General features: G+C 41.0%; 2 protein-coding genes across 5 annotated transcripts in view; both read right to left on the bottom strand.

Annotated features, from left to right (window-relative positions):
• The window catches only part of LOC104593336 (BTB/POZ and TAZ domain-containing protein 3-like), a 7847-nt gene extending 2695 nt beyond the window's left edge, over nucleotides 1–5152 (bottom strand). The window contains exons 1-6 of one of the 4 annotated variants that reach the window (XM_088892465.1): nucleotides 4883–5152; nucleotides 3431–3513; nucleotides 3132–3355; nucleotides 2093–2223; nucleotides 637–943; nucleotides 1–178 (exon numbers count right to left, since the gene is read on the bottom strand). The exon at nucleotides 1–178 is cut by the window's left edge and continues 136 nt beyond it. In XM_088892465.1, coding sequence (XP_088748591.1) covers nucleotides 1–178; nucleotides 637–943; nucleotides 2093–2223; nucleotides 3132–3355; nucleotides 3431–3473 — 883 coding nt within the window. In that variant the 5' untranslated portion in view covers nucleotides 3474–3513; nucleotides 4883–5152. Of the gene's footprint in view, nucleotides 179–636; nucleotides 944–2092; nucleotides 2224–3131; nucleotides 3514–4200; nucleotides 4558–4882 lie in introns of those variants that run through there. The other 3 variants (XM_088892466.1, XM_010253091.3, XM_088892464.1) reach the window with 3 other exon arrangements.
• Nucleotides 5153–31118: 25966 nt separating this feature from the next.
• On the bottom strand, nucleotides 31119–71727 carry LOC104593337 (uncharacterized). Its single transcript, XM_010253093.3, has 15 exons — nucleotides 71547–71727; nucleotides 70656–71320; nucleotides 70251–70563; nucleotides 59297–59443; nucleotides 59086–59174; nucleotides 58858–58950; nucleotides 57555–57681; nucleotides 50086–50150; nucleotides 49831–50005; nucleotides 47018–47212; nucleotides 46857–46904; nucleotides 44910–45056; nucleotides 44707–44789; nucleotides 33966–34081; nucleotides 31119–31564 (listed from the first exon to the last, which is right to left on the bottom strand). Exons 2-15 carry the CDS (start codon nucleotides 71252–71254, stop codon nucleotides 31482–31484), a joined length of 2280 nt encoding a protein of 759 aa, XP_010251395.1. The 5' UTR covers nucleotides 71255–71320; nucleotides 71547–71727; the 3' UTR covers nucleotides 31119–31481.
• Nucleotides 71728–72089: the final 362 nt, after the last annotated feature.

Here is a 72089-nt window from a genome sequence, read left to right as displayed (position 1 = left end):
TCTCAACCCCCTTGCAAGCTGGAAATCCACAGGCTACTTGGCTTCCTTTCAGGACCTTGTCACGGGGCCCAATAGTCCTACATCCATCTTTGCATATGTGCAGAAGTGCCTCCATGGCTTGATTCAGTTGCAGGTACATCTTCTTCTCTTCTATCTTCTTCAACCTCTCCTGTTTTTTCTGTACCAAAAATGAGTGAAATAAGAACCAACAAAAGGTCGTAGAAGAACAATGAAGATCTTTGATTTTAGCAAGCTGAAGTGCAAATGCAAGATCAAGACTGAGTGAATTTTGATTTTAGGAAGGTGTAGTTTCTGCAAATCCAAATTAAGAACAGAAAATAAAGATTAAATGAACAAATGATGAAGAAGATAGTCACTGAAATTCCTAAGCTTAGTTCTATAGGCAGAAAATTTTAGCGATGAGTGTGCACAGGAAATTCCCATTTTATGGTCCCAACCAAGTATATGAATCCTCTTGCTAGCCATGCGTTAAGAAGGAATTTCCATAATGTTATATTATGTTTCTAATCACTTAAATGACTTAGATTAGTCTGAGAAGGGTGTGCCCCTGAAACATGATAACAGAAGCTACAGAAATTTCTGTGGAGACTGGACAAATAATGACATCTGACTTACAGAATCTGCCTCAACAACTGCTTCAAGAAGTTCCTGCTCAAGTGCAGGATCAGTTCGCTTCATCACTTTCCATCCTTCAGTTGCAGAAATGGTCTTAAAGTTCTTCACAATTAGACGAACACAAATGAGGGAAAGTCGGGGTGCATCACATTTCCTTGCTAATTGAAGCACATCAATTGCATTTTCTGTGGTTAGCCATGCCTGCTCCAATAGATTTATGCAAACTCTTTTCAGTGATGGAAGTGAGAAGGAGTGAGATAAAACCAGCAAGTGGAGAACAAACTTCTTCATCTCCTCCTGCTCATAGCTGTGTGGGAAATCAAATACAAGAAAACTTAAGGAACTTGAGTTAAGAATATGGTTGACGATAAAAAAATCATCTAAATAAAAGGACATGTAGTTAACTCTTAAAGAATGATTTATACTCAGATTTCAATGATTTCATGTAAAATGGACTGCATACATTATGCACTAAGTTAATTTCCCTAAGCTATGTTGACTGGGAAGTCGAAAGTTGATACTAAGGTGAAATCTGATGTTTTAAATGACAGAAAAAGGTAAGAGGATTATTACTTTTGGTCGGTAACAATCAAAACTTTATTTGCATACCACCTTATTTATCTATACTTAAAGACATTCATTCATATCTCAAGCTTTTTAAGAACTAATATCCATGTAAAGAAGGCAGTTAGGCTAATTATGCTTATATTAATGACCCCAACTGGACTGTCTGTTGGATCTACTCCCTTCTATGTTAGGTGTAGCCTTAGTGATAGTACTAGGGATGGAATATAGTGAATCCTGATTCTTAAACTGCAAATATATGTTAAATTAAATGTGCAACTTTGGCAGGCATGGCTTGAGTTTTCTTTCATTTTGAAGGGGCAAGGCCAAAATCAGTGGAAAATAGAAAATTTTCAAATCAGTTACCATATTTGCAACCCTAATGTCAAAGTTGTAAATGTAAGTTTATACTTGCAGATGAACAGCATTGAGATGCACATATGAAGTCTAAATTAAGACAGAATGTATATACAACCCAAAAATTTAGATTGTCTAGAAACTCTAAAAGCATGGATTATTAGAACCTAGGTTTTACACTAGCATGGAAGATCAAGAATAAATTCAACTTTCATATTTTCATCCATCTCAACTCCTATAAACTCTTGCCTTTAATGCTAAATTTAAGGAGTACCTGATCATTTAGTTGGTCTTTATGGATGAAAGATGGGAATAACAGTTTTTTATTTTTTATATTTTAAAGATTAAAGACTATTGTAGGTGAGGGACTTAAAGTCCACTGCATTATCAAGAATATAAACTAAAATTAACAAGAATATGTTAGTAATGACAATGGAAGGAAAAGCTCTTAAAGATATTAGATTAGTTTCTATTATGCATGAGCATCAAGAACATATTCATTTAGATGATGAGAGGATATGGAACTTAGGTGTACCAGGAGGAGTACAGAAAGCGGATAAATGCATAAACAGCTTCAGAAGGTACCCCTGGAATCTTGATATATTGAACACCATCCTTAACTTTAGCTTGCTGCAAAAGGTTTCTCAGAACTGGTGATGCCATACCCTACCCAAAGAAAAAATAGCATAATTAAAAGTTGTTTTTGTATTCATAAATTCCTGTTTCTATAGTATCCCTTTTTATTCATGTTCAGAACACCATAATAAGATTCTGAGAAGCTATAATGATTCAAATTTCATCTGAATTTTGTTGCTATGAACCAGGGCAGAACATGAGGAAAGATAGAGCATATGTAAATTGCACCGAGTATGGGAATTAGAGGAGGTTATGGGGCAAAACCACATGATGTAGCTGAAGCAAGAAAAAGCCATAGCAGAGGCTCACAACTTAATCAATACCATTGGATCTTTTACATCCCTATTTACACCTAAATCAAGTCCATATTTTTCAGATGTGCCCATGTAACACAGAAGCTAATGTCAATCAGATTTGCTGGTTGAGAACTCTTCTGAAAATATATTTGTTTGCACGGAGGATCTTTATAAGATTCCCCAATTTGTTTAAGCAGGGAGCAATTTCAAAGTTCAATATGCAGGTGAAAGGACGTCAAAAAAAATGCAGGTGAAATAAAAGCCAAAAATGTGATCATCAACCCAGTCAGTTGTTCATGCAAGTCCATGAATTTCATGGCAACTCAACTGATCTGAATTCAGAACGAAAAAGCCTCAAAATAATATAACTTGACTATCACAGTTGATGATAATGCATCTTTTCTTTTCCCCCTTGTCAACAAAAATCAATCCTTCCAAGGGAAAGTTACATCATATACTCTCAAAATCCATCACCATCACCATTCCAAAGAAACAAAGGTCAGTCAATTGCATGAGCAATTCCCATACTTGCTAGTGAGTTTTTCAGTTAAAATCCAAGCTAACACTAGAGAAACAATTATCTAGGATGAAAACTAGGATAAGATAAATTTACCAGAAACCACAAGAACTCAGTTAACTCACCAGAACATTTGAATGAGCAGGAATTATGGCCTTGACCTCAGTCAGAACATGGACATCTGCTCCATATGCTTCCTTAAAGAGATTTTCCCACATATCTTTAGTTTCCTTTGAAACATAACTGCAACCTTTGACCCTTTTGGGGAAGTTGACTCTGCCAAAACTTGCACGAGGGAATGGAGGTGGCTTTGGGATGTTACTCTTTTGGCATAATGATGATGTGGAAACTTCCAGCACAGGTAAAATGTCAGCTGGATTTCCTTCTTGACCCTGTAGAATGAATGAATCCTTGAAGAACTCACCGGTTGTGGTTGCCCAGGAAGAATCAAAATCTGTCTGTGCCATCAATTATAGAAGCTTATACCAAATCAATATTCAGTTGTTCCTGAATACAGAAAGAAAAGAAGGAAACAGAAATTAGCTTAAAAAGCCTCCCATAAAACGCAGCACTTTTTTGACTCCACCAAATTGTTACAAACAAGGAAATTCACGATTGCAAAATATATAAAAGAATATAGACTAATAGATTTGAGAGAACCCTAGATTATCCCAGAAGGAAATAATTTCCAACTTTAGCCAATACATATGGTCCCATAGGAATTTAAAGCAAGATCAAAGCATAAAACAAAGCCAACAGGTTCAAATAGGAAGAGGATCAAAACAAGAAAATTCTTTTGATGCCTTGCCAAGTTGCCCACAATTCAAAGATTTATAGCTAGCTTAGCTTGTGGTATGAACACTAGGATTCCTGCCTTTACAACATAAAGAAAATTTCTTCACAAAGAAGTATAAACCCAGAATGTCTGCATACAAGTAACAGGTGGATAATAAATGAAGGAATATGATTAAATCTAAAATCTGCAAATCAATACAAGGAAAGTACTAAACTTTCCAAGGAATTAACTCCAGAAAGTTTCACCTTCATTACAAGATATCAAGCTTTACAGGGACTTACTCTAAAAGAAACAGGCTTTGAGAAAAAAAAAAAAAAATGCTAGACGTGGTGAAGAAGATTAAAAAATTAAATCTAGACGCCAGAGTTGCATCCCGTCGAACATTTCACATGGAATACCTCCAACAACAAATGGAATGATCCGACGTTTCTTTCTTTAAATATTCCAACTTTTCAGAACGATTCTCCCAACCTTTCGCATGTAATACATGATATAGAACTAACCCATGCCATTAACAACAGTAAGCAAGGCTGCAAACAGAACATTTGTTTATTGTTTAAATCTGACTCAATTTCAACAGAAACGGATGAGGTTCTAAGAACCTCTGAAACCTCGAATCTTTCAGATAAAAAAAAGCAACAAGTTGAAGACTGGAGGAATCTCGTCAGACTCGACCTCTCCACGATCACTTAATTTTCTAATAACAGTATCTCCCACCGTATATTTAACTCGAAAATGTGAAAACAAAAGCAAAAGAAATTTCAAGGGAATTTCAGTTAAACCAGCACGGCTTGAGCCAAAACCTGCAAATCCTCCAAGAAAACAAACAAAAAGGAGATTTGCTCAATCTTTGACAGGAATCTCACTGTGGAACAATGAAAAACTGCTCCGAAACCACACAATTTTAACAAAAACAAATGCAAAATTCAAAATCCGTACAAATTTTGTGAGTAAACACTAATATGAAAACCAAAAGAATTGACCTCATCAACTAACCTCTCGCTATGGAACTTAAATCTACACGACATTCACAACAACCCAATAAAACGGAAGTAAGATTAGTCGAAAAAGCGAGCTTACTTCGATCAATCGACCTTATCGTGTGATTCACCAACCACCATGACTCCATCATCTTCTATGACCTCAGAAGATGTGCAGATTAACACATGCATGGAATGATGGAATTAACAACGACCTTGGCATGAGATTAAGATACTTCAGAGAAAGATTTCATATTAAAGATATGACGAGAGAGATAGAGAGGGAGGTGAGACTGTGAGAGGGAGGGAGAGAGAGGTGTCAGACGTGTGGCGGAAATTCGGAAAACTGGTGGGAAAAGCAGGCACGAATCCGTCCAAACATTTATTGAAGGACGACGAAGGAGAGAGAGATTACGTTGAAATCAGGTGAGATTTTGACAGTTATTAGTTGAGTTTTCTTCTCGAGAGATTTCATTTTCTCGGGTGATAAAAGTGTGGCAACAGTTGGATAACCGCTGAGTCGCGTGTGTTCTTCGACAATCTAATAGTCTTTGGCCACGTGATTCTGTAAGAAAAAACCTAATTAATGGGAGCATGTTTAGCTGAACATTTTGGCTGTTAAGCACGCTGTGGAACCGATGATAAGGTTATACGCCAGTAATAAAATACATGGGCCCGCATCTTTCACAGTGGAGCCAATGAATTTATTACTGGTGTGGAATCTCATCATTGGTTCCATAGCCTGCTGAACAGCCAAGGCGTTCATCATCTAATCCGAATTCAATTACAAGAGGGTTGGGTTGGTAGAGCGGTCCGAGTCCTAATGAACCGGTCATGGATAAACCGGTTTCAGTTTTTTTTTTTTAAATAGGGATGGCAATTTTCTCAAGCCTCCGGATCATGTCAGTTAAGTGCTTAAACCAATTTAGATCAATGATTTTATTTTTCTTTCTTTTAAGTAATTTTTTTGTCTAAAATAAACTTTTGATTAAAAATATGGAAAAATTCCACTTCAGTACCTTGAACTTTGGGGATAGTGTCAAGTTAGTATTGGAACTTTCAAGTATGTCACTCTTAATTGACCGTCTATTATTTATTGAAAATGTCAAAACTACCCTTCAAAAGAATATATTGTTCATTGTCTTCTTTCTACCTTGAGACTGAACTGGTTGAGGTGTTTGAAATTCTAGACTAATTTAAGTCAGTGTCTTCTACCTTTAGATCTGAAACACATTCTTGTCTAGTTATTTATTTGCTTTCAATTATTGTTTCTCTCTATCATATTTCATGTTTTTTCTCTCTTTTTCTTTGAAGATAACGGGTTCAGTCTCAAGGTAAAAGATAATGAACAGTGTCTTCTTTTGAATGATAGTGTTGACATTTTCAACGGATAATTGACTGTCAATTAACAACAGTGACCAACTTGACACTTTTTAAAAGTTTAGGTATTACGGTGACATGTTTGAAAGTTCCAATACTAACTTGACACTGCCCCTAAAGTTCAGGGGTACTAAAGTGGAGATTTCCATAAAAATATAAAGAGACCTCAATGGGGATCCATCTCCATCGTGGAAGATAGAGGTTCATTTTTCTCCTCAATGGAGACCAGGGATGAGGATGGAGTGGTACCTAGAAATTAGGGGTGGGGGAGCCAATATGGGAAATTGTTATTCAAGTTTAGGGACTTATCCTCAATTTTGTTGTCAAGAACAAGCCAATTTACTACTTGATTTCCTTCGCAACTAGATCATTGTTTGAGTTAAGTTGGGCGAGCTGAAGAGGCTTGAAGTGATGAGTTCAACGAATTTTGAATTGAACTCGATGACCTATGAGCACAAGCACTCAAAGGCCTTGAGGTGAATTTCTAGGGAGGAACACTTCAATGCTCAAGTCAATAAAGGTGAGAGGCATGTTGGTGGTGAGAAAGCTAGGGTTCTTTATATAGTAGGAGTGTGTAGAGAGTCTCACCTTGGGAGGCATGCCCTTGTGCTCCTCATTCATGGGACACACATCAACATCTAGAAGCAAAACAAGGACACTCAAAAACCATTCCACTAACTTGGTAGTTGGTCTGGAGTCAGAGACCGAATAGCCCCCCACAATGTCCCACAACACACCCCCGCCTTGTATGGGGAACATCTCCTGATGATGATATCATCATTCCGAATATTATCATCGGGAGATGTTCCCAATACACGGCGGGGATGTGTTGTGGGACGTTGTGGGGGGCTGATTTGAACTCCTGGAGTGATTGACATTTGCCTTACGTCGCACTACATTCGGGACACTTGGTAGGGTGTTCTCTTAGGTTTAAAGGGCACCACATCACAACTATTCCGCCTAGACATGTCTTTCTCACTCTGCCACATGTCAGTTCTCAACTTGGTTGACATGGCAATCCTTATCAGATGTGGATTACTGTTACATCAAAGCCTTTTCTTTTAAAATCCCTAGCTATGCACCCATCTAAGGAGTCTGAATCTGTTCTTCATAGAGCACTCCTCACAACATATACCAGCCTTACATCAGGAGCATCTCTCGTACTTATATATTATTATTTATTGGAAATATTTCCATTACATGGTGGGATGTGGCTGTAAAATTGGTGTGGAAGGAGCAGATCACAATTCCTATCTAATGCCATTTACATTTACCTGTTATGTTTGGTTTGAAGGAAAAGGTAGGAAAACACATACAAGATTTGTAGAGATTTCCTTATCTTTTCTTTTCTTTCCCTACTTTTTCCTTCAAACCAAACACAGCATAATAGAAGCATCAAAATTTATTTTAATCTTCTTTTCCTAACCTTTTTTTATTTATCCCCCTTTTTGATAAATGATTATTTTTCCACACACGTTTTCTATACACACTGCTACCAATCGGAAGAGAATAGAGAGACCCTCTTCTCCCAAACTCACTGCACTCAGGCGTTTTCTCTCTTTCTTCCATTAAAACGTTTTAACTTCTAAGCACTCAAGAACGAACACGTAACCAGCCCTTCATTAAAAGAGACCTTAAAAACTCTTCATTACGTGTCGGGCCTCTGCAACTACAACCTTCACCCACCGACACCCCATCTAATGGTGATTCATCATCAGAATTTGTCATAGAGGCAGAGGTTTATGGCATGATAGACGTTGAGAAAAACTAGTTCGCACACATCTCGTATATGTTTGGCATCGATGCTGTGAGAAAACGGTGTTGTATATATGTGGATTGGTAGTATGGTTTTCTGAAAAAAAAATGAAAAATATAGATACACCTAATGCAGAAATCTGATTCTCACCGTACAGTTATAAACATTCAAAATGTCCAAAAATCATACTTTATTCATTTATACCCATCCATGAATTGGTGTCAATTCTAAGCTAGTACCTACCCCAAATGTACTTTAAACCTATAAATTCGGACACTAGGGGTACCATTCATTCTCTCCCCAAAAAATGTATTGTTTTATTTAAAAACATTGCTGCCATGTAAGATGTTATTTGGGATAACCATAATACCTTCTGTTTGGCACCAGTGCTCCATATCACCAGTGCTCCATATCTGTTTTCAGCACCGATATCTATTATAGGAAGTCCATGTCCCTGCCACATTATATCCTCGGTAATAATGAATTCTAAATTGAAAAAATGATAAATTCAATATTTTCTCAAACTATGCCTTTTCAATTTCTAAGGCATAATTTAGAAGACCATTCTAAATATGTTATTATTTTCTGAAGCACCGATTTTTTAATGTAACGCTGATGTATCACCGCTTTACGAAGCAATGGCATCAATGCCAAACACTGCCCTCGTTGAAAGAGAAGGGACGTTTCTTTCTGAGTTTGGATCTCCTGACCACAAAAACGCTGGCCACAAATGAGAATTGGGAACATGAACCCCCGTGTGCGTGTCAGCGACCAGCGTTGTGTGACTCCTAGAGTCCTCGTTCCCACTTGACGATTTTTCCTTGATTGAATTGACAAGAATGACACGTAATACGAAATGTACACCGTTGGATTGGAATCCAGAAGAATAAAAAATTTAATTTACATTATAAAACTTCCAAAGCCAAACGATATTTTGGTATGTGCGGAGAGGAAACGATATTTATTATTTTATATAATAGAGGGGCGAATCTGAGTGGCCCCATGGGCTTAGGTGGGGATGGTGGTGGATCGTGGATGGACCTCCACGAGACCGGCATGATATCATAAGAGATAAATATAGCCAATAAAACATGGACACGTGGAGGATATTATATTCTAGCTATCGCAGAAAGGAGTGATAATGACAGACGGTAGGGAGGCTGCTATTATTCCGAAAAGATAAAGGAGATGGAGGAGGGAAGGAGGGCGGTTGTGGGAGGCGGGATCTGCGTGAAATAGACTGACACGTGGGCCTAAGAACGGAAGCCCATTACATCACTCGATGTAGGTGGGGGCCCGGTTCGATATCTTGGGAAAGACTGCGTCGTCTGCACGTTGGGATATTCGAGTGTAAACTGAGTAGGACAAGAAAGTAGGAGATGCCTGATGCATGGCGGTGATGGCACCTATTTCAATGGTTAGAATCTCAGCCCCGCGTGTCCTATAAAAAGGTTCACGCCTTTCACGACTTTAATGGTCTGAGTGACGGATTCACGTGGGATCAAACCTTGGTACAGTCAACTTCATGTGCATCTTGCTCTTCCCCCCATTTCTCACATCCTTTTTTTTCAGCCGTGCGATTTGAATTCAGATCTCTCTTATCCACAAGAGTCCTACCCACATCTCACTACTGCTATTGAAAACAATTCCCCATGAATAGCGTCTCACAAATGCCCCATATGCACATCTCACTTGGAGATACATGATTAGGATGTGCTGTAGGGAATTTATGGGGTGAATGGGGTGCAGATGTAAATTTGCAAATGTGGGAGATGTTTTCGATATATAATTGTAGAGAGATGTAGATAGATGTGAATAGGGTTGTTGTGGCTGAGATTCAAAATTTCAATACGTATAAGGGGTTTCTCGATACATCCTACAGGAGGTGTTTGAGGGTCTCGATACTATACGATACATATTAATATTTTGAACCTTGTGTAGGAGATTCGAATTCATCCGATTTCCCCACTGATGTAACCGTTTTTGGTCACGTACCATTTTTTGTGATGTATAAATTTTTTGGCTAAGTACCTCGTTGCTTAACCCGGTGGTGACATGCCTTGGTGATGAGCTACTTGGTGGCGAACTCCCCGGGGGAGAACTGCTTGGTGGCGAACTACCCAGTGGCGAGCTCCCTGGTGGAGAGCTACTTGGTGACGAACTGTCGGGTGGCAAACTGCTTGGTGGTGAACTGCCTGGTGGTGCTCCCTGGTGGCGAACTGCCTGGGGGCGAACTACCTGGTGGTGAACTCCCTGGTGGCGAACTGCTTGGTGGCGAACTGTGTGGTGGCGAACTGCCTGGTGGTGCTCCTTGGTGGTGAACTGCCTGATGTCGAACTGCCTGGTGGCAAGCTGCCTGGTGGCGAACTGCCTGGTGGCATTGCCTGGTGGCACTGCCTGGTGGTGCTCCCTGGTGGCGAACTGCCTGGTGGCGAACTCCCTGGTGGCGAACTGCCTGGGGGCGAACTGCCTGGTGGCGCTCCCTGGTGGCGAACTGCTGGTGGTGAACTGCCTGGTGGCAAACTGCCTAGTGGCGAACTGCCTGGTGGTGCTCCCTGGTGGCGAACTGCCTAATGGAAAACTGCCTGGTGGCGAGCTGCATGGTGGCGAACTGCCTGGTGGTGAGCTGCCTGGGGGCGAACTGCCTGGTGGCGAATTGCCTGGGGGCGAACTACCTGGTGGCTCTCCCTGGTGGCGAACTGCCTGGTGGCAAACTGCCTGGTGGTGAACTGCCTGGTCGCGAGCCGCCTGGTGGCGAACTGCCTGGGTGCGAACTGCTTGGTGGCGAACTCCCTGGTGGTGAACTGCCTGATGGCGAACTCGTCACTTGACTTGCTCTTAGGCGGTCTGCAACTCAGAGGATGGTGGAGCTCCCTGGTGCAGCGCAACCCGACTACCCTCCGCGTGAGGTGATTTTCTCTCCTTTGTAGACGGCGGGAGCTGAGGGACCTGCGAGAAGTGAATCAGAGGACTCGGGAGTATTTTCCCGGTGGGGACTCTCCGATGCCTAAGTTAGCATTCTGATTACAGAGGGCTTGGAGAGAAATGAGAGAGCTAGAGAGCGGGGGTTACCATCCTTTTTCCTCCCCTCTGGCTTTGGGGGTCGGAGTCCTTATATAGTGGTGCCCTCGCGGGTTAGGTGGGTGAAAAGCCTTCAAATGGTAAGACGTCATATCCCGTCAGAATCGAGGTATGGTGATGAACTCCTCGAGGTTGTCAGGCTAGCACTTGTACCAGGCGGCCAGGTCGGCGCCTGGGCTAGGTTGTCAGGTCGGCGCCTATGTCAATCGGCGGGTCGGTGTCCGGGCCAAGTTGTCAGGTCGGCGCCTGTGTTAGTCGGCGGGTCGGTGTCCGGGCCAGGTTGCCAGGCCGGCGCCTGTGTCCGGGTCAGGTTGTCAGGTCGGCGCCCGTGTCCGGGCCAGGTTGTCAAGTCGGCGCCTGTGTCCGGGCCAGATTGCCAGATCGGCGCCTATGTCCGGGCCAAGTTGCCAGGTCGGCGCCTGTGGCAGGCTGATTCGGCCAGGTCGCGCAGGTCTGAGTGACGGATTCACGTGGGATCAAACCTTGGTACAGTCAACTTCATGTGCATCTTGCTCTTCCCCCCATTTCTCACATCCTTTTTTTTCAGCCGTGCGATTTGAATTCAGATCTCTCTTATCCACAAGAGTCCTACCCACATCTCACTACTGCTATTGAAAACAATTCCCCATGAATAGCGTCTCACAAATGCCCCATATGCACATCTCACTTGGAGATACATGATTAGGATGTGCTGTAGGGAATTTATGGGGTGAATGGGGTGCAGATGTAAATTTGCAAATGTGGGAGATGTTTTCGATATATAATTGTAGAGAGATGTAGATAGATGTGAATAGGGTTGTTGTGGCTGAGATTCAAAATTTCAATACGTATAAGGGGTTTCTCGATACATCCCTACAGGAGGTGTTTGAAGGTCTCGATACTGTACGATACATATTAATATTTTGAACCTTGTGTAGGAGATCCGAACTCATCCGATTTCCCCACTGATGTAACCGTTTTTGGTCACGTACCATTTTTTGTGATGTATAAATTTTTGGCTAAGTACCTTGTTGTTTAACCCGGTGGTGACATGCCTTGGTGATGAGCTACTTGGTGGCGAACTCCCCAGGGGAGAACTGCTTGGTGGCGAACTACCCAGTGGCGAGCTCCCTGGTGGAGAGCTACTTGGTGACGAACTGTCGGGTGGCGAACTGCTTGGTGGTGAACTGCCTGGTGGTGCTCCCTGGTGGCGAACTGCCTGGGGGCGAACTACCTGGTGGTGAACTCCCTGGTGGCGAACTGCCTGGGGGCGAACTACCTGGTGGTGAACTCCCTGGTGGCGAACTGCCTGGGGGCGAACTGCTTGGTGGCGAACTGCGTGGTGGCAAACTGCCTGGTGGCGAACTGCGTGGTGGTGCTCCTTGGTGGTGAACTGCCTGATGTCGAACTGCCTGGTGGCAAGCTGCCTGGTGGCGAACTACCTAGTGGCATTGCCTGGTGGCACTGCCTGGTGGTGCTCCCTGGTGGCGAACTGCCTGGTGGCGAACTCCCTGGTGGCGAACTGCCTGGGGGCGAACTGCCTAGTGGCGCTCCCTGGTGGCGAACTGCTGGTGGCGAACTGCCTGGTGGCGAACTGCCTGGTGGTGCTCCCTGGTGGCGAACTGCCTGATGGCAAACTGCCTGGTGGCGAGCTGCATGGTGGCGAACTGCCTGGTGGTGAGCTACCTGGGGGCGAACTGCCTGGTGGCGAATTACCTGGGGGCGAACTACCTGGTGGCTCTCCCTGGTGGCGAACTGCCTGGTGGTGAACTGCCTGCTCGCGAGCCGCCTGGTGGCGAACTGCCTGGGTGCGAACTGCTTGGCGGCGAACTCCCTGGTGGTGAACTGCCTGATGGCGAACTCGTCACTTGACTTGCTCCTAGGCGGTCTGCAATTCAGAGGATGGTGGAGCTCCCTGGTGCAGCGCAACCCGACTACCCTCCGCGTGAGGTGATTTTCTCTCCTTTGTAGACGGCGGGAGCTGAGGGACTTGCGAGAACTGAATCAGAGGACCCGGGAGTATTTTCCCGGTGGGGACTCTCCGATGCCTAAGTTAGCATTCTAATTACAGAGGGCTTGGAGAGAAATGAGAGAGCTAGAGAGCGGGGGCTACCATCCTTTTTCCTCCCCTCTGGCTTTGGGGGTCGGAGTCCTTATATAGTGGTGCCCTCGCGGGTTAGGTGGGTGAAAAGCCTTCAAATGGTAAGACGTCATATCCCGTCAGAATCGAGGTATGGTGATGAACTCCTCGAGGTTGTCAGGCTGGCACTTGTACCAGGCGGCCAGGTCGGCGCCTGGGCTAGGTTGTCAGGTCGACGCCTATGTCAGTCGGCGGGTCGGTGTCCGGGCCAGGTTGCCAGGTCGGCGCCTGTGTCCGGGCCAAGTTGTCAGGTCGGCGCCTGTGTTAGTCGGCGGGTCGGTGTCCGGGCCAGGTTGCCAGGCCGGCGCCTGTGTCCAGGTCAGGTTGTCAGGTCGGCGCCCGTGTCCGGGCCAGGTTGTCAAGTCGGCGCCTGTGTCCGGGCCAGATTGCCAGATCGGCGCCTATGTCCGGGCCAAGTTGCCAGGTCGGCGCCTGTGGCAGGATGATTCGGCCAAGTCGCGCAGGTTGCACGCGGGCCGCGTGCAGGCCGCCCGTGGGTCGCGTGCAGGTTGCGCCAGGCCAACCAAACCGGTGCCCGGGGGGGACACCAACTTGGTAAGTTGTTGCCTGGGTGCTTGCCTAGTTGACACAAGGTGCCACGTGTCGCAATTTCACTGGAGGGCCAAATTTGCCCTCATCAATTGCCCCCCCACTCCCGAGCTGAGAGTAACTCAGTGAAGGTAGTAGATTTCTTTTGGCCCGTAAGTCGACGAGCTAGTAAGTTTTGATCCAATTCCTTTGGCTTTGGGAGCTGCCTGTATGTGGCGAGCTGCCAGTAAGACGAGGGGGTCTCCGCCAGTTCAGTAGTGTAGCCCTTAGGCTCTGGGGCAACTTATAGTTCACTTTTGCTGATTTTGTTCCTGCTGAGAAAGCGACTGGATATTTAGTAATAGTGTGGCCCGCAGGCTTTGGGAGTGACTCGTAGTCTACTCTTCTTTGACTTTTGCTCGTGCCGAAGAGGCGACCGGACCTTAAGCAGTAATGTGGCCCGTAGGCTTTGGGAGTGACTCGTAGTCTACTCTTTTTTGACTTTCCCGTGCCGGAGAGGCGACCAGGTCTTAAGTAGTAATGTGGCCCGTAGGCTTTTTGGGAGTGACTCGTAGTCTACTCTTTTTTGACTTTTGCTCGTGCCGGAGAGGCGACCGGGTCTTAAGCAGTAATGTGGCCCGTAGGCTTTTTGGGAGTGACTCGTAGTCTACTCTTTTTTGACTTTTGCCCGTGCCGGAGAGGCGACCGGGTCTTAAGCAGTAATGTGGCCCGTAGGCTTTTGGGAGTGACTCGTAGTCTACTCTTTTTTGACTTTTGCCCGTGTCGGAGAGGCGACCGGGTCTTAAGCAGTAATGTGGCCTGTAGGCTTTTGGGAGTGACTCGTAGTCTACTCTTTTTTGACTTTGCCCGTGCCGGAGAGGCGACCGGGTCTTAAGCAGTAATGTGGCCCGTAGGCTTTGCCTGCGAGGTGTCGAGCTATGACTGTGCTGCATCAGCTTCGTAATGCCGGTCACCCACTCCTACAAGAAGCTACTAGGAGCTCAACCTTCGGGGGTAGCACTACTAACTTTAGGTTGCCAGCTCACACGGGACCCTTGGAAGGCTCGACCGGTAAGGGCGCCTATGTAGTCTGTTGGCCGTCAACTCCCGCGGAAGCCACGAAGAGCTCATCTTTGTAGGGGGGACCTTGCAGAGAGGACTGATGAAGCATTATCTGAATTGAAAGTAAGGTTGGTAGAACTACTTAGTCTGTTAGCTCCCTGCATAGTTTTTGAGTTCATAAAAAATGTAAACTATAAAGTGATAGTTTCAAAAAAGTGAGAACTTAGCTTTTGTAGGATGAGAACTTAGCTTTTCGTAGCGTGATCCCACAGACGACGCCAATTGATGTAACCCTTTTTGGTCACGTACCATTTTTTGTGATGTATAAATTTTTTGGCTAAGTACCTCGTTGTTTAACCCGGTGGTGACGTGCCTTGGTGATGAGCTACTTGGTGGCGAACTCCCCGGGGGAGAACTGCTTGGTGGCGAACTACCCAGTGGCGAGCTCCCTGGTGGAGAGCTACTTGGTGACGAACTGCCGGGTGGCGAACTGCTTGGTGGTGCTCCCTGGTGGCGAACTGCCTGGTGGTGCTCCCTGGTGGCGAACTGCCTGGGGGCGAACTGCCTGGTGGTGAACTCCCTGGTGGCGAACTGCCTGGTGGCGCTCCCTGGTGGCGAACTGCCTGGGGGCGAACTGCTTGGTGGTGAATTGCCTGGTGGCAAACTGCCTGGTGGCGAACTGCCTGGTGGTGCTCCCTGGTGGCGAACTGCCTGGTGGCACTCCCTGGTGGCACTGCGTGGTGGCGAACTGCCTGGTGGTGCTCCCTGGTGGCGACCTGCCTAGGGGCGAACTGCCTGGTGGCGAACTCCTTGGTGGCGAACTGCCTGGGGGCGAACTGCCTGGTGGCGCTCCCTGGTGGCGAACTGCCTGGTGGCGAACTGCCTGGTGGCGAACTGCCTGGTGGCAAACTGCCTGGTGGCGAACTGCCTGGTGGTGCTCCCTGGTGGCGAACTGCCTAGTGGCGAGCTGCCTGGTGCCGAACTCCCTAGTGGCGAACTCCCTGGTGGCGAACTGCCTGGTGGTGAACTGCCTGGTAGCTAACTTCCTGGTGGTGAACTGCCTGGTGGCGAGCTGCCTGGTGGCGAATTGCTTGGGGGCGAACTGCCTGGTGGCGAACTCCCTGGTGGCGAACTGCCTGATGGCGAACTCGTCACTTGATTTGCTCCTAGGCGGTCTGCAACTCAGAGGATGGTGGAGCTCCCTGGTGCAGCGCAACCCGACTACCCTCCGCGTGAGGTGATTTTCTCTCCTTTGTAGACGGCGAGAGCTGAGGGACCTATGAGAACTGAATCAGAGGACCCGGGGGTATTTTCCCGGTGGGGACTCTCCGATGCCTAAGTTAGCATTCTGATTACAGAGGGCTTGGAGAGAAATGAGAGAGCTAGAGAGCGGGGGTTACCATCCTTTTTCCTCCCCTCTGGCTTTGGGGGTTGGAGTCCTTATATAGTGGTGCCCTCGCGGGTTAGGTGGGTGAAAAGCCTTCAAATGGTAAGACGTCATATCCTGTCAGAACCGGGGTAGGGTGATGAACTGCTCGAGGTTGTCAGGCTGGCGCTTGTGCCAGGCGGCCAGGTCGGCACCTGGGCCAGGTTGTCAGGTCGGCGCCTATGTCAGTCGGCGGGTCGGTGTCCGGGCCAGGTTGCCAGGCTAGCGCCTGTGTCTGTCGGTGGGTCGGTGTCCGGGCCAGGTTGCCAGGTCGGCGCCTGTGTCCGGGCCAGGTTGTCAGGTCGGCGCCTGTGTTAGTTGGCGGGTCGGTGTCCGGACCAGGTTGCCAGGCCGGCGCCTGTGTCCGGGTCAGGTTGTCAGGTCGGCGCCTGTGTCCGGGCCAGGTTGTCAGGTCGGCGCCTGTGTCCGGGCCAGATTGCCAGGTCGACGCCTATGTCCGGGCCAGGTTGCCAGGTTGGCGCCTATGGCAGGCTGATCCGGCCAGGTCGCGCAGGCCGCGCCAGGTCGCGCAGGCTGCGCAGGTCGCGCGCCAGGCCGCGTGCAGGTCACGCCAGGCCAGCCAGACCGTTGCCTGGGGGGACACCAACTTGGTAAGTTGTTGCCTGGGTGCTTGCCTAGTTGTCACGAGGTGCCACGTGTCGCAATTTCACTGGAGGGCCAAATCTGCCCTCATCACCCACCAAATCCATAAAAGTGTAAATTAGGCCGGTGTCGTCCGTGGCTCGGCATGAACTTCGATCCATGGCACGATCGATATATATATATATATACATATATAAGTAATTTTATACACAAAATTCATATAAAATTAAAATTTTAAGCTTTTTTGTTAATTTTTTTAAATAAATAGCTTTGGTCCGACACACGGCCTGACCTGACCCAAGACTTAACCCACGGGCCAACCTAGCCCATGACACGCACGAGACGACACGGGCCCACATGGACGTAGGCCATGGACCGTATTGAGCCGACCTCCAAATTTTTTACTGGGGAGGGCGGCACAGTCCCGTAATAGCCCACGGGCCATCACGGCACAGCCCGCACAAAATGCAGACCACCCACGAGCCATACCATGTTATTTCGGCACGGCCCACTTTACACCTCTACCAATCCATTTTGAGAAGTAGGAATTAGCTACCAATAAAATTCTCCCAATACTATTCCAACAGGCCACTGCGGGCATGTACCGGAACATCTATATTGTTATTCACGGGTAGATGATTCCTGATGTGCCAATGTAATGACTTATTGAACAATGTTGTTAGCCTTTGGTTGGGAGCATAGTTAACTTCCATTTTCAACATCTTTCACTCAACAAGGTTTGGACTTTAGAGTTCGGCTTCAGTCCAGGCACGCTCTATACGTGCACTGTTCGTGCAGCGTGATGGCGCGCCACGCGTCCTACAAACGTGTATACGCTTTATACGTGCAAAGTGATTAAACGCTCCTCATTCCCGCTCCTTTCTCGCCAGACTCCTCTCACTCCACACTGAAACTTTCCACTCTCCCTCTCTCCTCCAACCAGCGGCGACTAACAGCCATCACCGGTGACTATTAACACCGAACTGAATCCGCTTATTCTTCTTGTTAGTTGTTCCTCTGGATCTCAGTCTTCAGTGATCAACCCCCCTTTCTATTCGATTCTATTGAATTTGGTTAGGTAGGAATCCTTGAACACCATGGCATTCCTTTCCAACCATACCCAACAACCACGACAGGAATTGCCTCCCAAAAAACTTTATCCTCTTTTACCAAGGCGTTCAATTATCCACCTCTCAAAGATGACCTTAATAGGTGGAGAGAATGGAGGGGAAGTTTGTCCCGGCGAGTAGGTGGAAGAAGGCTCTGGGTTTGGAGAAAAAAAGCTTTCTGTTCGAAGAAATAGGAGGAGGTTCTACTTTCAAGATCAGAGAAAACAAAAGGAAAAGGACTGTTGTGGTTCTAATAGTGAGACGACAGGATGGCTCAATTCATACATGGTAACCTTTTTGCCATTACAGAGACAGGGTGGAAAGCTGAACTAAATTTGCAGAAGAGGTTTCTGGTAGAAAAGAAGAAAAATGTTAAATGTGAATTTATCCAACTGATCGAGTTTTTTGGTTTGGGTAAAAAGCAGGTCGTTTGCTTTACTGCTGAAGGAAAACAGAGCTGGATGAAGGTGGGCGAGGCTTTGGACGATTATGAATAAAGGCTCTGGGTAAAGGAAGGTCAGAATGTTTGCAGAGAAAAACCAGTGGAAAACCCAGACATGGAACGATATACTGAAAATATCAGTCCTGTGGATAAGCCGCTAGAACTGAGAGGCATGAGCAGAAATACCATATGCTCAAATATGGTGGCTGATGGTAGACTGGATGAGTGGAGAAGAAAGAAGGTGCTCAGATTGAGCAAAACAGTAATGGATTGGGATGGAGTGCTACAGGATTTGGTTGAAGCTCTGTCGATTACCATAAGCGAATTCAGTTCGGTGTGGCTGTAAGCTCAGCTTTTTGCCATTTTTGCCACCACCTCTTCTGCAAATTTAGTTAAGCTTTTTGCCATTACAGAGACAGAGTTTTCTCTGGTCACCGGTGATGGTTGTTAGTCGCCGCTAGTTGAGAGGGAGAGAATCAGTGTGGAGTGATAGTGAGAGTGAGAGGAGCGTTTAATCACTCTGCACGTTTAAAGCGTGTACACGTTTTCAGGACGCGTGGCGTGCCCTCACGGTGCGCGAACGGTGCACGTATAGAGCGTGCCTGAACTGAAGCCGAACTCTAACTCCTCACAGTTTCTATAAAAAAACGGTAAGCCCAACTTGTGGAGAGATCTGTCACTTTCATTAAATCTAGGAATTCAATGACTAAAATGTTAGATCTAGTTGACAGAAATGTTAGTTTTATAGATGGAAATTCCGCTTAGTTTAATGATAAAGAACGTTTTTACTAACAGGACGTTCTTTTTTTGGATTTTGAGAGGGAGAAAGTTGATTAATGAGATTTTAATTTCCATTAATTAAAATTTTTATGTTCTTTTTTTAAAAAGAAAAGTTTATTTTCTTGGGTAAGTCATACCCATCTTCTAGGTGGATAAATAAGTTTCCTACCTTAGGGGAAAGTTGATAATACTTGAAAGGGACAAAAATACCCTTTATAATAATGGATTTTTATGGATAAAATGATCATTGTCTTATTTACATAGAAAATAAAAGAAGATGAATAAATGCACTTACTCGGGTAAATCTTTCCTATGAAACAATTATCTAAGTAAGTGCATTTACTCGGATAAATAATTTATCGAAATGCAAATGCAAACATGGCCTAAATGTTAATTTTACATATATAAAAATGTTAGTTGCTAATTTTACAAATCTGTAAAAATGTTAGATCTAAGAACCCAATGACCAGATCTGTAAATTTTACAAATCTAACAAAGTCATGTCGTTCTTAGTTTTACAGAAAGAAATCCTACACAAATCGATGCCGAAGAACAACATGAACATCAGTCAACCAGATCTCACCGGTGGGTAGACATGGGAAAAATTGAAAACAAAAAGAAATGGAGGTTGTTGGAGAAAATGGAGTTTCTCTCTGCCCAAACCTTCACGAGAGACACTGAAGAAAACAACTGGGTCTCCAGCCATTTATGGGGAAACAGAAGGATGGGAAGAAGGAAGAATGGACCAAAAAAACAAAATAATGAATAAACAAAGGGAGTATAAGATGGATTTGGTCTTACTTTTGAACGAAACGGCCAGAGAAATCATTGGAGATCCGACCGTTAGGGTGGGTAGAAGTCAAAGAAGAATTGTCTCTCGAAGTTCTCTATTCTGATAAGACCCAAAATATTTTCTTAGCGGATCCGGTGGCTCACATATTTTCAATACCACTGACTAATATCTAGATTTCTTTGATAGTAGCAGATCCCTACCCTTTTATTCCACTTATATCTAGATTTCTTTGATAGACTGATATGGACCCAATACCACTGACTAATATTCCTTTATTTTATTTTTTTAATTCAAATTATTTTTTATCAAGAAAAATATAAAGAAAATCAAGCACAAAAAAAAAAAATCAGATGCACTGTCAAATGACTCCGGATCTCCTGCCCACACCTACCCACAATACACTACCCCCCGTGAATTGGGAACATCTCCCCCTGCATAATACTATGCAGAGGATGAGATGTTCTCCATGTGTGGCATACAACAAAAGAAAAGCATAAACTGAGCAACAAAGAAACATGCCAAGAGTTGAGGCAAATGGATCAAATCAGATTCGGAAAAGGGTATATGTGATCTGAATCCAATAAGAATCCGTCGGATTTTCAAGAGTATGATTCAAATTCAAATATCTTATTGGATATCTGACTCAATTAGAATTGTAAACTTGTAATAAAAAAACTTGATGATTAATATCTAAATAATATATATATATATATATATATATATATATATATTATTTATATACTATAATACATAGCATATATTTATATTTATATAACTAATATATAGAATATACATATATAATATGTAAATAATATATAATATTTCATAGCTAACAGATTGGATTGGACCATAAAAGATTGAATCAGGGTATATCCAAATTCGATCTATTAACTAAACGGACCAGCTTTTCTGATCCGATTTGTTAGGATCAAGGGAGGTATCTGAATCTGACTCTTACTGGATCAAGCAGCCATTAAATGCACCAAGGAGGGAAATTCCTCCAACAAGAAATTAAGAAAATGGATATCTACCGCTACGAGTCACCATAATAGAATACGTGAAGAGATTGCGAGGGAATTTCCTGAAAGTAAAAATTCTGCACATACTATGAAAGCATAAAAATCCTGCCATACATTGAAAACATCTCTCCATGAATTTAACATGGAGATATAAGCAATGTGCGACTGGATACTAATATATAAACAGAGTTTTTACTGGTAGGAGAGTCGAGCTCAAAGAGATCAAATAAGCCCAGCAGCAGCAGCGTCCATGGGCCAAAATCCAGCGAATTAGTACGTGCATTGCCAATACCCAGAAAGAAAATCAGCACCCTGGTACAAGGGCTAGTGTGTAGGCCCAATAGCAAGATTTGGGTAGTTGAGTCCACAATGGAATGGAAGCAGTCCAACCTACGTAGGACACTAATGATAATTGATAATCAGTAAGAGATTAAAATCCCATAACTGCCACTGGAAAGATCCAAATACAATGGAACCTCATAAAATAGGAGGAATACGTAGTAACACCCAAGTCCCAAGATTTAGTCTCCGTTTGGAGGGTTTTCACTAGGGGTGTTCATTATACGGTTCAAATCACAAAACCGAACCGAACTAAACCGAAGTTATGGTTTGGTTCAGTTTATACTTATAAATGATTTGATTCGGTTTGAGAATTTTCTAAATTATGATTTGTGGTTTTAGTTTGGTTTATTGAATTTTATAAATCAAACCGTATATATATATATATTTATAAAATCTAGATGGAATGAGTAAAATTATAAATATATAATGAACTCTTTATTTTATAATAAAATAATAAATAAAAGTTTTTAGTTTTAATTTTTAGGGGAGCTATTTGGGCTTTCTAATTGGGTTAATTCCAAAAGAATCATAGAATGGTCTAAAGTTCCTAAATCGTATTAGAAACAACACCAAACCATAATAAAACGGTCGGTTTGGTTTGATTTCCATACCAAAAGGGTTTGGTTCGGTTTAGAAATTTCTCAAACCATAATTTACCGATTTGGTCTGAGATCTCCAAACCGGACCATGAACACCCATAGTTTTCACCAAGCAGGGTTTTCACATATTGGAGATAGAATCCAGATTTCCTTCTCACTTTCTCTACCCACAGTAGACTGCAACTGTACATCTCACAATATAAGATGGCGATATGTAGTCGTAATTAAAGGCTAGTAGAGAACTGTGGGCAAGAAATCCAAACACTTCGAGATAGGCCCAATATGGAAAACGCAAAAGCGAACTTTAGTGAAAATCTGGGGTGTAGATGTGTGCTTTTCGAACATAGTTTTTAAAAACAAATCGATGACTGAACTTGATGAGGGGAAATTTGGCCCGACCTAGCGATCAGGGTACACGTGGATGCGATCATCCAATAGGGCGACAACTCAGCAAGGGAGCCTCATCAGCAGCTCAGGAGCTTGAGCACCTCGGCACCCAATTTAGTTCAGGGACAAATTCGGGGCCAAAGAACTGACGTACCAATTAAGGGCCAAAGAATTGAAGCGCCATGTAATCAACTCCAGAAGCTTCCCCGACGGACTCCGAATTTCTCGGGATCACGATGTCCAATAACAGGGCTCATCCTCACTCCGCCTAAATCAGAGGAAAGTGATAAACCTTATCAATTGGCGCACATTGCTCTCCTTTGGAAACAGAACGGATCTTATCTATGCAGTCTGGAGATCCCGGAGCCTTTTCATAGGATTCACAACTACTCAACTATATAAGGGCATTGATCCTCAAGGCGAAGGTATGCGCGATTACGCACATTCAAGCTCTCTAGCATTCATACTTAGCTCACAAACACATAGAATACTAACTTAAGCATCAGAGCGACCTCACCGGGTCTTCCACCCCGGTCCCTCTGAGCACTGTTTTACAGATTGATCCAGCTCACCATGCAAGTACGTCTAGGCAGTTCTCTAGCTAGGAGCTTCCAGATCGTGCACCATCAATTGGTGTCGTCTGTGGGAACCGATCAAAAGGTCATCCCAATCTCAGTTGCAGTTCTAGCTTTTGCACCATCTTAATGGATTCTTCCAGCAACACTGGAAAAGCATCGAGATGAATGCCACCGGGGGGCAAGATCAGCAATCAACCTTCCCCCAAGGCCCCACGGTATGTATCGACCAGTTTACTATTCCCCTTACAGCTTCAGGGGTCCCATCACTATCCGTACCATAGGGCACCACGCAAGTGAGTGTCCCACTTCCCCTAGTGGGTGCGACTTTCTTTGAGCCATCTGTGGTCCCCCCTGGAGTCGAGCACTCCCAATTTCATGACCTTGTTCAGTGCGTCTAGACAATACAGATCCAGATGCAGCAGGTCCAACAATTTAAACAATATCAGCAGTACTACCTGTACTAGCAGTATCAACAGCAGTTTCCACCATTGCAGCCGAACCCACCTCGGCACGCAGAGTTGCGCCAGGGGCAAAACCAGAACCAGAACCAGGTCGGAACCAGCCAAAACATTCGTCGATCCCCTCATCGGGATGAAGGGACCTCACAGGTGCTAGTCCCTCCCAGGGGTCAGACTCCACCTCGTGGGAGGAGGGACGGTCAACATACTCCTCAAGTATCACAAGGAAGCCCAGAAATAGGCCCGAGGGTAGCCAGCTCAACAGGGCCAACCCGCCGCGACACTCCCAGCGGGAGAACAATGGATCGCGGGGAGATAACAACCAACCTAGAGCTAGAGGCGCGAACTTGAGGCCGGTCCCTTCGATGCCTCGTGATAACCGGTGTGAACTCCACAACCAGGAGAACTCGATGAGAAGGAACCAAGACCCACCTCGCGACAATGTCCGCAACGATGTCGAGATACTAGACCAAACCGTGGTCAGCAACAGCAATGTTGAGCCAGTGAATAAGCAACAATGGCGACATCGTAAGACACGTCGTCGCTCCTCGGCCAGAAACAGTTCGCCAGCGAAGTCAAGCCAACAAGCAGAGCGAGTTAAAGAAAGGGAAGAAGTGAGCTCGGTGGCAACGAAGACTGCGCCTCCCTTGCTTAGCCGGTCATCTCCTCTGTCTCCTGAGCTCCTAGCAACCCCAATGCCGAAAGACTTCAAGGTTCCCCCCACTAAATAAGTATGATGGGTCGTTTGGCTCCAATGATCACGTGGATTCCTTCCAATCTCAGATGCACCTAGCCGGGGCTGATGAAGTCTACATGTGTGTGGCCTTCCCCACCACATTCAAGGGGGTAGTTCGGACCTGGTATAGGAACCTCGCACCGGGCTCCATCAAGAGCTAGGCACAGTTGCTAACCTATTTCACTACGCATTCCATTACCAGCAAGAAATGCTCGAAGTCTCAAGAGAGCCTTTTGAACGTGGTTCAGAGGGAAGGAGAGTCAATTAGAAGCTACATCAAGCGCTTCAACGATACTTACCTATAGATACTGGAACTCGATCCAGTAGTGTGCCTCACTGTATCAAAGAAAGGAATCACCCATAGAGAGTTCAAGTGGCATGTGGTAGCCAACAAACCAAATGATATCATTGAATTCCTTAAGTTGGCAAACCAGTTCAGCGGTACCGAGGAGATTAACTAGAAGACTTATAATCCACTGGCTAAAAAGAGGAAGAGGGAGAATGAAGGGACAAGCAGTAGTGGGCAGAAAAGTAAGAAGAGCAAGTCCCCAAGCAGGGGAAGAAGCAAGTCAAGAAGCAGGTCCCCCTCGTGCGGTCACAAGCTAGGTCGGCGTTCTAGGACTCTGCCCGTAGAGAGAACGAACTATACACCTCTGAATGCTAAGCAAGGCAAGATCTTAATGACTATTAAGGACTCCTCTTTCGTCAAATGACCGCCCAGGCTAAGGGGGAGACCCGACAACGAGAAACCCAAATGTCTACTGCCATTTCCACCAAGATCATGGACACAACACGGAAAATTGCAGGAATCTCCGCAATGAGATCGAAGAGCTTATCCGCCGCGGGTACTAGAAGAATTACATCCTACGAGAAGAGAGGGGGCAGGTAGACCGGCAGGGGGATCGTTAGGGGGACCAGAGGAGGAATGCTCTCGAGACTAGCAGGCCGAATGAGCAGCCACCTCAGCAGCTACCAGAGGAGAGGCTAGTTCGCGGAGTGATCAATATGATCACCGAGGGGTCCATCATCACGAGATGTACATCAGCAGCTGAGAGGACCTCAGTCCGCGAATTGGAGAATGAAGGTGAAAACCCGCCAAAACGACCTTGGCTCGAAGAACCTATCTACTTCACTAAGGACGACGTGCGCGAGATCCAATACCCGCATGATGATGCTTTAGTAGTGAAGCTAAGGATCAACGACTTTGAGGTGAAATGCATTCTAGTAGACTCAAGTAATTCAACAGACATACTCTTCAAGGAGGTCTTCGACAAATTGCAGTTGCAACAGATCGACTTGAAGCTGACAGATACACCCTTGATAGGGTTCAAAGGCAAAGAGGTCAAGCCTCTTGGTCGAGTCACAATACCTGTGGAGGCAGGCATGTGGCCAAACAATGTACGATTTGAGCACACATTCTTGGTGGTCACAACTCCGTCCCCCTACAATGCGATAGTAGGTTAGCCTATCACACACGTTTTACATGTGATAGTGTCCACTTACTACTTAGCAATGAAGTTCCCGACTGACTACGGTGTGGGGGTCTTGCGAGGTGACCAGCTCGAAACCTACAAGTGTTACGTGGCAGCTCTGAAAGGAAAAGCATAGCTAGCGGAAGATGTCGAGTTCGAGTAACCACCAGAGTACACCGAAGAGCGACATGCCCCGGCAAAAGAAACAGTCCACATACCGATCTCTGATGTCGAATCGACCAGAACTCTTCATATCAGTGCCTCGATCAACGAGCCACTTTGGACTTAATTAGTAAGTTTTTTACTTAAAACTTTAGATATTTTTGCTTGGTCCGCGGTAGAGATGCCTGGGATTGACCCAAAAATAATAACTCACAAGCTTAATGCCGACCCTTTAGTCAGGCCAGTAAGACAAAAGAAACGCAACCTCGACCCAGAACGTTGGAGGGTAGTCGATGAGGAGATCGGGAAGCTCCTTGCGACAGACCATCAGGGAAGTCCATTACCCGAGCTGGGTGGCCAACCCGGTTCTAGTGAAGAAGGCCAATGGCAAGTGGCGTATGTGCGTCGACTACACTGACCTGAACAGAGCCTACCCGAAAGATTGCTTCCCACTACCCAAACCGTAAACTGAAATTATATATATATATATATATATAATCTAGATGGAATGAGTAAAATTATAAATATATAATGAACTCTTTATTTTATAATAAAATAATAAATAAAAGTTTTTAGTTTTAATTTTTAGGGGAGCTATTTGGGCTTTCTAATTGGGTTAATTCCAAAAGAATCATAGAATGGTCTAAAGTTCCTAAATCGTATTAGAACCAACACCAAACCATAATAAAACGGTTGGTTTGGTTTGATTTCCATACCAAAAGGGTTTGGTTCGGTTTAGAAATTTCTCAAACCATAATTTACCGATTTGGTCTGAAATCTCCAAACCGGACCATGAACACCCCTAGTTTTCACCAAGCAGGCTTTTCACATATTGGAGATAGAATCCAGATTTCCTTCTCACTTTCTCTACCCACAGTAGACTGCAGTTGTACATCTCACAATGTAAGATGGCGATATGTAGTCGTAATTCAAGGCTAGTAGAGAATTGTGGCAAGAAATCTAGACACTTCGAGATAGGCCCGATATGGAAAACACAGAAGCGAACTTTAGTGAAAATCTGGGGTGTAGATGTGTGCTTTTCGAACATGATTTTTAAAAACAAATCGGTGATCGAACTTGATGAGGGGTAATTTGGCCCAACCTAGCGACCGAGGTACGTGTGGATGTGATCAGCCAGTAGGGTGACAACTCAGCAAGGGAGTCTCATCAGCAGCTCAGGAGCTCGGGAGCTTGAGCACCTCAACACCCAATTTAGTTTAGGGACAAAAAACCGAAGTGCCAGTTCGGGGCCAAAGAACCGAAGTACCAATTCAAGGCCAAAGAACCGAAGCACCATGTAATCAACTCCAGAAGCTTCCCCAATGGACTCCAAATTTCCCGGGATCACGATGTCTAATAACAAAGCTCATTTTCACTCTGCCTGAATCGGAGGAAAGTGATAAACCTTATCAATTAGCGCATTGCTCTCCTTCGGAAACGGAACGGATCTTATCTATGTAGTCTGGAGATCCCGGAGCCTTTTCATAGGATTCACAACTACTCAACTATATAAGGGCATTGATCCTCAAGGCGAAGGTATGCGCGATTACTCACATTCAAGGTCTCTAGCATTCATACTTAGCTCACAAACACACAGAGTACTAACTTAAGCATCAGAGCGACCTCATCGGGTCTTCCACCCCGGTCCCTCTGAGCACTGTTTTGCAGGTCGATCCAGCTCACCATGCAAGTACGTCAAGGCAGTTCTCTAGCTAGGAGCTTCCAAATCGCGCACCATCAATTAGCGTCGTCTGTGGGAAACGATCAAAAGGTCATCCCAATCTCAGTTGCAGTTCTAGATTTTGCACCATCTTAATGGATTCTTCCAGCAACACCGGGAAAAGCATCGAGATGAATGCCACCAGGGGGCAAGATCAGCAATCAACCTTCCCCCAAGGCCCCACGGTATGTATCGACCAGTTTACTATTCCCCTTACAGCTTCAGGGGTCCCGTCACTATCCGTACCACAGGGCACCACGGTATGTACCATAGGGGTCCCGTCACTATCCCCCTGGAGTCGAGCACTCCCAATTTCATGACCTTGTTCAATGCGTCCAGACAATACAGATCCAGATGCAGCAAGTTGAACAATTTAAACAATATCAGCAGTACTACCTGTACCAGCAGTATCAATAGTTGTTTCCACCATTGCAGCCGAACCCACCTCGGTACGCAGAGTTGCGCCAGGGGCAGAACTAGAACCAGAACCGGGTCGGAACCAGCCAAAACATCCGTCGATCCCCTCATCGGGATGAAGGGACCTCACAGGTGCTAGTCCCTCCCAGGGGTCAGACTCCACCTCGTGGGAGGATGGACGGTCAACATACTCCTCAAGTATCATAAGGAAACCCCAGAAATAGGCCCGAGGGTAGCCAGCTCAACAGGGCCAACCCGCCGCGACACTCCCAGCGGGAGAACAATGGATCGTGGGGAGATAACAACCAGCTCGAAGCTAGAGGCGCGAACTCAAGGCCGGTCCCTTAGGTGCCTTGTGATAGCCGGTGTGAACTCCACAACCAGGAGAACTTGGCGAGAAGGAACCAAGACCCACCTTGCGACAATGTCCATAATGATGCTGAGATACCAGACCAGACTGAGGTCAGGTGACCGGTTCCCGATTTTCTAGTCCGACCGTCCGGTCTGGTCCAATTTTGAAAACCATGTTTTCGAACGCTATTTTCATGATTGTCTAATGAAGCTACATTGAATTCAACCACCGCTGGTTCACCGCAGCAGTTCAATAAAAACACAAAGCCCTCCCAAACAGGCTCTTAATTTCTATTAAAATACATGAACTGCCACCACAAGTTGGGATTTCCTGCCATCAAAACATGTTCAACACCCTACCAATTGGATCTAACACTGCATATTTTTCACCATGAGACTGGGACGCACAATGTAAGAGATGTGTGGTGTCAAATGATGTTGATAGGCTGTTGGAATATATTTTGTTGGCAGGTGATCCGGACTCCAAAACATACGCCCATTTCCTTCGGTGCAGGTCAGACAACCACAAGCCACCGGATCCGCCATAATTGGCTGCACAGTCGTGATGAGTACTTGAAAACTAAAGGAGTCATGAAGAAACTAAACTGAGAGAATCAACATATAAAAAAGCCAAGAGCAATCCAAATATGAAAACCCAACATCCAATGGCAGCCTTAAAACCTCCTCCATCAAGATTTGATAACGTAGAGACTCTGTCATTGCTGTACTCCATCGCCATTAAAGATTAAACACGCGAAAGCACAAACACAGCTGAACAGACAAGGAATTAAAGAAGGTGGAAAGCAATTAGGTCTAGGGGTGTAAATGGATCGAATTCAAATCAGATCAGGCAGTATTTAAATTCGAATTCGCTTACAAAATTCGATATTCGAATTTGATTCGATATTTAACGGATATTGAAAATTACTATTCAATTCGATTCGAATTTAACTAATTAATTATTTTAGGTAATTAATAAATATTTTATTTATATAAAGTATATAAATTATATAAAACATTTAAAAAATTTATATATTATATATAAGAATTAAATACTCAGTCGAATTCGGATATTTATCGAATTGAATCAGGTCATATTTGAATTCGAATCCAATTAGATTCAATATGAATATGATATCTGAATTCAACCGGTTAGATATTCGATTTATCCAAATTCGATTCGATTATGTCCAATATCGAATTTGAAATCGGATTTTCGAATACCGTCGACACCCCTAATTAGGTTGTACTCTATTTTCACGTCATTAACTCATAAATTTAAGCCATTATTCTCTCTTAATTTCTTTCGCTCTACTCTCCACTCGAATTCAAAATTCGTCTGAATTTTGTCTTTTAAGACATTTTCTTTTCTTATAACATGTCTATCAAAAATAAAAGGAAAAATAAAATAATGTTTATGTGAACAAGAACCCGTTACCTAAGAATTAAGATACAGGCATATTTCTAGTTCCTCCATTATTTTTTTTACAGACTCCGTTTGGAAAGAGTGTAAATACATATATATTCAGTGCAAAACCTTGTGCGTATGTTAGGTAGGTAGATATGGGAGGTTTTTCTTTTGATATCATTAGGGAATCCATAATGATGTGCAGGTAGCCAGGTACATAATATGTTAACACTGTTGGAGAATAAAAACCTATTCGGGGACCTCACCCAAACTGTTATGTGAGCTTCCAGATGAAGTCCTTGAATAGGTTTTTATTCTCTAACAAACACTAATTCATATCATACACAACTTGCCCTGAGGAGATTGCCGTCATCCTAGCAGAAAGAGCTTCTTCACACAACCTTGCTTAGGACGCCAGTAAGTCCGCTCTCGCAGAGAGAACATCGTCATTTGACGCCGGCAATTTTTTTTTAAGACCTACTTTGCTTTCTTCCTCTTCCTCCGATTCTCCTGCTTGGCTTTCTTCCTCTTCGATGGCTTCTCCCTTCACTCTGCCACCTTCTGTCCTATTCTTATCTCCTCCCATTTATCATCTCTCTCATTGTTTTAGAGCAATTCAATTCAAGATTTAACCCTGGGATTGCCTTCCTTTAGAATCGAGGAGTCTCTAACTCCAGGAGTACCAGTGCTAACAGTATTCTTTTGTATCTGCTGCGCCTCCATCAGGATGGTGAATTGGATTGCATTTATCATAAAATCTTGAACAATTTGGAAAAGGTCATACAGACAAGAAGTTAGATCTCCACTCAGTGGACCAATATGACTACCGGCGAATTTCCCAGTTGCGGTCAATTTAGACCGTTAGATTGACTCATGGTACTCAAATATCAAGAGCATATATCACACTGTAACATTCATACAAATGTTTCTTAAAATGCAACACCAAACACCCGAATTGCAATAACCGTTTTCAAACACCCACAAAACACCCAACCAAACAACAAAATAAAAAAAAAAAAAACATTTAAAGCAGCATTTTTCATATAAACTTTATTCAGATAAGCATCCCCTCAATAAACACCAAGTATGTGTTTGATTCTGTGAGCGTTTATAAATAGACCGTTTATTTGTATTTTTTCACTTTAAACATTTATTTACATTTTTTCACTTTAATCATTTCCTGTTTCTGTTGTTTGATTGGACTTCACTTTAACGTTTTTTACTCTTCACTTCAGATTAATACCCATTAAAATGTGTCACATCAATATTTGGTTTAAAGAAACGCTAGGATGTTGGGGGAAACAAGAATTTAACATTTCCCCAAATGCCCCATGTACAAAAATCAATGCATTTCAGTTTTTCTACCATTTATTTAATAAACGGTGAAACCAAACAGTTGTTTCATTTTGCTTTATCTACAATAAACACCAATGCCTATATGGGGCTGATGTGGTGGTGTTTTTGCAATAAACGCTCAAGGAACCAAACACAGCCATTGTTTGAACATCCGGTCCAGTTCTTATAATATTGCAAAGAGAATTCGTGTTAGATTGCACTATCCAGTTTGAGTTGCCAATGGTTTGAAGTTTGAACAGAGCCTAGATACAATTTCCTCATTCCCTCTGCATTGAGGGATAAATAAACTTGTAAAAATATATTTATTTCTACTTGTCAAGTATCAGAACAACAATACAACTCTGAGCATTGTTATTTCTTATAGTATATTTGATTGTTCTTTCTCTTGCAGTAAATTTAGAGCAGCAAGAAATGCATCCTTTTAATCTACTGCAACAAAGAATCAGGTCTTTTTTATCATCTATCTGATTGCACAGTACCCTGAGTGCTAATCAGCATGTCTGAGGTACACGGCTTTAATACCTTCTTGATCCCAGCCAGGTAAAATGTGAAGACATACCTTCAAAGAAACCGAGTCAAAAACAAAGAATATGCAGTTTGGAATACTATTAACATCTAAATTCTTCCTGCTTCAGCTGTATTGGAATCCTCTGCTCGACTACCCAATCTGACAATGTCCTCAACAAGAATTCTTCCTTCTGTTGCAAGGAAACTTAAAAAGTTACATTCATACTTCATGGCCTAGTATTTATTGCTTCAATTCATCAAGAAAAGAAAACAATAATGTAAAAACTAATAATAAATAATGTAATTACTGACATAACTGAAGCAGAAAAAATTTTGGACAAATCCTTCAGCACCAATATATTGTATTCATTGTTGTAAAGAATCAATAATTGATGGTTCCACATAGGAGATCAGAATATAAATTTCCAGGGGTGCAACTTGGATGGGCTCAGGTTGTGAATTTGTCAAATTTTGAATGGGCCCAACCCAAAAGCCCAGGCTTGACACTGTAGATTCTTCAACTAGGGTATCTGACTTGCACCCCTATAAAATTATTCAAACAGGGGTAGTAATATGCATAGTATGGGTATTAGATGCATGATTTCCCTTTTCTTTATTAGAACCAAAGTTGTCAAGGCATCTAGGCGATTCTGGGCAATAGAGAGGCACCTACTAGCCAAGTCATCTAGGAGATGTCTAGGTGATAAGAATTTCAAAAAACAAAAATAAAAAATTGGCTAGTTCCCTAGTTTTATATAAGTTCAGCTTCAGTCAGGGCAAAGCCCGTCATTGAGAATATCTCCGTACTTCTGTACTTTATTTCATGGGGAGATATTCCCAATGCAAAGTTGAAAAAGGCGGTTGGAACAGTGTGGGCACAGGCTTGCCTTGACAGAAATCGATCTCATTTTATATACCATTCAGCATGCATGTTAATTAAAAAAATAGCAATTCTCTTTATTAAGAACATAAAATTTCCTTTCGAAACATGGCAAATCATCAAATCTAGGACATAGTATTTGAAATAATATTAATTTCAATAATAAAACAAGCATTTAATAGAGCAAGTTCGTATCAAATTAAAAAATAAATAAGGCTATATTTTTATGGAAATATTTAAGATAGCAAGTCAAAGAGAAAAAGAACAAAACTGGAGGCATGTTTTATTTAATGTAAGAGCAAGGAGAATCGGAAAAGGAAAATGTTTTTATACATCCATTCTTTCTTTTTCTTTTTTCAAAAACCTTGGATCTTTTAAATTTCAATACTGGGACTCTAAAGCAAAGGTGCATACGAATAATATTAGGGAAATTGTCTAAAAAGTTTTCAGCATTTCTCTTAAACTGACTACAACTTTTCAAAATGTCTAAAACTCACCATGTCACTAACTTGATGTTAAACAGACTAACAGGTGTTAATATATTACCATTTTAACCTTCATAGAAAAATATAAAATATATACAAAATAAATTAACGGGTGTTAATATATTACCGTTTTAATATTTAGACATGAAAAAAGGAAAAAGTTCAAAAAAATATTTTTAAATTATAGAAACTATAGAAATTGAAAAACAAAATCAGAAAATAAAAATTGTAGAAAAAACACCAAATTTTATAGAAAAACACAGAAATTGTAAATAAATAAAAAAATACAGGAAAAATTATAGATTGTAGAAAAAAGAAAAATGTAAAAAAAAGCAGAAATTATAAAAAACATTGGAAATTATAAGAAAACACTAAAAATGCAAAAAAAAAAAACAAGAAAAGTGAAAACTGAAAAGACCATTTTTCCTCTAATTCACCATTCAAGGGTAATTTGGTCATGAAAATTGTTATTTATGTTGACATGGACACCTCTGTTAAGAAGCATTAACGGTGCACTAATGGAAGGTGAGTTTTGGAAAATAAAAACCTACTGACATGGGGAGTTTTAGACATTTTGAAAAGTTGTGGTGAGTTAAAGAGAAATGTTGAAAACTCATGGTGAGCTTTAGACAATTTCCCATAATATTATAAAAAAGGTGCCCACCTTGTCATTTTTATTGGCTAGGTGGGCACCTAGTTGCCTAGACAGGTGCCTTATTGCCATAAGTCAAGGTATTCAGGCAAGGAGTCTAGCTGCCTAAGCGACACTCAGGCAACTCCTTGATAACTATTTAAAACTATCTAATTATTCAATGATATGGAAAAATATGGGAATTTCTCATGAAAACATATAATATGTATATAATACAGGATTTAAAATTTTAATAAATACATACGTACATTTAAACATAAAAGATTCCACTTTCATTTCATTTTTATAAATGATAATGCATTAAGCATGCATTCATTTTTAATGAAAATTTTACCATACCATATAATTTGTCATTGTTTCATTTTTTCTTTAAAGCAAATTATAAACAAACTGTTCCATGGTGCACCTTTTTACATATGTAATATGATTTACTATGCCTACAACTAGCTATTTAGATCCATTTAACTTTCATCGTCTCAGTAATGCACTAGATTGGATGATTTGACTCTGTTCAAGAGAACTCGTGGGCAAGTTCCTGCAAGGGAATACTGGAAAGAAGAGAATGAGAGACCAACCTCTATCTTTTGAAAGGTTGCTTATAAGCTCTTGGATGCCATCCTTGCCTAAGGTGTCTTTGAGGTATATAGCTGCAGCAGCCACCTCTTCTGGAGTGACTTTCCCATCAGAATCCCTGGCATCATATGGATGGATGGTGTCAATGAGTTTTGCCAAACTCTTTAATATTATGAAATATAATTAATGAATTGCATAAATATTGGATTGTTCATTCACAACATTTACAGATGGCAATCAACATGTCACATTGAGAAAATACAATAAATGAAGGCCAACAAATTCATCTGGGTCAAAATCAACCACATCATGAAATAAGAAGAAATCAATTGACAGTTGTATTCATACGATCAGGTTGAGTTTCAACCTAGGTAGAACCATCATGTCATGATATCAGGATACCCATACATGCTTAGTTGGCCAGTGTCAGACAAGAACAAGATATATATCCAATATGACAATACTCCATGGAGACTTCGTAGGGTACAATGTACAGCATGAACAATAGTAGAATATCCAATTGATACAATTTTATCAAATCATTACAGTAGAAAACATGTACATTACAATAAGTTTAGATAAATTTGGCAAGAAACCTGTACTGTAAACAATTTTTGTTTTGATAAGTAAAAGAAAATTTTCATTAAAATAAAGAAAAGAAAGAATACATTCTGTATAGGTGATAAGGTAGCACCTAACCACAAAAAACAAAACTAAAACAGTACAAATTCAAAATTCCAGTTCACAATTTTGAAACCCCATCACCTCCCATAAGCTTTCTCCTAGATCCTCTTGGGCTGAGAAAACTCTGGCAATGCCAAGACCCAATCTGCAACAGATTTGCCAACAGCCGCAACCAGTTTATCTGGGTTCCATTCCTTGTCTTCGAAGATTCTTCTATTCCTTTCTTTCCAAATGTTTCCTCCCTTGATGCTTGGCCAAGTAGAGAAGATTTCTGCAGGTGTCCTTGGCTAGTAATTCCTATACTCCAAAAAGTGCCGAGAAGAGATTCCACAAGAACCCAGAAATTTTGCATGAAAAGAGGTGGCTTCCTGATTCTTCATCCTCCTTACACATCATACACATGCTAGTCATGCTAAATCCTCTTGACTTCAAATGATCCACTGTCAACACACTATCCATAGCCACCAGCCATGCGAAAGCTTCCACCCTCTGGGGAATTGGATTACCCCATACCCCATCTATTGCTTCAAAGTCCACTTGGTTCCTGCACAAGGCTGAATAGCATGATTTGACACAACTTTTCATTTGAGCATTCTTTCCACCACAATTCATCCCTAGACTGAGCTGAGACTCCAATTTCCCCAGTAAATTTGAATACTCTTCCATCCCCTGTCAAGGAGTGACCTTCTGAACCTTGGGCACCATACTATCTGCTCTCCCGATTCTTTCATAACAGCTTAGAATATTCACTCCTGGTTCCGACAGCCTGAATAATCTTGGGCATACCTCACAGTCTTCCCACCCCACTTCAATCATCCTCCCAAAATCTTATTCTAGCTCCATTCCCAACTGTAAAGATTTTCAGAGTTCTAAACTCCTGATTAAAGTTCATTAGTACTTTCCACACACTCACACCATAAGAAGAGCTAACTTCCCTTGTTTCCCACCCAAATCTAGTCACCCCATATTTGCTAACCACCACCCTCCTCTCCATAGGGAGTTTTCCTCCTTGACCCGAATCTCAATAACCATTTCCCAAGTAAGGCTTTGTTGAATAACACCTCACCCTTACCCTAAGCCCCCTCCTTATTTGGGTCTACACACCGTATCCCATTTAACCAAATGAAGCTTTTTGCCCCTCCCTCCCCCCACCCCTTCCCATAAAAATCCCTCTGAATCTTTTCCATTCTCTCTGCAATTTTTTGTGGAACCCTCAGCAATGATAAATAATATGTGGGCAGACTTGATAACACACTTCTTATAAGGGTTACTCTTCCCCCAAGGATAAGTATCTTGCCTTCTCACCCATCCAACCTCCTCTCTATTCTTTCAATGACTGAATTCCAGATTGTGATGTAAGCAGAATTGCCCCCAACCAGTAAACCCAAATAGGAAAATGGGTTTTCCCTATTCTGCACTCTCACTGAGGTATCCAAAAAAGGCATGATCAGCATATTGTAAATGAGAAATAACAGGCCCCTCCACTCTCACCTTAAATTCTTCAATCAATCCCAGCTGCAAACTTCTCTCCAGCAACAGATTCAGCACCTCCATGCAAAATCCAGTTTCTCCACCTTTTTCCCCTCATCCCATCAATCTTTGAATCTCCTCTAAGAAACTCCATTCTACATGGTCATAGGCTTTTTCAATATCAGTTTCACACCAAACCTGCTCTACCACTTCCAACTCTTGAATCAATATGTTCACTAGCCACTAAAACCCCATCTAATATCTGTTTCCCTTCCACAAATGTCATTGAGTCTCCCCCACCACTTCATGGATCACTTTTTTAAGCCTCTTATATAAGACCTTCCAAAAAGCTTATATAGACGGCTGTTAAGGCTAGTCGGTCTAAAGTCTTTCAGCTAGAATGCTCCTTCCTTCTTTGGGATTAATGACAAAAAGGTCTCTTTCAATCCAATTAACTGAGAATTCACGCAAGTTTTTAGGAGTCACTTCCCCGAGTGATGCCCAACTCCAAGTTCTTGATGTGAAGAGCCATTCATAGTAACCCACTACCTTCTCCTGAATCCCCCCCCCACCAAGAATCCACCACCTCATCCCCCACCTGAATTCCTTGTTTAGATTTGCCCTCCTCACATTCGTGTATGCATGGAAAAAAACAGTATTTTTATCACCAGCTTTCAACCATGGCATCCTTGACTTTTGTCTCCAACTTTCTTCTTCCCTCGGAATTAATCTTTCCAGCTCAGCTTGTAATCTTCCTCTCTCCTCCCTTGCCTTTCTCGACAAATCATTTTTTCAAGCACCTCCCTCTTCTTGTTCCTCACTTCTCCAAATACATACTTATTCCAACTTCTTAGTTCCTTCAGCAACTGAAATTTTCTAATCAATCTGAAACCTGTCGTACCAGCTACATTCATCCCTTCCCACTTCCTTCTTACCCAATCTGAAAGGTCTGGGTGATCAAGCCACATGTTTCCAAATTTGAACAGCTTAGCACCATTAACCACCATAGACTAACTTAGGAGAATTGGTTTATGATCTGACATGAAGGAAGGTAATGTTTCTTGGATAACTTCCACCACATTTTTCTCCCAATCCCTTGAAAAGAGAAATCTATCAAGCCTTCTCAAAATGGGTGAGCATTGCCCATTTATCCAAGTATATTTACTACCACTTAATTGTGGATCAATCAAACCATTCCTTATAATGAACTGACCAAATCTTTTCATCCCCACATTTTCTCTCCCCTCTCTTCCTCCCTTCATTTCCCCCACTCTCCTTTCTACATTAAAATCCCCCCCCCAAAACACCAAGGACCTTCCCACTCTTGCCTCAGACCCACCAGCTCCCTCCAGAACTCCACCCTTTCCCCTTCTTCATTCATCCTATACATGTTTGAAAGACCCCACCTCCACCCTCCCTCCCTCCCTCCACCCCTTCTTCCCCCAATTTTCATCAATATCCTCAGATCCCAAATAATTACCCCCCCCCAGATGATCCCTCAAGCTCCAATTACAGCCAATCCCCACTATCGGGGCCCCATATTTCACTTTTCATGGTTGTATCAAATTTCTCTAGCTTTATTTCCTATAACATTACTACTTTTGGATTAAATTTTCTCACCACACTCCTTACTAGCACCCTTCTTCGACCATCTCTTAGACTTCATCATGTTCCAAGATAGCAACCTCATTTCTGCCTCACCCTTCACTACCCTTCTGTCACAAACTTCCACGCACCCCTTCACACTTCTTCAACCCAATCGTCTTCCTTCTCTTCTCCTTCTTCCCGTTCCTCTCCTCCCTCCCCAATGTTTTTTTTTCTTGTTCTTTTCTTCTCCTCTGCTTTTCTCCAACTGTTTTTCCCTTCTGACCACCCTTTTCCCCTCCCAAAAAGAACAAATTGTAAGTCTTTCCTACCTCCACCTGTCTCTCCACCACCGTCTTAATTTCCACTCTCTTCTTCCCTAGGCCTCCTTTCTAGTATCTCCCCCCTCATCACCCACAACCACCTCAAACCCCTCTTTTTGCCTCACTTCCAAATCCTCTATCTCTCTCACCTACCCCCTCCTTCCTCCAACTTCATTAACCCCTTGGTTTCTATTTCTTTTTTTCTATTGTATACTTTGCTCTGCTCCCACCACTATCTTCCAAATTTTGAAACTTCCTTTTTCTTTTTTAACCCTCCCCCCTCTTTCTCCTTCCTCTTCGATCCCTACTCCCTCCTCCTCCCTTATCCTATTAACATCTTCCCTTATTTTTTACTCTGAGAGAGTGGTCGAACTTACCTCCTTATTCAAATAAGCGACAATCTCTAGAACTCTTGAACCAACCTCCACAACTTCCTTATTTCCTATTGTCGGTGATAACTCCACCTTGTCGTTACTTTCTTCCTCCCTAACTTTGAACTCTTGTCAGTCTCCCTACTTCATCTTCGCTATCTTGTTCCTAACATGGAACTTGTGACTGTAAGGTGATTTGGCTCAAATGGCTATCAATCCTACCATGGTTGAGTTGTGATCTTATGCCTTCCACATGGCATCGTGTGTTGACAAGCCTTTCCGCTTCTAATCACATGCTAACTTTCTCCTCTTCCCTTCTTGCACATCTTCGCCCTAATCTATTGTGGTTGTCTTCTTCCCTCCTTCATATCTTGTCGTCACCCAAACCCAGTTGTCGGCCTAGCTTCCCAAGGCTAAGATTTTCCTTCTACCATCTCTTCTTCTTACATTCAATCCCTAATTCAGTTTTCCAAAAATACCCCTTCACCTACCACCATTTGTTCCAGTTAGACTTCTTAAAAGCCATACCACAATTCTTCTTCTCCCTCACCCCAACTCTTCAATTCCCTCTCCTCTCTTGTTTCCTCCAGTCCTCTACCTTTACTCTTACATAATCTCCCCCTTCCCCTACCTCCCTTCCTACTTCTAATTTCTGCTTTTCTATCAACACCTCCCTCTCTCCTAAAAGAGTTCCATCTTCCCCCTCTAATATTATTCTTAGGTCATATTTCTCTCTAACAAACTTGAGGGTCATGTTGTAGGGGATAGCAAAGGTATCCTCCATCTCTATCAGGATCCTTGCCATGTCCAGTTTCTCCAAAGATCATCACACTTCAAGAAGTTTCCACATCTATTGCCTATCTCTTCAAATGTTAGGATGCTCCACGCATGTAATGGAATACTGATGACCCCAATCTAGACTACCCTTCTCTTCCTATCTCCAAAGACTACACTTGCCACCAGGAACCACTAGTCAAGACACAGATCAAGTCTACTCTTCATTAAGTTTTCATACTTCATTATCCACTCAGCCGCATGCCTATCATGAAACATTAAGAGTAGAAGTCCCCCGTTCAACTTTCTAACCCCATAACCTTCTCTCTCCCCCATTCTACCCCCGCCCAGGTTTTAACTTTCTTAATCTCCATCTCTTCCCCTACTATCCTACCTACCAAACTAGCATACAAAAGTCTCATCCTTTCCTATAGCTTGTAGACTTGCCTCACGTCTATGGACACCTCCATTATTAAACCTGCTCTTTCAACCTCAACTTCGTAAAATCAAAGATATTTGGTGAAATTTCCCCAAAATCGCATTTTTCTAAGTGGTGATGATATTAAAATTGTCAAGAATATTTTTTCCTAATATCTCTGATGTTTTGCCGATATGTTAGCGATATTTTGGATTTCATTGATAGACTATGTATTTGAGGTTTAAAAGATGAGGAAATCAAACAAAGATGGAAAAAATATTTTGGAAATTATTAAATAAACAATAGGGAGAAGGTGTTAATGGAGGAGAATCTAGCAAACTAGTAGTGTTAAAAATAATGCATACCTTCGTAGAGTTAAACTTACTAAAGGAAAGAGGAAAATAAGATTAAGGGAAAGACGTTAGGACCTAATGGAATTCCAAAAGTATGGTGTCTAATAAGATAGCGAAAGAAAAGAATGATGCATGATGATTAGAGAAACAACAGTATGGTGTCTAATAAGATAGCGAAAGAAAAGAATGATGCATGATGATTAGAGAAACAACAGTATGGTGTCCATATTTAAGAACAAAAGTGATATACAAGGTTGTAATAACTATCGAGGGATTAAACTTATGAACCACACTATGAAGCTTTGGGAGAGAACACTTGAACAAACATTAAGACTTCAAACAAGTGATCAAAGAACCAATTTGGCTTTATGCTAGGGAGATCAATCATGGAAGCTATATTTCTTTTGAGATGATTGATAAAAAAGTTCAAGAAGAAGAAGAAAGACCTTCATATGGTGTTCATTGATCTAGAAAAGGCATACGAAAGGGTTCCTACAAAGATAATATGGTGGGTCTTTAAAAAGAAAGGGATTCAAAATAGGTACAAAAACCTAATTAAGGATATGTACGAGGGGGCAACAACTAATGCTAGAACACTAGTGGGAGAGACTTCGGATTTTACAATCACTATGGGTCTTCACCAAGGTTCAGCACATTGTCCTTATCTATTTGCATTAATCATAGATGAATTGACTAAAAATATTCATGAGGAAGTTCCATGGTGCATGCTTTTACGGATGGCATTGTTTTAATCGATGAAACTAATGAAGGATTAAATGCAAAATTAAGCTTATGGACAAAATGTCTTAGAAAGAAGAGGCTTTAAAATAAGTGGGACTAAAACAAAGTATATAACATGTAAATTTAGTAATAATAGGAGTGTGAATCAAGATACAAGTAGGACTGGAGACCAAGAGATAACTCAATGTGACAATTTCCGATACCTTCGTTTAATAATTCATAACAAGGAAGAGATTGAGGAGAACGTCACCCAAAGAATTAGAGCAGGATGGGAAAAATGGAAGGGTGCATTTGAACTTTTATGTGGTAGATGAACACCATGTAAATTTAAAGGAAAATTTTATAAAACAGTTTTGAGGCCAGCTGTGTTGTATGGAGCAAAGTGTTAGGCAATCAAGAGACAACATGTCCAGAAAATGAATGTGATAGAAATGCGGATGCTAAGATGGATGAGTGGGAAAACTAGAAAGGATATGACCAAGAATGAAGTTACCCGTAGGAACCTAGGAGTAGCTCCAATAGATGATAAAATGAGAAAGTAGATTAAGATGGTTTAGGCACGTGCATAGAAGACCGCCAACTGCGCCAGTTAGAAGAAGTGATTTGTTACACATTGAAGAGGCTAAAAGAGCTCGGGGAAGACCAAAAAGAACAAGGGTAGAAAGTAGTAAAAAGTGATTTAAGCACTAATAATTTACTAGTGGATATGGCGTTGATAGAACGGATTGGCAAAACAAGATTAATGTAGCCAACCCCATATAGATGGGATAAGGCATGGATGATGGATGATATCTTAACTAATCCAGGCTGTTCAGCTTCATGGGGTCTGTTGGAGATAACTCTCCATCTAATGGCTCTAATCAGTCTTAAGTCTCAACTAATCCAGATCTTAAGGAGAAAGACCTTGTTGTTTGGACAAAACAGACTGGGCTGTTTGGGAGTTTTTCCACATGACATGTTATCTCACTCAATCCTCTGTTTGTTTTTTGACTAAAAGATGATTGGTTAAAATTATCCTTTACTCAAACTGTTAAACAACCAAGCATTTCCCGATCTTAAGAGCATCTGATCAATGTTATAATATTCTCTTATCCTTTTAAGATTACCGTTTAATCTGCTGTAACAGTTATATATAATAACTCAGTTTATAAATACAAACTCAAATGCATTGACAAGATTATCAAGTGTGCAACACTTTGTTTTTGTAATAAATAAAACAAGAAAGTTTATTCATGGAAAAGAAAAGATTACAATTTGAGGTGATAAGTTATCACCCCAAACTCCCAAAGAAGAAAAGCTTACCACCCTCCAATCAACTTTTCAAGTACAAATTTGAGACCCTGCCTAACCTTTTCAATACATAAAAACCCTCTCCACATGCCTCTCACAACCACCCACCAGTTCAAACTTGCACAGTTGCACCCGGCACCCAAAAACCAAACCCTTCCCTCATACACCTTGGAGTGTTTTGTTGGCATCTCGCTTGGAGAGCCTCCAGGCATACGCCTCCCATGCCTTTTAAAACACCGTTTCCAACAAACCTCCATCAATGGAATAATTACTCAATAATCCTTTAGCCTCTCACAATCTAGGCCCCAACCTACTAGTGGAGCCTCTTTCACTATACCAGCTACCTCAATCCTTTATATCAATCCATTATCCTCCACCCCTACAATAGGAAAGGAGTTATTGATTGAACCATTTCCCTTCTTGAGATTCCAACACTGTCCTCTAGAAAAATCTTGTCTTCAACGGTTCAACCATGCCTTCAGATTATTTGTGGTATTTTCCTATAAGAACATAGTAACCACCCACGCCCACTTACCATTCTCCCTCATGCTTTCTCTCAATCGATGCTTCTTGATAATGGAGCCTTCTCTTCCTTTCGAAGCCTTAAACCTCAACCCCTTCAACAATTTATTTTGCCTAAACCCCAGGCTCTTCTTCCCCTTCACCAAAATTCGAGCTGGATCTCCTAGGTCTATTAGCTCACCAAATAACCTCCCCTCACGTGGAGCTTTAAAGCTGAACTCATTTGGCTCACTTTCTCTAGGCTAAAATCCACCCCATGAGGTTGGCCCTTCCTGCCCATAACACCCTTATTTCCCCTCACTTGACTAGTTGAAAGATCGCACACATCTCTGCATCACCAAGTCTATAAGTTTTTAGCCTCTCCCTCTTTTAGAATTGTTTCTTCATCTTGAATTTTCAGCTTCCAACCTATTGACCTTGTATTGCCAGCATTCAAAGAAACTGCAATACCATTAGTCAACACCTGGAGAAAGGAACTGCCACACACCAACCTATATTCTCATTCTAAGCACATCACTTCTACTAGCTCCATGTCTTTTGCTCTTCCCAGGTTTTGATTACAAATTTTTAGGAAAAGGTTGCAATCGTTTGAACTGGCTGCTTGCAACCTGCATGTAGCATCTCTCCACTTTTTCATCTTCCTCTCCGCATGCTTCCCCCATAGCTCAGCTTCGATGGAGGTCACCATCCACACAGAATAAGAGATACCATTTGCCAGGATCTCAACCTTTCTTGGAATGTCATCTGGCTTTATTGCATTCGGAAATAAGGCAGTAGAGTGCAGGTCTACCCTGAAAACACCATCTAGTTGTCCATTGCAAACCAAAGCAATTGAGTAAAAAAAGAATCCTGCTTCCAAAGATGAAATGACAGACCATACCTCACACCACCACACCATCTTCTAAGATAAAATGTTTTGAGTTAGATAAAGGACACTACCTGGAAACTGTAAAAACCTCAACCTCAAACTGAAAGTTCACCGCTGCAACTTTTACTTTATCGTCCATCAGCTCAAATAGTGACTTATGTTTCTCAAATGGAATGAGTATCACTGTGCCCTTCAGCTTTTCAAACCCTTTATTAAAATGTTGGCTACTTTCCTCCAATCATTTACCACTTCCTTGGCTTCAATCACCAATTTGTCAACTGTTCCTCCTTCCCAGCATTAATCGCCTTCTTGCATTTACTATTTACATTTTATGCTGTCAGTAAATCTGATACAGGGGCCTCTTCTTTTAAAATGCAAATCTATTTTCTTCTCAACCTTTTTGGGCTTTTGAATTACTTTAACCAAGTGTACAATGAAGTCTTGTAAAACGATGGAGCTTACTCCCTTCAGGGAAGCAGACTAATTGTTTTCTACAACATCCTTTTTCTTTCTTCCATCTTCATATTCTTCATACTTTTTAAAATTTTCTATCCTCTGAAAAAGACTTGCCTCATCCAAAAGCACAATTGCCATCTTTGCGTCCATAATCCTTAGGGCCATCTTCCCTTCAATCTCAACTCTTCAAACAGCAAGTGCTTTGCTTCAATATTCACCACTTTCTTCCATCTTCATATTCTTCATACTTTTTAAAATTTTCTATCCTCTGAAAAAGACTTGCCTCGTCCAAAAGCACAATTGCCATCTTTGCGTCCATAATCCTTAGGGCCATCTTCCCTTCAATCTCAACTCTTCAAACAGCAAGTGCTTTGCTTCAATATTCACCACTTTCTCCATGTTGCTGTGTCCATCTTCACCACTCCACAATGTGAACTTATCAATAATCTCGGTTTCCAGTCAGATCATAGTCAAGTGTTATACACTTTCATTGGCAAAAGAAGATAAGATCTATGAATTGGCTCATGAAGATATTTTGTTTCCTTTTTTTCCTGGGGGAGGGGGTTGTCCGTGGTATCATTGTCACCTGGTTGTGGCTCCAAATTGAAAGTCCAGATTAATGACCAGTAACCTATCTGACAACTAATACTAACTCCTTGCTGAAAGTGGAAAGTCATCATATTCTAGCTGAACATTATAAAAAGAAAAAAAGAAACCGAGTTTTAGTTATTTGCAAGATAGCAATATCATCGTTCTTAGATATAATAATTCAGTCTTTACATTTCTCAAAAAAAAAAAAAAAAAGAATTCAGTCTCTACCAATAGAAATGGCCCTCAGTACAGGAATAAAAAATCAAAAAGTATATGGAAATGCCCCAAGAGCACTAACCTGTCAAGTAGTCGCCAACGGTCACCAATTTTAGCATCAACATCATCAATTTCCTTCTCAAGCTTTTGAAGCATGGCATCAACCTGAAGTTCAAGACAAGGTAAATGGTACATAAAAGGAATATCATAACGCACGAGGTAAATCGCTAATGTGCATGTAGAAATAAAAGTGGAGAATGCAAATAAGTTCAGACAATTTCTTACCCTGTCTATAAGAGCTGAAGAAATCTTGTCACCAGCAGCCCTTTCAGCAGCATGGTCACTATCCTCCCTGGCAGCTTGGTATGCCCTTTTAGCCTCTTCTTCTCCATCTGTGCCCTCTTTCTCCACCATGCTATTATATAGTTCTATCTGCAAGGGACATCATGGCATTAACAAAATAGAAGTTCTTAGAAAATACAAACGGGTAATTAATATTTCAGAATGGAAAAAAGGATATTACTAGAACAGTAAATGCATTAGATATGTCATACATTGTTAATTCAGTGTAACATAATCAAATATCTACAATCACCTTATTAGAAAATAAGAGAAATATATGGTGTCTAAGTAAACTGAGAACGTACTTCTGAAAAGAAGCAACTTGGGTTATCAGAGACTGAATGGAAAAGCCCCCAACTTTATTTAGACACCACCAAATATAGATAAAACAGCAGAAAACAATACTATGCCAGTAGGCTGTTTTTGTATGTATGATACAAGAAAAGGTTAGAGTCTTGGTGACTGATAAGGCACCCTCCCACAAGGACACCATCAAGGTCATATTTTGATGCTCTGTACTTGTCCTGCAGGGAAAGGAGATTCCATTCAGGTTGAGATTCTAATTTCCACTCACGGGTTAAGGTTGATATTCTCGTCAGGTTGCCTGAATTTAGAGATGGAGAGAGAGCTTCACAAGTAATTATTGGATGGATGAATAGTGTTGTGACAAGTATTTGGCAGATCTGACATTACACTAGGGAAGCTACAACCTTGGCTCAAAGTATGAATGCCTAATCCACTTGGGTCTTAAGATCTGCTAGTACACGAGTATTCATAACGAACAGATAAAAAATTGTATTTGGGGATCAAACCCTATGGACTAGTGGTGTGCTGGGCATGGGTTTATGCTTGACAATTGGGAGGGAGTAGCTAGGGACTGGCTCTTTTTCTACTTTTGTTGTGCCAATGCAAGGCTAGGTAACAGGGGGTTGTAGCATGCCTTGTTGCCTAATCACCCAAGTGATGAATTTAAATAGAAACCATGAATACTAGGGTAATTTCCTAGGTTCCATAGTTACCAGCAACAATCTTTCACTAGTAATTATCTATAGTGTTCATAAAAAAATATAAACTTCATATTAAAATATAGAAAACCAACATATTCATGAGTAGAAAAGAAGAAAGAAAAAAAAAAAAAAAAATAGAGGGGCTGAGCCCCTATTTTTGTCCTAGGAAAAGAAGCAAGGTGATCCTCCAAGGGTGCCTTGTCACCTAGGCATCACCTTGACAACTACAGGAATGATTTTGTTCCATATCATGTTTTCTTACTAAATCTTGGATTAATTATTAAATAAAATACAAAACCTACTAAAACAAACAGAAACATATGAACATAGCCATCTAATAATCAGTTTTTAGGACATGCTACATTATGCTGACAAGCCAAAAAAAAAAAAGTGAAATTCAGATGAACAGATATTAGTTGGTGTAGAAAGTTACCCAAGCTGGGACAACTAAATATGTGCTCCAGTGTAGAGAGAAGGTAAAAGGGTTCCCAATGAACAGCTTTTAGTTGCTACTATCTCTAACAAGATAGGTAGTTTGTTATTTTGTTGCTGTGGTTGGTGATATCTTATCACCCTCCTAGTTTGTATCCTTTTTTTTACTTTTTAAGAAATTTTATTTTTTACTTATAAAAAAAAAAAAAAAAAAAAACTATCTCTAACTCATAATTGCAAATAAAGTATGGGGAAAGAAATAAGATAATAAAGAAAAAAATATGAAAACAATAACAAAATACACATGAACCTAAAACCATATAAATCATCTTTTGAAATCCCTTATCTCCAAAATACACATAATACATCTTTTGACAAAATACACATAGATCATCTTTGACAATTTGTATGCTGCAAACAACAATTATTATAACCACGTGGTTTTGCACACCTCCTTATTGACCATCCTCAAAAATTCTTCACGCTCCCTGCTAACTGACTGCACAGATAATAAAAGAAATGATGTAAATATTAACTATGCAGAACCTCAGAAAATGAAAATGTAACAAAAATCTTCAAAACAGATAAAAGCTCTTGAAAATAAATTCTTACAGATGCAGAAGCTAGTACAGCCAATGCACGGCTAAGCTCACAGAGCTGCCCTTGCTTCTCCAATGCTCGATCTCTAGCTTGTTCTCGTGCTTCCTGTGCTGTTGGAACAGTCATCTCTTTCAAAGCAATATCTTCCTGACTAATTACATATTCCTTCTTCCTAGCTTGCTCTTCTTCCTCTTTCTCTTCTTCCTCCTATAATTGATTAATTTAGAAATTACCATTTAGTGTACCAACCAACCAAACATTACAAAACTATGAAACTAGGAACTAATGCAAGTATATCTGAAAATAAAATAACTTTTTGCAGAAGTACCTATAAGATAAACAAAAAGAAAATAAAAACTTTTGAATTGAAGCATGAAAAAAACAGTGCCATATGTAGTGGAAATTTGAGGGATTAACATATTCAAAGAATAAAGAATTATCTTAAAATATTTATTAGCTACTTCTAAAGAATACCAGATAAGAGTCCACCCATTCAAAGAAGTTCCCTTAAACTCTGAAGAGCGAGATTTATAAATACCTTTTACACACACCTTGACTAGATTTCTCAGTAGCATTCTTTAACCAAATTAAACGATTTAAAAATTGATGATAGAATTATAAAGTTTTTTTATGAATTAGAATTATTAGGTTATAATTCAGCCAAGTTCAAAAACTAATGATGTCAGGTATAAAGGAAACTGATAGTAAATTACCACACACTTGCATCTGTAGAGTGTAGCCATATCAATGTATCTTAACAATACAAAATTTTAAAAGATAATTATGACATCAGAAATTTGTTAGTTAAAGGTCCTGGTTTGACATATGCATAGGGATACAATTGCCCATTTCTATTTTTTATTATTTTTATTGTCTCTCTTCAATTATTTTATCTAGTGGGTATGAACCTTTCCCATGAGTTGGCTTTAAACCCCTTTGAACCAACTCCAAACCTACCACAGAAAACATAACCAAACATGGCTTCTAAATGGCATTAAAAGCTGACAAAAATAGGTAATCCCATCCATAAGAGATTAAATAATGGAGGAAAGATAAAGGGGCTTGGTTATGATTTTAACTGCTAAGAAGATAATCCGTATCAAAATACTCATTAACAGTAATGTAAGACTTATTAGGGTAAGAGGCTCTTAAGTGAGATTTAAGGAGAAAATTCAGTTGGATAACTTTTTTGACTTTTTGAAAATTGAAGGAATTTAGTTGGAGATTATGGATGGTGCAGGGTTCCAAAAAGGGTTTTGAGTGTTTAGGATGAACTGATTATGTCTAATTTGTTTGAGATCTTATACGTTTTGCTTTCTCAAGAGCGATTGAAAAACATCAACAACTTGAGTTCTGGATGGAATTTTAGCTGAAACTTTGTAGGATTATGGAGTTATACCTATACATAGGGGTTTAATTAGATTGTGAATCTGGAACAGCTAGGATTTTATAGAAAGTGGCAAAAATAAAAGAAAATTTTCAAATTTCTAACATAAGCAGATCCTGTAACAGTCACTAACTTGAGTTTTGACTGGATATTAGATGGATGTAATTATTGTTATAAAAGCTTTAAGAAGGTAATAGAGAAAGAAGAGAAGAAAACCAAGGGTTTTTTTCGGATCATCTGTAGTAGAAAACCAAGGAATCACCCCTAGGGGACATAGAATCACCCTAGGGTTTCAATGGAACCACCTCATAAAACAAGCATGCAAGAGAAATCAAAATTTAAGCTTTCATTAATTTTTAATTCCAATAAGGCAATAACAAGACGAAAGAAAAAAACAATTTATATATTTACTGTAATTAAAGAAGTGCCACTTGACCCCAAAAATAAGAGAATAACATCTATAGCCTTTTTTATGAATGATTAGGCAATTTTATTAAAGAGATAAAAAGGGGTAAGTACAAACAGCCTTGGAGGAGGCACGAGATGCTACCTCCCCAAAGGTATGCGCACAGACCCAAGCACTATGAAATTAAAAATTAGACCAATACAAAGATGCCCAAGAAACCCCTTGCTTAGAGCAAATGCTAATAGCAATTTTTCTTGTGCTTCCTTCTTCAAAGAGCTGTGGTGTAGCCCAGCTCCACCTAAAGTGAAGATTTTTTGTTGGGAGGCAACCAAGCAAATCATAAATATTTGTGAAATACTCCAAAGGAAGTTGGAAAACTGGTGAATTTCCCTCACGTGTATGTCCTTGGCAGTTCAGACCTATGGTGAGAATGGCCCATTCTCTTTGTTCCAATTTGAACTCATTCAACTAGGTTCCTAGGAGTGCTAATACAGTAGCAAATTCTTTAGCAAGAGCTGGGGTGGGAAGAGTTTCTCTTTAATGGGGTTGTCCTGGACCAGGCTGTAATCTGTAATAGCTCTTTTTCTTTTCTCTCCTTTGTGTATTTGGGTTCTGCTCTTGAGTTTGTTTTGTACTATTTGGTTAGCTGCATTGATGTTTTTGCAGCTGACCTTTGAAAATATTCAAGATTCAAAATATCGGTACAGGGCGATACACTGGCAGGGCATACCGGTACTGTTTTTTTTTTCGGATCTGGTTCAGAGGGGCTGGTCTACCCCCTGAACCGTTCACTTACCCAAAACACCCCCTGTAGGGGCGTATTGGGAAGGCTCCAATACAATACGTATAGGCCAATACGTGACGAAATTTTGATCCCTGATCCTATTAATCAAGGTCAGAAGTTGACAGAAGAAAGAAATGGCTAGCATAATATACTTAAGGGTTCAATGGTTCAATCAGGAATTTGGGATCACAAGATCAAGAAAAATCCATAATTCCCCAATATGATATGAGAGCATAAATGCTATTAACCTTTATAAGTTCTTCTTGCATTTCTAGGAACTCCAATTTCCTCCTCCTCTCAGAAACAGAATCCTCAGATGGCAAAGCAGTGACACCAACAGTATCCACAACCTCGTCTGGCAAAGAGGAAAGTGTCGCTTGAACAGCCTCCTCTGGCCTTATCTTTCCAGAGACAGTGAAGGCTCTGCAGATATTACAGACCAGAATGAGAAAAGTTATACATTGACCAAAATTTTGAAGGTATGAATTAACAAGTTTCTTTACCTGGAAAGGATCAAAAGAGAAGATGGCACAGAGTGGTTCAGAGACAAATCCAACCAATCACGGAGCTGCAACAAGAAATTATTATTAAAATAACAAATGACAAACACCAAACTTCACTCTTTTTCTTTTTTCTTAAACAAAGAAATTGAAAATTGTATATTTCACGCAATGAAGTATCTCAATTTCTTCCTTTTGACAGTTGATTTATTTATGCAGAAATTATTACAGGCCTCAAACTCCTAACAAGATGGAAGACTACAATTGAAACCCAAACATTAACGCAAACAACAACCCTGTCTACAAGCAATGATCTGAAACTTTGGTCCAGCATAAATGCACCTATAATTGAACAAAAAACCAGAGAGAACAGAAAAAAAAGACCAAACCAAAATCAGAAAAAGGAACCAGTAAAACACTCCAGACAATAACCAAACCAGAAGAAACTGAAAATCACTAGCAATAACCAAAATTTATAGATTCAACATTCCAAGCTAAAACGAATCATTCTATAGGGTTCCAACTTCTTTACTCATCTGCCTTGTCCAAATCACAACGATCAAGCTAGGAGGTGAAATCCTAACTGTTGGAATCTGGCTTTGTGATTCAGTCTCTCACTTCTAAGTCCATAAGCACCCTTCTGGAAAATTCCAGTCCAACCAACACAAAAATACCCAAGTCCTTAGCAACCTGCACTTGTTCACCACCTTATTTAATCAGTTTTTCTTGGCAATTTGTCACTGCTGACACACTAAAACCAAGCTTCTACTCTTGCCAATTTCAATTACCTATCCAACCTCCTCTCCACATCCTTTTTCTCCTCTCCTAATGAATTATCACTGCAGGAATGTTTACAGGAATCTTAAATTGAAACGTCCATCCTCAAAACATCAATAACACTCCCCTGATTCACAGCATCAGAGACACCTTCTACAAATGCCAGTAGCAAACTATCTTTTGAATTGTAGGGTACTTTTTCCTTGATGTTGCTGTTTGTTGCTTACTACAAGAGGGATGGGAGCCTCCTTCAAACCCCTCCCCCCTTGTACACCTTAAAACTCTTACTCGAATCATCTCCTTATAAACCAATTTTCAACTGAGAAAAAAAATATTTGAAATGTAAAACAAAGAAGCATTTTAAGATCTCTTTGCTTTTCTGCTCTTTTTCTTTTCCTTTCTTTCCTTTTTTTTTTGTGTGTGTGTGTGTGGGGGGGGGGGGGGGTCAGTAACAGAAGCTTGATTGCTTAAACATAACATAGCTGGCCTATATCCAATGACATCAGCTCTCCGTTTGAGCACCAAAATAGATCTTTGGGTCCACTTCCTAATCTGGCCTGTATCCAATGCCACCCTGTGGCACCAGCCATTCAGAAGATGTTAACAACATCTCACCTTCTAAACCCCCTCCCACCCAAGAAGCCCACCCAGGTACATGTACATCTAAGATAGCACCCTCCATCATTTGTTTGAAAGGTAAAAAGAAAGATTTTATTGAAAGAAAAATGACAAATGACTGGATCCAAACAACGAACAAGGTGTTAAGATAACACCCACCCTTCAACAGCAAAAAACAAAAATTTAAGATCACAAAACAGAGGAAAGCAGCTGAAAGACACCTTGAGACAGAGCAAGCTTTTTTTTTTTTTTTTGATCAATAACAGAACCAATTTAATTAAAAAGAAGAAATTTAGTACAAAGAAGGGAGAGGGATAAACTCTCTTAGCCCTCCCCAAAAGGAAGATTACGGAACAGCCCAAATTAACTCATTCCTTCTCACCCCTTGTTTAGCAAGCGTATCAGCAACAGAATTTGCATCTCTTTTAACCCAATTACAAGACACCTCTACTCCTTGCAGCAATTAACAGCTTTTCTCTTTTCATGAATGTAGTACCACCACCCCTCTTCCTCCTTTTTTTGAAGCCAACTAATTACAAGCTTTGAATTACCTTCTATCACCAACTTCTTGATATTCAGCTCTTTAGCCTTTTGGATCCCTACCATAACAGCCATAATTCCAGCTCTTAAGAAATCCCCTTCACCAATTGGGCCTGAGAAGAGTGCAACGATATTTCCTTCTTCATTCCTGAAAACTCCTCCAATGCCATAGGGACCTGGATTACTTTCAGCCATAATTCCAGCTCTTAAGAAATCCCCTTCACCAATTGGGCCTGAGAAGAGTGCAACGATATTTCCTTCTTCATTCCTGAAAACTCCTCCAATGCCATAGGGACCTGGATTACTTTCACTGCTGCCATCAAAGTTAAGTTTAATGAAACCACTAAAGGGTGGGAACCACAATGGCGTGACACCTGACCACCTCCTTAGCTGGAGTAGAATCAGCCACGCCCCTCCACTTCCTCATCACCTCAATGCCAGGAACATCTCTGAAAATATCCAAAGACTTTCCCAATGATGGTGATAGCTTCAATGACAGCTTCTATACTTCTTCATTTTTCATGGAAAATCCTTTGATTCCTCTCCTCCCAAATTGCCCAACACATCACTGCCCTTATGCATCTCCACAGTATTCTTCCCCTCTTTTTTGACCAGCTTAAGCAAGTTTAAAATTCTTCTTCGAGAATTTCATCTTGTCCATCTCCTTCAACTCCTTCCTTATCCCACACCTCTCCTCCTTCCCCAACTGCAAGCTTCTTCGAGCTTTCTTCCCTCTTGTTTTTTTCAAAAGCTTCGAAAGCCTTTCTGGCAAACTCCTGTCCACCCCAATAAAACAGACCTAAGCCCTTGCCCACCCTAACATCCTTACCAACCAAACAATTAATCTCCACCCCCCCCCGCTTTCTCACCCGCGCTGACTGATGAAGTTGCAATTAAGCCCTTTTCACTATCTTCATTACCCCTTTCCTCCTTATCCTCAACCTCTAGCCTCGACTCCAAACCTTCTTCAATAGTCGGCATCTATTGCAACTGAACCCCTTGTGAATCTTGGCACTTGGCTCCCCTGATCTCAGCAACTTTCATCTTCAAAGCTTTATCTTTTGAGCCTGTTTTCTTATAAACTCTCAAATTTGTTGGTAGGACCAGCACCAACCAAACCATCTTTCAAACATTGAGAAAACTTTTGACATATGGTTAAGATGGAAATTGCTTGGTTCTCTTACTTTCTTCAAAGACTCTAAAGCATCCCTTTCCTTGATCTCAATATTCCTTCTTCGGCCTAAGTCGATACCAAGTATTCCAACTGAGACTTCAAAGCGTAAGCGCTCTTCTTGAACTTTAACCCACCATTCTCGTCTCTTTTGCTCGCTTCTTTAGGCTGACTCTTGGCTTCCCAACTAGGGATGCAAACGGATTGAATCGGATTCGAATCAGGGTATATTCAAATCCGATCCAACATTGTTCATGCTGGATCTGGTCCGATCTGATAGGACTCGATTTGAATTCGAATCCTATCGGTAAGTCGGATCTTCAGATCTGACCCAATCCGACTTGTTTTCTTTAAAAATTAATAAATTATTAAAAGAAAATTAAAATATACTAATTTAAATAAGTAAAGACAAAAAATATAAGTAATTTTTAATTATTTTCATCATATATACATGTTTTTTATAAATAAATAAATAATATAACAAATTTATAAAAATATAATATAAAAAACATATTTATAAATAAATAAATAACATATATATGTATTATATATATTTATATTTATAAATATAAAATATATATCGGATCGGATCTTCTCATATTGGATAGGGTGATCCGAATCTGATCCAATTTCTGATTGAATCCTATTATCCGATCCGATCTGAAGATCCAAACAGGGGTGATCCAAATTCGACCAAATAGGATTGGATCATGATCCGATCCATTTGCACCCCTATTCCCAACCTCGTTTGGGAACCTTCATCCCCCCTTGCTCCCTCTTCCTCTCCTTTCTCTACCCCAACCTCCTTTTCTCCCCTGTCTCCCTCAACCCTAGCAGAATCCCTATCAAACGACACCAAATGCCCCACTTGGGTCCCTCATTCCTAACCACATCTTTGTTTTCATAGACCAATTGGCAGCTCGAGGAGCCTGGTTTTCTTGGTTCTTTGATCTTTTTTTAATGTACCACTTCCAGCTTAATTGTAGGCAAAGTTCGAAGTATCAATATGTTCGATATGCAAAAATTGTGTATCGGGCATTTCAAATGGATAGAATACACAAAAACAAATAGTTAAGTATTGAAAATTTGGTCAGGGCATTGTTAGGAAAGGTATTAATTTAAAATAGGTTACAAATCCAAACTCTCGTTCGTTTCGCGGATTTTGGAGGGGGAAGTTGGTCAATGGGATTTTGATTCCCATTGACCAACTCTCCCACGTTCTTTTTCAAGATTTAGGTGGGACCCACAGTAAATGCCTTTCCCTTGGGTATCACTTACCTAGGAAAGTGTTACCCTTCTCCTACTTGGGAAAGTTAACTTTTCCAAGTGGAGAGTAAATGCTCAAAATATAATGTCAAAAATGCCCATTAAAAAAATATAATTCAAAAAGCATGGACCTGGACCCAAGGGTAAAAATGACAAAACATGGAAAAATTAACCACTTACCTGGGAAAGTGGGTGAGGCAAAAGAACATGGGAAAGTTGAAAGGTCTCATTTACCCGGGTAAATTTAACAAAAAAGAACATGGGTAAATACACTTACCCGGGTAAATGTTTCTTGGGAAACACTTACCCGGGTAAATGGTCTCTTTTTAAATGAACTAGGCTCAAGTATTTAGCGTCTTGGGGACACCTTTTTTTTCTAAGATAAATAAAGAAGAAAATTTATTAACATAGAAATAGCACTAAAGAAGAGTACAAACAGGTGACAAGAAATCACCAAAAAACTAAAAAAAAAAACAACAACTTGAGATACCCAAGCAACTTCGAAACTAAAACAAAACCCGAAAACTCAACAAGAAAAACAGGACCCTTAACCCACCCCCACTAACACTACACTACCCAATACAGCAATCTGACTAAACCCTGCCTAGGAACCCTTTACAAAGCAAACCAGGCTTACCCCACCCTTCTGAAATTGAACTAAACTTTCTCTTTCTTTTTCTTGACTAGCCTTCTATTCTTCTTAACCCTCTTGTTGATTCCAATCCCAAGTGAACCCCCTTTCAATCTATCAAACACCTTCAAGAGCACGGATCTACTGAACTTTTGTTGTCTAAATCTTTTAACCGCATTGGGATAACCTTCACTGTTCTTCCTTTTTTCCATTAAGATCATTAATCCTTTCAAACTCGAACACTGCATTATTCTCAAATACCTACTCCGCAACCAAATCATCTCCCTTAAATACCATGATATGGAATGATGCACCAGATACAGGGTATATTGTATTGATGCTTTGAACCTTGCTTACAAGTACTTCAACCAATTCAATCCTTACACATGATCCGACCAAGATCTCAGCTTACAGGTATTTCCCTGTCCACAGCTATCTTTTTGAGTCACAAACCTATGACCGCCTGGCACATGATCGAACCAAGATCTCAGCTTTTCACCTACCCTGTCTCACAGCTTTTAAACTCCACCCACCCTTGGGTTAAACCTGAATAGCTCTGATTGCACTTTATGTACCCATCTGCCCTGGTATACGATTTTATTTTTCTTTTTTGTCAGTTTCTCAAACTGTGACTTTTCAATCTTTTTTTATCAGCAATTGTGACTTTTCAATCTTATAAGACCATTACTCCACTGGCAGTAGCCTTGAGAAGCTATATATGTTAAAAATTATTTCTAGTAAAACCAAAAAAAGAAGCATAAATCCCCCAAACTAAAGGCAAAAACTTCAGTCTGGCAACACAAGACCCTTTAACCAGTCTGAGTCCCATAACTTGTCACTTGTGCTTTATTCAGAGAACCAGAAACCACCATTAAAAAATAGTTCCATCATGAAGATAAGGTGCATCAAGCATCAAATGTGAACTTGAAATGAGATAGCCGCCCTTTCTATTTCTTGCATTTGGATAGCAGGAAAGAACATTATGACAAGTTGACAACTATTAAAGATCAAACAGATAATACATAAATCAGATGGCAATGTCATTTGATCATGCTAATTTTTTGTGCACCACAACCCTGAGATGGGCACTGTTCACTGATGGGTTCTTGTCCCCTAGATCCATAACAGATTGATATTATTTTTATGGTAAAAGAAAATTTTTATAAAAAGGAAACTGTTTAGAAGCACTGAATAAATGCTAAGACAACACTTCATAAACAAGCTAAATGCAACTCTTTCAGCCAAACTAAAAGCAAACTACAAAACAAACCAAATGAGATTCTCTTCTTACAAGCACTAAATGCCATCTCGACAACATTCAGTCATCCCCATCAAAAACTTTTTCCTGCCCTCCTTCCTCTTTCCATATTTCTGCCCCTCCCCCTATCATGGTTTTCTTAGTCTCTCTTCTTTCTTTCAAATTTCCAAAAGATCTTCTAGCAAAAGTCTCTCCTCGGCTCCTCCCCAGAAAAACAAACCCAAAGACTTGCCAACCTCCACCTACCTGTCAACAATTTTCTTTAAATCCACACTTCCTTGCTTCACCTCCTCTCCTTCCAGCAATATCTTGACAGAAACCTCCTTGGCTTCACTTCCGTTCTCCCTTTCCTTCTCTTATGTAACTCCACTTTTTTCCCAACTCCCCCCCCCTCCACTGGTGAAGAGACATCTAAAGGTTCTTCTTTTGATCATCTTGCTATTCTTGACTCTTCCCCAGCATGGTCTTTGTGATTTGGAGGTCTGAATTTTACCCCCTTTCTTTTGTACAACTTTTTGGTATTTGTTGGTCAGACCTGCCCCAACAAGTCCTTTCAACTGCAAAAAACCTTGGTAACATGCACGATGTGGGTTTTTCTTGAGACTCTGGACTTCTTCAGAACCACCAAATCAACAACAGTCTCAACTTCATCAGACTCCTTCCTCCTACGGCCCAGGTCAACACCCACTTTCCCAACTACCACTTTGGTAACCAAATGACCATCACAGCTTTGTAAAGAAGCAGACATATCCATTTTAACTACTATCTTGTAAGTGTAATTAACTACATCTGTACACCATCACTCCCTTCTGCATGGCACCCCCTCCCTCTGTCTTGTCCTTCTTGATGCTCACCACCACCTTCGCAGCCAACTCCACCCAAATTCTCAAAACCTCTTCAACCCCCTCTCCACCCCCCTTGCACATCCATCAAAAAAATCTGCAACTTCAGCCCACAATTACAGGCCAGTTGTTCGCAGAACCAAGGCACTGCAAAGTTAATATATGCCAAAATGCCTTGAAGATTTTTAATGCTACATAAGCAATACAAATATCATTGTACCCATACCTAAACTTCAAATAGTTAACACTGAGAAAATGATTCAAGTCATCTTTAAAAGGATAATCTTATATACATAATTGCAATATGAGGCGTTTGTTACCTAATGAGAAAATGAGACAAGAAAACAAAATTCAAGTTGAGCAGAAAACCTGTTGACGCATTTCTTCAATGGATAGCAATCCAAGTAGGCCTCGATCCCTACAAGCTTGACGAAGTTCAGCTTCTGAAAGGGACTCAATACCTTCTGCTTGAATCATTTTATCATCATTCTTAATCCTAATTAATTCAAAAAAAGTTCACTTTATCAGTGATAGCTCAGAAAAGATAAAGCAAAAAATAATTAAATCTCGAAGAATAATAAAAAATATGATTCTCATAAACTGTCACTAATAAGATTCTACATTGTTTGGTTTTCTGTATTGATCCATATGAAGAACAACCAGAAGGAAATATATTGAAATAGAACCAGTAGATTAGGATTTTAGGAAACTGTATCTAGACAAATTCAAGGTAATCTGTGAATGAATGGTAAGCAAACCAATATCTTCAGTTTCTATATGTCAAAATGGAAAGTTGGTAAAATTAATGATAGAGAAAAAAGTAATTATATTGTCCTAAATAGTTTCCAACTGAAATAAGATAAAAGGTTGCAACGATTTCCTTTATTTATCACCTAGATATTATGATTTAAGACCCTCAACTTAAGGGTCTGCTACTTAGATTACAAAAAACTAGCCTTAAACTATAGAAATGTTTCTCACATTTTTACAAAATTCATAGGAGTATTGTAAGGCATCTTTGATTAAGGCAAATGGGATCTACCTCCTACTTTGCCTTTTCATAAGGCATCTTTGATTGACCTCTGGCATGTCAGACTTAGTCAATTTATCTTGTGCACCTATTAAAGTTTTGTTACCTGATCTGTTTAATTTTGTCTCATTTATCTCTCCAATGTGAGGTCTGTTAATTAGCAAAATAATAGAAGTTTCTCTTTACTTTTTATACAAACAATAAGTTTCTCTTTATTTTCTATTGCCACAATGATAATAACTACTACAAGTGTCTTTCGCTATTTTATATTTTTTATTGATGACCACTTAAATTTACTTGGCTATATCAACTAAGCTCAAGGAATGAAGTTTTATAGATTACCAAAACCTCCACCAAATGAGCAGAAGTAGTTCAATAAAAGGATAGAAATGTTCAGATTTTACCATATAATTGCAACAGGTAAACATAAGGTACTAGATTAGATAAATGAGGTGAAAGAAAATTATAAAACCAATAAATCTAGAACCTCTATCCACAAACACAACAAGTTGTGGTTATTACCATCTGTTGAGGTTTATAGTCCACACTTTATGCCACTACTAAAAGTAGCATAAAGTATTATATTAGAGAATCATAAAGATAAATGAATTAAAATACTTAGAATGTGCTTATAGATTTTACCATTGGAGTCTCTTACGAAGCATGTAGCGTAAGTATGTGTCTGTTCCATAAGGGCTGATTCCCATATATTTGCACATATTTACTAGGCGGGGCCTGAAAGCAACATAATATGGATGCAAGTGACACTGATACTAAAACAATGTGAACAGTCAAATGAGCAAAGAGGCTTCAAAATGGCAATTTGCAATTCAAAGTTTCAAACAATACAATAATCCCAATAATACCAACCTGCTGATATTGTCCAGTGTAAGCTCATCATTAAACAACTTCGCAAAACCCAAAATTTCCTCATTAGAAACACGACCACCAGTCCTAACCTATTTGAACATACAGACACACCCAGTTGCAAGGTTCAACAACACATGATTATATAGGAAAATTAATGCAGTTCAAGAAGAGAAACTGGGAAAGTGGGAAACAATAAAGCAATAAAATGTACCTTGCTTAAAAATTCATCAAGATCTTCAGCTGTCTTCTTAATTTCTCCACTTCGCGAGTTTTGGACTTCCTTTGCCATTTCTTTGACTGTGTCTTGAAGAAACTTTGCATACTCTATTCTTGCATTAAGTCTCCTTTTCAGTGATTCCTACAGGTTAAGCATCTAAAATAAGACCACCAAACTTGCTGCAAAGAAAAGAGATGATAGAATACCTTAACCAAATAAATGAATATAATATTTGAGTAGCCACTAAATTTGGTCCAGGTGTACCAAATTACCCATACTGAAAAACACATGGGCACTGATCAAACAATGCCATGGGGGATACCACCCCAACTTGCCAAATAATTGGTACCGTGTCAGGTAAATGTAACTCAACCACTTGAAATAATAAAGTACTAAAATTTGAATTTATAATAAGAATGAAAATAAAGATGAAGGAAAAAGATAAAGTAATTTTAGCAGTAAATCGTTTACCCTCTACATATTCCATATGTATGTACCAACTATTAATCAGATCAAAACATGTGGACCAGATTGAACTTTTTCTTTTTTAAAAGATACAATCAAAATGATTCATTCAGGTTGACATAGGATTGGCTGGGTTTTCCTTTTTTTTGATAAATAACAGAGATTTTATCAAAGAAAAACTCCACACTGCCAACAAACATGGACAGTAGGGCTAGAGCATACAAAACAAACACCAAAAAACATGGAGCAAAAACACAGTTAAAGACACGTTACAGACTACAACCCAGCCTTGGACATCCCCACTCCAATTGATCCCTTGCAACCCCTATCCTAGCTAAAGAGTCTCCCAAAGAGTTTGCATTTTAAGGTGCCCATTTTAATGAGATACTCAAATTGGTACCTAGAAATATTTTTTGGTAGTTAAATAAAAATATTAAAAATAAAAAGAAAAGAGGGATACAAAGATGGTGACTAGAAGTTGCCAAAAGAAGAAACCCCTGACAAAACCCACCTAAAAGAAAGACTGCAACAGAACCTAAAGAACCAACTTTTTTTACTAGAGAAAGAAGATCCCGAAAGTATCCTTCCCCCCTACCACAACAATCCCACCTGGTTCCCAACACAACTCAGATTGTAACACCAAGCCAGCTGAACAGAAAAACAAATATCTAGCCCAAAGAAAAAAATTAACTTAGATATAATGGATCTCTACTTCTAACTTCAAGGTTTTCTTTGATTTCATCTTCTTATTTGGCCCAATCCCAAATAAACCCCATTTTAATTTAGCAAAAACTTCAAAGACCAAAATGTTTCTATCTTTTCTCTGATTTCTCTGGCTTCTAAATCTTGTCTTCATACAGCTTTCTTGGCTTCTCCCTGGAAATCCATCCATGACTGTCTTCCTGTCTTCCTCAATCACATCAGGTATGACTTGGTCTTGGGTCTAAAGATTAGGTTTTGGGAGGACATCTGGGTTGGGGAAACCCCTTTATTGGAGGTTCCCTTCTCTTTATGCTAGTTTGAACTTTAAAGGCAGGTCGGTGGCTGACTTCCTTTGTTCCTCTCCCTCTCCTTCTGATCTAAACTGGAACTTGGGTTTCATTAGGAACCTAAGAGAGTCTGAAGTTCCCTTTGTTTCTGCTTTGCTTTCCTTGCTGAATTCTGCGGTTCTTGGGGATGGGGGCGTGGACAGTAGGGTTTAGACCCTTAACCCAGCTGGGGCATTCACTTGCAAATCTTTTTTCAATTCCCTTGTTGTTTCCTCTCCCTCCCCTCCCCCTTCTTTCCCTGTGAAGGAAATCTGGTATCCTCCCATTCCCCTTAGAGTGAGTGCTTTCTGTTGGGAAGTGTTTCATGATTGCATTAATACTTGTGATAAGCTTCAAAGAAAAGGCCAAACTGGTGCAGCTTGTGCAAGGTTAATGGTCAGACTGCTTTTCGTCTTTTAATCTCCTGTCCATTTGTTGGCTTTATCTGGATGTGGTTTCCCTCACTTTTTGGTTGCAGGTGGCTCTCTCCTGTTAGCTTGGAAAGGCTGTTTTCCCCTTCTGTTTGCAGGTGTGCTACTAAAAGAGGTAGACTAATGTGGAAATGTACAAGGGCAGCAGTTGTTTGGACAGTCTGGGAGGAAAGAAACTCTAGAATTTTGGGGGAAAAGGAAAGAACTAAGGAATCATTGATTGAATCCATAACCCTTCGAGTGGCTCATTGAATTAAGACCTTGAGCTTGTTCTCGGATTTTCAGATTGATGATTTCTTCATAGCTTGGGGGATTATAGTTGCTTCATCTTCTAGAAGACAAGTTGAAACAGTGATCTGGTCTCCTCCGCCTTGTGGCTGGTTCGAATTAAACTTTGATAGAGCAGTGTGGGCAATCCATGCCCTGCAAGTATTGGAGGAGCTATCAGGGTTGAGGAAGGCAACATTTGTGCCTTATTCTCGGGTCCAGCTGGGCATAGCAATGTGGCATCTACAGAATTCTTAGCTGTTGTATTTGGGCTTGAGAAAGCAAAGGAATCAGGCCTAGAAAGGCTAATTATTGAAGGTATCAGTGGCAATTGGGCGGGTTGGGTTGGGTTTGGTTTGGGTTGAGCTTCAACCCAACCCATCTAACCCGCCAACCCATTAATGACCCAGTTATATAAAATTAAATGGGTTGGGTTCAACCCAAACCTGCTTTAACCCAATCCAACCCGCCCAAACCCATTAATCTTATATTTATGTACTTAAAACTAAAAACTAACTCCGTCTTGACAATTAAGTTGGTCATAGCTTGGTGGTAATAGTAATTGCTATTTACACAAGTGGTGAAGGTTCAAATCACATTACATGCATGTTATTTTTACACAAGCAGCAAAGCCATTTGACTATGTTCAGGTTTTGGATTTGACCGAACCACTTAGGTTCAAACCGGTTAGACCAACTTGAACTATTTAATTGGGTTGTCTTTGAGCTAATCACATCAAGAGTGATTGAACCGTTTAGATCTGGATCAGTCCAGGCAGACCAGACCGGACCGGTTCAATCAATGACGAATTGACTTGGACTGGCTCATTCCAAGTTTGTGCATGGGTTTGGGACCGAACCGACTGGTCCAAAGCGGGTCAAGATAAGTAAATCGGGTCGAGCTAGTCAAACTGTACAAATGCGAGCTGGATCGGGCGATCCAAACCGAACAAAGCAAGTTGTGCGGATTTAGGGTTCAGACCACATCCAGTCCAACCCGTTTCATATTCGGGTCAACCCATACTGGTATGCGCTTGTTCGGGTTCGGGTTGGGGTAGTCGACTCGAATGAACTGAACAAAGGTGATCGGGTCTGTTCATATTTAGACCAAGTTGAGCTGGTCCGAACTCGGGTCAAGTTAATTTGGATTTATATCGATTTGGGTAAAGTGTGTTATTTGAGACAAAACTAATTTTAGTCAATAATTAATTATAAATTATTTCATTCAAATGAAGAAAATTAAAAAAAAGGCTAAGAAGTTAATACTTATATCTTTAGTGGTTAACCCAATGGTTATCCACAACCCAACCCATTTAAATTGACCCAATGGGTGAACAAACCCATTGCTAATCCACCAAGTAAATGGGCAGGTTGGGTGAAAAATTGCCACCCCTAATTGAAGGTGACTATGACTCCAAAACGGTTGTGGACTGGTTAAAGAAAGGGGAAAGAGTCTCTTGGCACCTAAGGAATGGCCTTAGGAGATTCAAAAGGCTCTCCAGGGATATGCTGATTCAAATTACTTGGGTTAGAAGATCAACCAACAGTTTGACAGATAGTTTGGCTAAACAAGGGGTACAAAGGCAGTCTATGTTTTGGGCCTATTTGTAATTTTTAGGGGTTTGGACATCTGGTGTCCTCTTTGTTTCCTTCACAACTTCTGGTTGTACTGCTTTATTTAATTCTAATGAAATCGATTTTCTGAGTTATTGACCCAAAAAAAAAAATTCGCCTTATTGCTAGTGGAACCTTCCTGACACTCCCCAGATCTATAGATATCTCGTTAATCCACTCAAGCTCCAACACCACATTCTTCTCAAAAATCTGACCTGCATCTTCTCCCCACCATCTCCCATGGCATCCCCAACGCTTCCAGCCAATTCTAGACCACTAGAATTATCACCAACCTCTAAGAAATTTCTTTCAGCTTCTTTACCCATCCCCTTCTTAAGCATTGGAAAATTTTCTTCCAGTTCCCTAAAAGTTTTCCTTGCAAATTCCTCACCCCATACAAATTGAAGACCCATAACTGCACTCACCTCCACCTCTTTGTTCACCACCAACCCCAAATCAATTGAGCTACCAACTTCATAAACTTCATCCTCACTTGATTCCATTCCTTCATCACTTTGATTTCTTGCATCCTGATCTTGATAACTAGCTATATTTCCTTCCCCTTTTGTAAACTTTTGACAAAGAAGTTCCATCTCTCTTTTCACTCCCTACCCCCACCTCCCTTCTTAGCATCAACTTCTTTCTCAAGATCCCCTATGCAGTCAGTACCAAATTCAGTTCTCTTCTCAGCCTCTAGGTTAAATGCTTCAGAGACCTTTCCCTAAAGGCCCCTAAGGTGGGGGGAGGGAATGAAAAGAGAGAAGGAGATGGAATTTCTTGTCAAAAGTTTACAAAAGGGGAAGGAAATATAGCCATTTATTAAGATAAGGATGCAGAAAATGAAAGAGATGAAGGAATGGAATCAAGTGAGGATGAAATTTATGAAGTTAGTAGCTCAATTGATTTGGAATTGGTGGTGAACAAAGAGGTGGAGGCGAGTAAGATTGTGGGTCTTCGATTTGTATGGGGTGAGGAATTTGCAAGGAAAACTTTTAGGGAACTGGAAGAAAATTTTCCAATGCTTAAGAAGGGGATGGGCAAGGAAACTGAAACAAATTTCTTAGAGGTTGGTGATAATTCAGTTCTCCTCTCAGTCTCTGGGTCATTAAATGCTTCAAAGACCTCTCCCTGAAGGCCCCAACCTTCTCCTTTTCTTCTCCATCCCCATCAATTCCATTTCTTACCTCTCCTTATCATTCTCACTACATTCTAGACTTAAAATGTTTTCCCCAACAATGCTCTTCTTTTCCCCTTCAGCCAAAACCACTAACCTTTCTCCCCCCTCTTCTTCTTCCACCCTCTTCTAATCTTCTTCATTCCCACCTTCTACGGCACTCCCCCACCGGCCAAAATGAGTTTCATCCTCAATCTTCGTCTGACCATCACCCACTAGTAAACTTTCCTAAACATTGACATCCTCAGCCCCTGTTTTGCCAAGTTCAAATCTCACTTGAGCATCCCTAACGACCACTTCTTCCACAGTCAAACTAGCCCCCTTATTAGATCGGTCAAACAAACCTTTCTTACTTGGGCAAAATTAAGTAACATCAAGTTTCTCTTTCGAGGGCATCTCCTTTCTTTCATAAAAGTATTTTGTTATGTACCCATCTTTATCCTGCAATGGCATCTCTAAAACCTTCATCAGAGACCTCAACTGAACTCAATGTTGCATGCTTGTATAAAATGTCATGTGATCCTTCTCCACTAGACCTCAAACAATTAAGCAGCCCACCAACCTGATTGAAGTCTCCACACCCCAGATCTTCCATTCAAGGCTCATCTTCCAACCCGCCCACATGATCCCTTAAGTCATCACGTGTGGTGACTGTGACCCAATTCACCTACTCAAAAGAAGCCACTCAAATCCTATTGAGACCCTTGTCATACTCCTCTAGCTTCTCCAAAATGCATCTTTGCCCTTGATCATTTGACCCAAGCTCCCACCTATCAGAATCTATTTAAATGCCCTGCCACGCATTGCTTCCCCTTCTTTAATTAAATTCCTATTTTCATTACAAAGTTCCCAAACTTTTGCTCTTCTTTAATTAAATTCCTATCTTTGCCACATAACACCTCATCTTCCACCTGCTGATAAAAAAAAAAACACCTGATCTTCCACCTTGTCTCCTAGTCTCCAACTCTGCTTCCAGAGAGCTGTCTCAGTGGAGGTCACGAACCACATAGGAAAGCTCATATCCCCAACAACAACCTCAACTTTCCTCGCAATATTTTCCAGCCTTACTTTGTTCAATCTCATAGTGGCTGAGTGAAGATCATGCAAGAATACATCCACCAATCTGCCCACAAACAGACAGGCCTGGGGAGCCCAAACCACTTCATTGCCAAAAACTGAAAGTTTTCAGCAATCGAGGCATCCTGGTTGGAGGCACACTGGAAGATGAGAGCGAATTCATCAGCCAAAGAATGATTCAAACACCAATGATTTTCCAAAATTTGATTCTACCCCTTTTCCGACTTTGAGGCTTATTCCCCCATCAAACAAGGGAGCAACCTTCATGATACATATTCCATAAGGAATATGTCACCTTCATGATACTTATTCCCCCATCAAACTAAAACCCCAGTTAGATGGGGGGGTTTTAGTTTTCCAGTTACCCCACTCAACCCCAAATTTAGATGCAATTAGGCTTCTCCACCAAGCTCTCCTTTCAGTGGCAAACCTCCAAATCCATTTACACAGCAGAGCTGAATTTGTCACCTTGATTCTTCTCAGACCTAGACCCCCTTGTTCCTTAGGAAGGCAGATTTGGTTCCAATTCACAAGGTGGATTTTCCTTTCTTCCTCCCAACCCCTCCACAAAAAGTTTTCTTGAAGAGTCTCAATTTTCCTAGCCACTTTATTTGGGATAGGGGAAAGGGAAAGAAAGTAGGTAGAGAGATTAGAGAGAGTACTTTTTGCCTCTCTGACCAACAGCCTAAACTTCCAAGGGATTTGTTCTTGTGAAATCATCCAGCAAATTATTGTTTTGCAATATTCCTCCACCTCCATATTCCTCATTTCCATCATACTCATCAATTTTAGCCCCTAAATCAAGGCCTGAAGTTCAGCCTTTAAAGAGTTATCATATCCAATTGAGCCTGAAAAACCCAGCGGAATATTTCCATTACAGTCCCTGATTACCCCTCCAATCCTGCATTTCCTATGCGGCTATGCCGCACTCAACAAAATTAAATTTAAGCTGGCCCATAGCTGGAGTTGTCCACTCCTTTGATGTTTACTAGCTTAGAACCAGCAATGATTTGCCATCCCTTTAGCAGGTCGTTTAGTGAGACACCCCTGAAATCCTCATGTTAGAGCCCAATGATCAATTCTAACAATATTGAGATCTATTGGTTCCTCAACTCTCCTTGATTTCTCTTCAAATGTTCTTATGTTTCTTTCATTCCACAATCCTCATAATACTGCTGACTGCACATACTTCCATAATATATTTTCTCTTGAAGTGTTGCATGTCAAACTATTTGTGGCATAAAGGCCCAACCAAAGTCGAAGCCTCCTCCCAATTTTTCCGACCAATGAGAGGAAATACCTAGGTCGCATAATCACAATGTAGAAGAAGATGGCTGGTGTTGTCCCCACTTCTCCAGCAGAGAATGCGCATGAGGGGAGACCAGTTTTTCCATTTCCCTTGGAGTCGATCATAAGTGTTAAAAACTTGGTTGGCAACTTATTAACAAAAAAAAAACCCTTTACCTAAGGAGGAATTAGACCACACCAGAGAAATTTAACTAGGAATGGGTGAACCTCATGGGAATGATGATAGGTTTGAAAGAAAGTAGCACATGAAAAAGAGCCATTGGCACTTGGGCCCCACACTTTCATAATCCCAGCTGGAAACGATTTTACTTCTTGTATAGCTTCTAGAAAATAGACCATTTCACGTATTTCAACATATCTCAAAGCTCTCTTCAGCATCAAATCTCAAACCAAACAACTCTCATCAAGTGACACTATTTCAGCAATAGCTTTACTTTTGGAATTTGAGATGTTATAGATCCTAGGAAAGGCTTGGATAATAGTAGAATCACCCGCCAAGTATACTCCCAAAAATTAAACTTTATCTTTGTTCTAGAAATAGCATCATACCTTACAATGTTGTGAGAACATGGAAAGTACAATCAAAATTGCTTTCCATTGGCTCTCAAGTAGAGTTTCTAGCAGGACCCAAGTCCCACTCATTAGAGTGCAGGCCATATACTTTTAATTACCAAATGCCACAATGCCTTAGTTTCTTTGGGGAATAACAACCATTTACCCAACAAAGCCACATTCGTCTCTTGCACTCTTCCTATTCCTAGCCTTCCTTCTTGCATTTGCATACCTCTGCCCATCTCATTAGGTGGTTTTTTTGTCACCCCCTAGGGTCCCACAGGAAGTCCCTCATAATCTTCTCAATCTTATTCACAACTCTCAAGGGAGCTTTAAAAATTAAGAGAAAATAAATTGGGAGGTTAGATAAAGTTGACTTTATCCATGGTTTAAAATGTCCCTAAATTTCCTAATTTTTCCATGACATATTTCCATTTCCATGGGTAGCAACACAAAATTTTACTGCAATTGACAAATTCCCAATGAACACCACTAACACTATGTGCCACATAGTATGTGGAGTACAAGAGATGGTATTGTAACATAATTTGGTGACTATTGTAGATATGTTGGGTAGCAATGTCATTACCTGCAGCGTACATGATTACCATTTTGAGTGGCAATTGTTATTACAAATGTGATACTACTAAATTCTGTCTACCCACTCTAAATCCTCTAAAGAGACCTCTATCATCCATCCTCCTTGGTAACTTGATAATGACCTCCAACACTAAAATGAACAGAAATCAGATATAAAGGATCTCCCTATCTCAACCCTCCAGTTGCCTGAAAGGAAGTCTTTGGGGTTCCATTGATTAGAATTAAGTACTCCTCGAACACCCCATTACCACCTTATCTGTCTCTACCCAAAACCCATCTTTTCCTTCACAGCTTCAATGAGGGAATCCTTGTTATCAAATATCCTGCAGTTTCCTTCCATCCATAAGGTCCAGCATGCAGTAAATGGCACCAAGGACCACTAAAACTTTCCTCTCTTGTAAAAACATTTAGATGGCCGGCTACAAAACAAATCATCAATGTCTCTCAACATTACCCATTGGGCACCAAACAACTTCAGAAAATGAACCCAGATTTTATAAGGGAATGAACAGTGCACTAGCAAATTCTGCATAGTTTCACCTACAGACCTACAATGCTGGCAAGTGTCCCATGCTTCTATCCTTCTTGACAGCAAGTGGTTAATGTGATTATCTTGTCATTAATTGCATTCCAAACAAAGAAACTCACTTTGGATGGAACCCCAGCTCTTCAAATCCACTTCCAACTGACCACTGATCTGCAAAGCCAACCAGCTCCCTGTATAATGACTCTTTTTTTATCAGTAACAGAGTAAATTCATTGAGAGAAAGGCAAACTGCTAAAAAAAAGCAAGCAGTAGGCCAGAACTAGTACAATATCAACAACAATAACACCTAACCAGATGTCACACAAACCAAGAACAGAAAAACAGAAAACAACTTTACAAAGAGCAGCTTACACTGCAGCATTTTGAAACCATGTGAAGAAACCATCACTGCTACCCAACCAGCACATCCAATCTTCCACTGCAGGGTTTGGAATCTGATGGCTCAAAAGCTCCTTCAGAGACAGCAACTCCTCAGTCTCCCAGTCAAAAGCATTCCTTCTGAGCATCCATGATCCATGTCACCTGACCTCCAACACACTCATAATATTCCTTGATAGTTGGATGCTTGCTGACAGCAATTTCAAAAATGCTAGGATGAGAATTTGATAAAAGGCTAGATCCACACCAAAAATACTCCAGAATCAAATGCTTTCACCATTGCCCAGCTTAAGTGCAATGAGATTTTGCAACGAATCCTTCTTCTTCATAATTCCTTTCACAGGCCCAACCCAACTTCACCACATAGGCTTGATTACCCTTCTCCATAATTCATTCTTCTCATCCTCGAACATCAAATGCAATGAACAGAATAAAAAATAAATTAATGGCAACAAAACCTTTCCATGGGTTGGCCAGAGCAACAAAGAAGCCTTAAGTTACTATTCAACCATTTGTATTCACCCTCTTCTTCCTACCAATTACTACAGTCCATAGAAAAGATAAGTAGAATCCTCAATAACCATTTCCTTTAGATGGCCAAATTTCAAAGGAAAGGAAAAAAGAACATAAAACAAAACGACCTATTACACAGGTCCTTCCAATTCACCAATTAGTCCTGAATCTCATCACACCCCCCATAGAAAATTCCTCTGCAATTATTTGATTCGACTCATAAACTCTGTAGGGATCCTAAAATCCACACTTGACTAAGCAAGATGCCAACAATATTAACATCAGTAACTTTTAGGTAAGAAATTGAAATACACTCTTCCAGACATTCAGCCAAATACATGGAAAACATCCATGGTGTTCTTTCCTCTAAGTTTCAAGCATGACCTCATGATGAGAGAAGAAGGTCTAAGTAACAAAATAGGTTGGAAAAGGTTTAAGAATATTCATATTGTTGGTGCAAATTAATCTTTCTTGGACCCCTTGAACATTGTGTTCTCTTGTTTCCTGAAACAGGATATTAAGACAATGGGTTTCTCTTGCACAAGGAAGGTGTGAATACAGATTTTGTGTATCTCTATATAGCATTGCTTTGCATTTTTTGGAGGCTTCATGCATCCCTTCTCTCTAACTTAATTTTGTGTTGAAAAAGAAACTAGCAAAAGACTCCCACACTAAATTTCTTGGGTGCAGACAAAACTGCCTTTGCAATAGAGGCAATAGATATGACATTAACTATGCCTGGCTGTGGTCCATAAAAGAATAGTACATTAGTTGGATATTAGGACTATCTGTAATTTAGACTCTCAAGTATGCACTAATAGTCTAACTAATTTCAACCTCCAAAGTACCATATAAAACCCTCTGAACTGCAGTAAATTCTGAAAAAAAATTGAAAAGAAAGGCTAAGACATGAAATTCATTATGTGGCATTGTGGCTTACATAGTTCATTTTCAGCAAAGCAGGAACCATATTATGACACTATCAAAATCAGTACCTGTTCTTTCATCTTGTCCTGGAAAGTAGATGGCAACATGTTGGGGAATAATTTCAGGAATACCGGCAGTAAGAATTCCATAAATGGAACTATCACAAAAACTGCAAAAGGAACTAGCCTGAAAATGTCGGCTGTAGTACGTGTCAATTGTTGCCTCTCCCTCCTAGAGAGACTCTTCCCACTGGCAAGTTTTAGGAGTAATCTAGAACTGATCCTAATATCAACCCAGAGTAGTTTGGTACCCAACCAATAATGTTGCATAGTTGCCTTAAATTCATCTTTCCAATAACGAAGCTTCTTGGCCCAGTCCTCCCTGAAAGATAGAAAGAAAATAAAATGAAAGCAAATGCCAAGATAAGAAACCAAGTTTAAAAGTAATACAACATAAACAAGATGGTTTGAAACCTGCTCATAGAAGCAATAGCCCTCAATGCAGGACCAATCCCCAACAGAGTAGCGCAGACTCTCTGTAGTATGGACTTCGCACTCTTTTGGGATTCTTGCAACTTCTTAGCTTTTGCTTTAGCCTTTGCTGAGCTCAAACCTTCAACAGCTTGATCACATTCCTCAGGGGATGCCTCCTTTTTCTGTTTAGCAACCTGTTCTTCATTTCCTTCATCTCCAGTGCTGAATTCGGGTTGTCCGGCTGTGGCTGTGGATGCATTCCTAATAGATTGCGACATCCACCTAACTGCCAATGTGGATGTAAACTCCGATCTTCCATTTCCCCACCCCGATATCGGAAATCCAAAAGAACTCTTCTTAACGAATCCAGCTGCTGAAAAGTTAATTAATTCTTCTTTGGCCACTGAACCAACATTCTCCTCCCTTCTACGGTCAAACTCTGCGGAAGGATGGTGAGACTCCCACGTCGAAATCCGTGAATCCAGATACTGAGCTGTTCGACCATGCCCAAAACTCGACAGACCTTGAATCGAGCGAGAGGGTGTGTTGAGGCAATCGAAAAGGAACCTTTTCCTTCTGAGAAGTGCTCTGGAAGCCATTGTTGATACTTTCCCCCCTCCCAGAGAGAACTATGGTCATATCTCTTACAACCCCGCCCAATTAAGCTGGTAAGTAGAACAGACCCAGAAGAACAACCAAGCTCATGAGCATAACCAACATATAAAAAACAAGCAAACCCACAACACAGAAATAAACAAAAACAACCAGGGTCCTATCAGACTGCAACTGATTTGCTTCTAACAGTTATCATGTTGCTTCTAACCAATATATTAAATCTTCATATGTTTGTTTGAGGAAAAATATCATCAGAAAGGTACTGCAGATACTGACCTTTCGATAATGGAGGCGCTTGCTTAGTTGCTTATTCCTCTGGACTATAAAATGATCGATATTCGACGAGAAATGAATTGAAGAACGAGATACCAAAAGACTAAAAAATGGCGAAGGATCTTGGAGAAGAAGAAATTTATATGCAGTATTTTCAGAGAGAGAGTGGTCTCCGAGTCTCTTCATGTAACGAGGAGGGTTTTAGAGTCCAACACATTGCTGGCTACATCCACCCAGCCGCACATATGGAACATCGCTTGTGCTGTGGTCACTGATATTCTCGATGTGCGGCAGGATGACCGTAGCTAGCAAGGTGTGTTGGTCAGCAGATCCGAACTCTTTTTCTCACGTTAGCCTTCTTTGACTCTGGTCACAAAGACACAAACCAGCCGCCGAGCCGAGCTCTACCCAACTCAGCACACGCAGTCACACTCGTGACTCGCCCCGTCGTCCACCACCACCTAAGGGCAGGGGGGCCTCAGGCGTGGGCCGCGTGGCTCGGGCTAATCTCAAGCACTGACTCGGCTGGATCAACTCGTTGAGTGA

Source organism: Nelumbo nucifera, chromosome 7 (assembly GCF_055504915.1).
Source record: "Nelumbo nucifera cultivar China Antique chromosome 7, China Antique-T2T, whole genome shotgun sequence".
In the NCBI taxonomy this organism is placed as follows: domain Eukaryota; kingdom Viridiplantae; phylum Streptophyta; class Magnoliopsida; order Proteales; family Nelumbonaceae; genus Nelumbo; species Nelumbo nucifera.
This window is presented reverse-complemented; position numbering and strand designations above follow the sequence as displayed.

Excerpts from the sequence above, each read along its gene's own strand:
- LOC104593337 (XM_010253093.3), bottom strand. The coding sequence starts at position 71,254 with ATGGCTTCCAGAGCACTTCTCAGAAGGAAAAGGTTCCTTTTCGATTGC. Across the intron at positions 57,682-58,857 it reads CTTCGTAAGAGACTCCAATG|GATTAAGAATGATGATAAAA; the intron begins GTAAAATCTATA and ends TGAATTAATTAG. Across the intron at positions 34,082-44,706 it reads CGTTGGCGACTACTTGACAG|GGATTCTGATGGGAAAGTCA; the intron begins GTTAGTGCTCTT and ends ATATGATGCCAG.